Below are 72,089 nucleotides of genomic sequence, written 5' to 3'. Positions count from 1 at the left end.
TTAGTGCAAGATCTAATTTGTTATTGTTTTAGTTTTTTATTGTTAATAAACATGATAGATAAATGATAAAATAATAATTTATAAAATAAAAAATAGATTTTATAATTAAATAATATATAAAGAATTAATTTGTAATTAAAATTAAATAAAGATTATTTAGCCGTTAGTAAAAAATTTAAAAAATATATTTTGTTATAGGACTATTTAATGTTCTAAACATTTTGGGACCATTGAATTCGGTGCCTAGTTTAGATCCTCTGTTTATGTCTTATGTTGTTATATGTTCGGTTCTTGTTTTATTTAATTTAAATTTTGTTTTCTCTTTTTGTCTGTGATTTGCTTTCACTTTTTTTTTGGGATCAAAGTGAGTTTTAAAACTATATATATATAAAAGTGTGTGGTCATATTTTAATAAGTTTGTTATTGAAAGCATTGATATTTTTTTTTAATATGGAGTTAATTTTTTTATAATTGTTATTGAACAAATTAAATGGTCAGATTTATTAAGGAGAAAAAAATAAAATTTGAGGATTTGATTTGAGTGAGATACAAGTCAGATTTATGCGTTATACAAATTCTAAAAATTCAGGTACATTTATGTTTTAAGTGACAAATCTATTGGTTTCATTTGTGTTCTTCACATCTTAGCTAAATACACCGTATTTCAATATCATTACAAAATACTATCATCTCTCCAATATAAAAAATAAAAAACAACGTGTATTTGACAGACAAAAAGTGACTACTTATATGATTGTACCTTTGTGGAGTTAAAATAGGAAAAATAAAAAGACTTATGGTAAGCCCGGAGTACATACATGACATGATGATGTTTTCCACTTTGCCTGCTTCAACGGAACTCTATATCCTTGAGCATGATTTTCATCTTTGGTCTCTAATGTTGAATCAAAATTAAAATCGTTTCTAATTTTTTTTATTAATATTTTTCTCAACCTTAAAAATTTTACATGACGATTTTACTCCCTAATAAAACACTTTCTTCCATCCACCATTACCATGACTCTTTTTCTCTCATCATCATCTAGACATCACCATTATTACCATCTCTCTCTTTCCCTCTCAGTTTTCTTCTTCTATTTTCTGCGGCACTATGAAACTCTGAAAAAAAATCGACTATGTTAAGAATCTCACAACTCACAAGATTATGAAGTTATGAAGCTTGTCACTGCAAAGCCGTCCTAAACAGCAGGCCCCCGAAACGCTCGTCGGACTCTTGTAAGACATCAATTGCAGTCTCCGAGATGACAACATCGTTGTCCCCCTTACGGACGTCGGGCCTATTAACTCCGTCGTCCTCGTCGTCACCGGAGACTGCGACCTCTTTGGCGGTTTCAATAACACTGTCTTGAAGAAAATCGAAGCTCGGATCCAACAGCTACACAAACTTGACTTGAATTGCGTTGTAATAAGAGAGAGAGGATAGTGGTGGTAGTAATAGAAATAATAACAGTGATGGTGATGAACTAATGATGATAATGGGATGGTTAGTGGGTAGAAGAGAATATTTTATTAGAGCAAAATCGTTATGTAATTAACATTTTATATAAAAAGGATGATTTTAAGATAATTTCTAAAAGTTGAGAATGATATTAACAAACAAAATGGTGTTTGTTATGGTACAATGATAAATTCATACGTATCGATACGTTAATGGTGTGTTTGTTTGAGGTGGAAATGGGAGGAATGAAAAAGAAGGGAAAGAAATTAGAAAGAAAATAGTTATTTTTCTTTGTTTGGTTGAGGGGAGAAATGAGAGAGGAAAGAAAATGGGATAGAAAAATATTGGTGGGACCCACCAATTTTCTTTCCCTCTAACAATGGAGAAAAAATGGAGAGAAAACTAATTCTTTCTCTCTACTTCCAATATTACCTCTTTACTTATTTTAATATATTTTATAACATAAGGATAAAATTGTCTTTTTATACTATTTCTTTCTTTTTTATTTTTCTTTCATCCAAACACATCTAAAAAAAATAAAAATCCACTCAATTTCTTTCCTTTCTTTTCTTTCCTTTCTATTTATTTCCTCTCTATTTCTTTCCTTCCAACCAAACATAGCACTTTTACTAATATACCCCTTTTAATTAAATAAATATAAAAAAATATTTTTAATTTAATTTTAAAAAAAGTCTTAAAACATTCTTATTTTATTTGATTAGACAAAAATACCCTTTCAAATTAATCAAATTTTAAAATTTAATTAATCTTAATTTTATAATTTCAAATAATTTAAACAACAAAACAAAAACATATTAAAAAAAAAACAGAGTTACTTCCTAATAGTACAGTAGCAAGACATTGAAGCTGTTCTTCAAGTGGTGTGCCCATCAAATTCCACATCTCTAATAGTACAGTAGCAAGACATTGAAGCTGATAAAGCAATAAAAATCAGAGTTACTTCCTGTAATGATACAGGATTTTGAAGAATAAGAGCAAATGACATTGACCTTCTGCATTGTGTGTGATTTAACCTCTCTCAAACTTTTTACTTCAGATGATAAAATCTTTATAGTATTGTCACTTATTTCTTTCGATGCAGTGGAAGTAACCAAAGTGGGGCAAATTTCACCAAGTTTGTCTTTTATATCCAAACCAAGTACTGAACATAGCGAACTAAGAGTATTCAAAAGGTCAAATACCTGCTTCAGTCGACTGGCCTGCAACAATTGAATACCAAATTAGTATTTTAAGTGTTCTAAGAAAAAATATCACCTTTTCATCTAGAGCCAGACAATAGAAGTAAGGCTACTTTGTAGTTCAGCATATCAACAGTTTAGGCAAGAAAACAAATAGGAGTAACAACAGAATATCACCTTTTCATTTTGAAATTGAACTTCCTTTGTAGTTCTTTTAGTCTTTCCAAAGTCAAGTTGTTTTCATCTAGATATACATTAGCCCCCTTACTTCCATACAGCTCAGTTGAAATATTTTGCAGTTGATACAAGACTTCTAAAAATTGTTTCTTCCTCTCAGTCTTCAGCTTGCGCATCTCCTCAAGCAGCAAAACAACAATTTTGCGTCCTTTCTTCAAGCTTTCACATGTCTTGTGCTCAAACTGTGGACATGCAACGGAATTTATTACTTAGAAAATTTCCATGACAGAGAAAACGGCGAAAGCACAATCTGAATTCTGGAGTGCCTAAGTAATTACATGTGGTGGCTGTACGCCCATCGCCGCACAGATGCCAGCTAAGTAATTTCTTGCTGAATTTGTGCTCTATATGCTTTTGCTTCATCCACTTTTTTCTTATACAACTCCAAACACTTTTGCTCTATTTCAAGTAACATTGCATCTTTCTGAGAATCAGACTCTCCAACGTCATCCCATATTTTCTAACATTAGAACACGAGGATCACACAAACCAAGAATGAGCAATTTTAGAAAAAATAGAAAGCTCTCTAGAAACAGAAGTAAAAAGTAAGCAATAAATTGGGAAGATGTGTCTTCCTCACAACAACTTACAACCTGAAGTTCTTTTAGTAACAAGTAGCAAGCTGTTTCTTGATGAGCAAACTGACTGCTATGGTTGCTCAGAAACATTGGTAACAAATATGCTGGAAGAAAACGGAAAAGGAACAAAGAAAGAGGTTATTTGTTTGGCGCCTAAGAATCCTTTATGCTGGCTGTAACCCTGTAACCTTTACCTACCTAGCCCTTGTTTTTGTTCTAGACTCGCCCGGATATGAATGTGCAACAGAGCGAGCAGGGATAAAAAATCTAAAATTTGAAGCCGGAGATTCTCGCACAGGAACAAGCGTAGACCAGTAGCTCGCCTTTCACTCAGTAGTTTGAATGGAAGCCATCCCCTTCAAACACCCTATCCAGCCCAGTTCTGGCAGCGACCGGCGACACGACGGCGAGAGCAGAGACGACGGCAAGCAGTGACCCGATGACAAGCTGCTCCAAGCCACGGACAGAGAAGCCAGCAGGATGGGGACGACGTGCCGAGCTACCTGGGTTCCGGACAGAGGGAAGAGGAAGAAGCGGAAGCGCTGAGACAGGGGACGGCCGCGGCAAAGAACCTAGGAGTAGGGTTTTGCCATTTTTGTTTGAAAGTCTTTCCTTCGGAAGGGGGGACGAATGATATTAGGAAAATTGAAGAAGACGAAGAACTATTGATTTTTAGTTTTATTGATATGTTTTGATTTGTTTTAGATGAGAACACGAATGATTAGGAGAAACGGAGGAGATGAAAAACGATTGATTTTTGTTTTTTTTTTTTAATATGTTTTTGTTTTGTTGTTTAAATTATTTGAAATTATAAAATTAAGATTAATTGAATTTTAAAATTTGATTAATTTAAAAGGGTATTTTTGTTTAATCAAAGAATGTTTTAAGATTTTTTTAAAATTAAATTAAAAATATTTTTTTATATTTATTTAATTAAAAGGGGTATATTAGTAAAAGTGGTGATATAATATATATTTAAAAAAGAAAAAATTAAATGCTGATATGAAAAATAAATTCCACGTGGCTTGTTACTACTTGTCCATATTTTTAACGTATCGATACGTATGAATTTATCATCGTACCGTAGCAAACACCTGTCAGATTGATTTTGATTCAAAATTTTAATTAGGAATAAAAAAAGGTTGTTTAGATTATACTACTCAAAATCACTTTTAGATAAAAAATTACTAAAAGAGACATTAATTAAAATAAATTTTTATATTATTCTATTATTTTACTTTAGATATTTGAATAAATCTTATTAATTCATTTTATAATAAAGTTAATATTTACTTACTAAATTAAAGTAACATATAAAAATTGACAAAATATATTTTAATACATAAAAACACTAATAAATATTAAATTAAAAGATAAAACACTAATGAAATATGTAAAAACTAATATCTTATACAAAATTAGTACATAAGAACACTATTATTTCAGCAGAAGAGCTAATTGTTAGAGTTTGATATGAGCTTTCACCAATATAACTATTATCTTCTCCATCAAAAATATTTGCATGTTCATATTGATTAAACTCAGTATCTATTTCAGAATGTCTTCTAATAAAATTATGAATAGCCATTGTTGCACACACTATCTGCACTTGAGTTTCAATTTTGAACTTGGACATGTGTTGCAAGATAGCAAATTTATTTTTTCACACTCCAAAAGTCCTTTCTATTGTGCATCTTAAGTTTGAGTGATAATAATTAAATACTTCATTATGATTTGTAAATCCAGAAGAACGCCTAAAATCTGCAAGATGATAGCGCTCACATTTATATGGACCAATATATCCTTTCGGTGTTGGATAACCGGCATCTACTAAATAATATTTACCCAATAAAGAAAAAAAAATAGTTACATGATAACCAAGTAAATATAATTTATTTGTAAGAAAATGATAAAAATTAACCTAGAGGAGGATTCGAAAAATTTATGGTAGGAGTTGTAATAGCATTATCAAATACACAAGCATCATGTGTAGTGCCTTTCCATCCTAGTAAAACAAAAATAAAGCACATGTCTCAATCACATATAGTCATTATATTTTGTGTTGGATATCCTTTTCTTCCAATAAATTTGGGTTGATCACTTGGACTAACCATACATGGGATATGAGTACCATCAATTGCTCCTATAGCATTTTTAAAAAATGGCCAATATCGTTGGTCATTTTTTATTTTGCTATGAACATTCTGAAACTTAGGATCTGATGGCTTAATATATTTAATAGATAATCTCAAGCAAGCAACTAATACCTCATAAAAATATCTACTTACTGTCTCTCCAAAATGTTAAAACCTTTCTTGTATCCTCCTATTACCCACTCTATGACCAACCGTATTTAAGAACATTGCAACCATTCCCTGAACTCCCATTTGTCTTGTATATTTTAATCTTTGCTCAACTAATTCATCACAAAATTAAAAAAAAAAAAACATGTTTTTTCATCTGAAACATTTCATAACAACGAATGCCATGGCCACATAAAATTTCTTGCACCCATAAATAACTTATTTGTTCACTAGTTCTGCATATTTTTTGCATAGATAATTGATTGCATATTGACCAATTAATGCAGAAATATTTTCAATTTCATCCGTTTCTTCTTCTATAATGGAAAATAATTTTGATTCTTCATGTTGTTCCTTTTCATACTCTTCAAACAAATACTCCATGTTCATTCCAAATTAATTAACAAAAATTAAGTCCTACATAAAAATATAAATAAATTCTTATCAATACCAAGCTAAGAAATAAATTATATATAATAAGAACAATAATTAAGTACCACAAACATTATATTATAAAATGATAAATAAGCAATACACAAATTTTTCTATTGTCTTATCCTAGCATAACAAAAAATTCATGGACAAATTAAAATGGAGTACAATAATAATTTAATTAGTTTTGCATGAAGATAAAAAAAAAAAAAATTTGTATGAATGGTAGTAGATTATATGCTGCATGTTTGAGCCAATCCAACAATCTTTGCTCATATCTTTTTAAGGATACAAACATTTCTCTAGCAAGTTTAAACATCATTAGTTGATAACAACGACTATGAAAATCGGGATCATCACTAGTGATCATTTCCATCTTTTGAATCTTAGCCATTACTTCCCTAATAGATGCACCGGGTACTAGAAATGTGGACACAATAGTTGAGCGTGATTGGCAATTCTATTTATTGCATCTACAATTTGCTTTGAGGCAGAGACTTTAAAATTTTTCTTCTTTTTTGTTGTTTCACAAACCACATCTCTCTTTCTTTTTTCCGTACTCTTTTGACTATTGTTTTCTTGAGAAGAGCTAAGATTTATGTGTTGAAATTCAGAACTAACTCCCACACTAGCACCTATACCTTCTTCACTATCTCCAGAACATTCTTCTATATCAACATGGCCTTCTTCAAAGTATGGTCGATAGTCATCACCATTTTCTTCTATGCCACTAGCTAACATACCAGATGAGGGAACCCAAGTAAATTTGTGATCGTTCATAACATCTTTAAATAATATAGTTAACTCATCTTTAAAAGAAAGTCCTTTATTTCTGAATTTTTCATATAAGGGATTTTTCTGCATGTGTACAACTAATCAACACAAGACTTATTACCAAAATTAAAGTTGAAATTTTTGCTTTAATAATAAGTTATTACGTACCAATTATTTTCTCTTTCACCATTCATTTGGTGCATCAACAGTATATTTAGTATAATCTCATCCTAAACCCGTTTCTTTGCCAAAAAGCTTGTACCATGCTGATCATTCCTTCTTAAGATTGTCCCACTTATTTTTTAATTGAATCTTATTATATTGTTTTTCAATTTTTTCATTAAATTGAGACAAAGCATCCTTCCAACTTTGTAAGAGTGGTTCCATTATGTTGCTGTTTAGCAACTTAATCTAAACATACTTGGATAAATTGTTTAGTAGTCTCCATGTCCCATGGTGTTTTTGTCTTTAGAGATTCATTGTTACTCATTATTTTATTAAAATATATATATAGTGACGGATCCAAAAAATTTTGGTAGTGGGGGCAAAATTTATATAACATCATAATAATTTTTATAATAGAAATAATGTGTATATAAAAAATTAAATATTAAATTATCTATTAACCATTATATATGTGTATAAATATATGTATTGTTTAACTTATTTTTAATGTGTATTTTATATTTTAATATATTTTATACAAATAATTATTTTTTATGTACATATAACATGATTATTGTTATGATTATATTTTATTATTGTAAAATATGATTAGCCTTCAAAATATCTAATATATAAATTACAATACTAAAATAGTAATTTAAATAATAATATATAATTTAAAATTCTATTATTTTAGGTTTTATATTTTAAAAAATTAAATAATTTTTCTCTTAACACTACCATCAAAATTTCTCTCTTTTTATATATATTACTAAATAATTATTTAGAAATCCACTTCCCAATGCAATTAGAAATCGACTCTTATTGATATTTATAGTTAAAAAAGTTCTTTCAATTAATACAGTTGTTATGCAAAAATTAAAGCTAATTTAAAAAGAAGATAAATAATATTCTTTTGAGTTGATTTAAAAAAAAAACACTAATTTCGTTTAAATTTGAGAATTAATCATTCTAACGAATTTCTAATATAAAATTTTTAAATTGACGATTAAGTACCAAAAGTTGAGTAAAAAATTATTGTGGGGTCAAATTTAATAATCTAATGGGGACAAATAAATATTATTATCATATACTACTCAAAAAAATTTCAAATCGTAGTGGGGCACTTGCCCCCACACCACTGTACATAGAACCGTCTCTATATATATATATATATATATCTATACCGATATATAAAGGCAATATCAGAGTTTGGTGTCCAATTTTGGTAGACATCATTTGCCCTCAAATAATTTATTTTATAAACTAAAATTATGGACAAAATAGTAAAAATACATTTTTGTTTTTAATTAAAAATCATTAACCCACAAAAAAGTCAAATAACTACCCACTAAAATGAAAACAGTTTTGTTACTTCTATTAACTTCCCACTAAAATGAAAACAGTTCTGTTACTTCTATAAATATAACAACACATCTTCTATTACCTCCATCCACTACAGTTTGTATTTTACTTTTCTATATTTTTCTTGCTGTTTGGTTCTTCTCCTTCCTTCAACACTCTCGCCTCCATCCTCTTCCATTGCATTCATCCACTGCAGTTACAAATTTTATTCAATTACTACTTTTACGCATAACATTCACTTATATCTCTTCTTCTCTTTAGTTTACTTATCTAATCTATATTTTCAGTCATTTCTCTGCTTTTTTAATTTATTCCCAACTTTTGACGTATGAAAACAGTACTGTATCTTCTTTTGTTTTTATCAATTTATTAGATTGATATATAACATTTAAATGTGGCAAGATAAGAACTATGTTATACATTTTTTATTGTTTTAATCTTTATGATTATTTTCTTCTCTTTATTTTTCTATCTCATGAGCTATGTAAGTTTTAATTTATTATTTTTCATATATATTATACGTCTAACAACAATATATAGAGTCAATATAGAGAATTGACTATGACTTTGGTGTCTAATTTTTTGGACTATATTAATCCTACAATAAACTATTTTGGAAACTAAATTATAAGGACAAAATAGACATAAAATTTGTTTTGAAAAATCCAATAACTTTCTACTAAAATGACAGTTTTAAAAAATGTAAGACATCTGCAAATTGCTAATAAATAAAAAGAAAATGAACTGGTATAAATATCAATATCTTCACATTTTTTATCATCTTCATGCTTTGTTTAATTCTATGTTAGTTTTAGTTTATATCGTTTGTTCTATCAATATCTTCATGCTTTGTTTAATTCTATGTTAGTTTTAGTTTATATAGTTTGTTCTGTCAATATCTTCGCATTCTTTATCATGTTCATATTTTGTTTAATTTTATATTAATTTTAATTTATATCCTTTTGTTTTGAGTACGTTATCCTTTCAATAGTTTAGTTTTTACTTTTTTGTATTTTTCTTGCTGTTCTGTTATTCTCCTTTCTTCAACACTCTCGCCTTCGTCTTCTTCCATTGCCTTCATCAACTGCGGTTGTTAATTTCATTCAGTTTTACAACGGTTACTACTTTCACATATAACATCCACTTATATTTTTTCTTCTCTTTAGTTTACTTATCTAATCTATATTTTCAAGCATTCCTCTGCCTTTTTAATTTATTCTCAATTTTTGACGTATGAAAATACTACTATGTCTTTTTTTTTAATCAATTTAATGTAGAAAGAAATATTTTTTTTTGTCTTATCAATTTGATGCAGAAAGAAAACAGTTTCTTTTTATTTGATATGTGTTTTATGTTTTTTATATGTCCTTACCTATCACTAATTGAATGAAAGAGTTCCATAAATATTTTGTTAACTTATTTTTTTAAATTACTTTGTAATAATATTTTTTAAATTTTTTAAAATATTAATTATGTAGAGTATTATGTTCAAAATTTGATTACATAAATATTTACTTTGAAAATAAATTAAATTATTAATTTTGTCTACCACAATATTATTTATTTTGCATATTGGCTAAGTTATATGATTGGCATATATATATAGGACGCAAGAAAATTCGCACCCATCAAAGATTCGTTAAAAACATTAATATGTTAATTTCCTAAACTATCTAAGCTATTAATTATATAGAGTACTGGATTTGATATTTAATTATATAGAGTACTATGGTTGATATTTATTAATTTCCTAAATTGTATTGCAAAAAAATTAGTTAATTTTATATTATTTGTTTGTCACATAATTAACATATAACAGATAAAAAAAAGCCTACACCTATCAGTAGAATGAAAAATTTTCACACATATTTTGTTTACTTCTTTTTTTTTATTTGTAATCTATTTTACATTGGATAATATTATTTTTATTAATTATTAGTTTGACATATAACACAACAAATGTAGCAATATAAAAACTTTGTTAATTGATTTTTTAAATGATCTGGTGACTTAAGATAAGAATTTTGTTAATTGATTTTGTTAATCTCTTTTTTATTTTTAATCTATTTTATATTAGATAATATTATTTTTTATTAATTATTAGATTTACATATAACATTTAAATGTGGCAAAATAAAAACTATGTTATACATTTTTTATTGTTTCAACCTTTATAATTATTTTCTTCTCTTTATGTTTCTAATTCATGAGCCATGTAAGTTTTAATTTATATATATATATATATATATATATATATATATATATTTTAATTAATTTATTTTATTATATTTTTCTTTTACTTTAAAAACTTTAGGGGTCTAATGATCTTCCGTTTAAACAATTCCAATTATACAATCAAAAAGTAATTCAAGAGAATAGGTTTGAATTTTGGTAATTTATTAAGTCTAATTTTTATACAAAAGGTTAAAAATATTCCGAATTTAAAAAACTATTTAATAATAAAATTGAGTTTGTTCAAAATCGTAGATAGAGAAAAAAAGTTAAATTTTTTTAACTAATTACAAAAATTCACTACCATTAAAGCCATTAAATTTGAGTATATTAAATGAGGATTAATAAGAAGCAAACCAGAACGATAAATCTAAAAGTTTTCAAAATTATTTTATGAACAAACAAAATAACAAACAAAATAATAAAAAGATTCGCATTAGATTATGAAAGTTAATCTCATCCTTATAATACAATGGCATTATTTCAAAACATGTAAAATAAAATAATAAAGTGCACTTAAATTAATGTGCACAATAAAATAAATGTAAAACTTAGATAGTAGCAGTCAAATATGAATAGCAATGGTTGCCTTTTGTCCCAATGTACTATATTAAATTGCGACTTAAATTTATAATTATTAGTTAAAAAACTTACAATTATGTATTTTTTTTATTATTTTGGTTAAAAGTAATATACGTTGATATTATTTTTTAGGATTATTGACATCAAATTTTGATAATTTGAAAAAAAAATTAAATGCTTTATATCTTACTTCTTTTAACAAAAATTCAACAACTCATAAAAGTTAACAGAACAGATAGTTATAAATCAAAGTGATAGACAAGATTGAAAGTTGCGATAATAATACTTGGTGATAATTAATTATGGTCGGGTAAAGATAAGGTGGAAGGAGAAGAAAAAAATGAGAAAGGAGAACAAGGTAATATAATAATGGCGATGAGACCATGACAAGTATGTGTATAAAGAATAATAATAAGAAAAAAAGTGTTTGATATAATAAAGGGATATAATAAAATATAAATTAATAATTTTAAAAAAATAACAAAATTAAAGATAATTTAAAAAAATTAAATATAAAATTAAAAAGAAAATTAAAATATTTTTTATCAATTAGAATTATGCATGAAGATAAATAATAGTGTTTTAAATACAAATTTTTATCTCGACTTAAAATTAAATACTATTAAAAATAAATAACTAAACTTAATAACGTTTATAAATAGTTAATTTGTAAATAATGTTTTTAAATTTTTATTTTGATTTTGTTACCTATAATAACAACATACTAAATTTGTTTAATATCTTATTTAATTTAAATTTATAAATTTTATACGTTCTAAAAGTTAATTTGATAATTTGGATAAAAATTTTAAATGCTTTATGTCTTACTTCTTTTAGCGAAACTTTAACAACTCATAAAAATTAATATAATAGATGGTTATAAATCAAAGTGATAGACAAGATTAAAAATTACGATAATAATACTTGGTAATAATTAATTACGGTCGGGTGAAGAGAAGGTGGAAGAAGAAGGAAAAAATGAGAAAGGAAAATAAGGAAATATAATAATGGCGATCAGATAATGATAAGTATGTGTTTAGAGAAAGATAATAAGAGAAAGAATAATGTTTAATATAGTAAGGGGATATAATAAAAATATAAATTAAAAATTTTAAAAATAATGAGATTAAAAAAATTTAAAAATTAAATATAAAATTTAAAAAAATAAAATATTTTTTAATAATTGGAATTATGCACGAAGATAAAGAGTCTTTTGAATATAAATTTTTATGTCGGTCTCAAATTAAATACTATTAAAAAGAAATAATTAAACTACTTAATAACGTTTATAAATATTAAATTTGTAAATAATATTTTTAAATTTATATTTTGATTTTGTTACACATAATTTTTAATTGAATAATATTGAAGTGTTTAAATAATTATTTTTATGGTCAATAAATTGACAGTTTTTCAAAACTCGAAAAGTTATTGATAAGGAGATGTATGATGAATTATGAATGATTTTTTCTAAATACATAATTTTTATACTCTCCTATTTTTTTATTAATTATTCTTACGGTTTGATATTTAAAACAAAAAAAAAATAAGCACTCACATTTCTTCTATCTTTCACTATTTATAAAAAATTGAAGGCCTCTTTATATTCAGATTCATATTTTGACCTACCACTTAAAATATATGAAGACAAATATGAATATTCATGACATTTAAGTAAAAATTATTTTTTGTAAATAACTAACATATATTTTGGTTTATGTATACTCTTTTTGAATTAGGATAATGTTATTATCATTTTTTAAACTATATTTTTTCTGATAATATATATACTTCTCTATTGCGAGCTTTTATAATTTAATATTTTAAAAAAAATTATAGTAATTTTAATTTTAATAAAATATGATATAAATAAGGTCACGTCAATATTAAAATAAAAAATACTTATCTAATAAATTTAAAGAGGGAATAATATATTAACAAAAAAATAAAATTAATTTTTTAAAAATAATAGAAAAGCGGCTGAACAGGCACGATAGTGCCTGTTGAGCCGCTAGTATATATATATTTAATCAAATATGTTACCCTTGGCATGTAATTTCCATATTACTCATCCAAATTTGATTTATGTCGTTAAGTATATTAGGATGGGAATTGACGTGGTTTAGTCACGGGATTTAATGTGATAAAAGTTGCATTCAGATTGTTAAAGTAATGAGAGAAATAGCATTCAGATGCGCGCATAAAGTTTATAAGATGTGATTATGTTAAGAAATAATATATGTATAGCCCAAGTGGGAGATTGTTAAGAAATTATTTTAATTTTCTAATTTGTTTGTGGGAAATATATATATTAATTATAATAATAAATTATGCTATTTCAAATTAAATGACTTATATAATGGTGATCTCATTTATTGTTTTAAATGCTAAATTGAATAAGTCATTATTAATTACTTTTGATTTGGAATTAAATGAGAATAAAACCGGATATTATCTTTTGTTCCTTAGATAATTATCTTTTGGATTTTAGATATATTATCTTTTGGGCTTTAGATACCATTTTATTTGGGCTTAAGGGTTTAATGGGTGCCATGCTCAAATATAAATAGGTTTTCAGGGTTTCGGTCTCCAATATACCAAAAGCTGCCTTTGTTGCTCTTTCCCCATCAAAAGAGTTACGATTCAGCCTCCTAAGAATACAGAAGACTTACGCTTCCGCATTCAAGTACTTCCTTTCTTAATGATTTAACATAGATAATCTTTGGGCAAAATTGCAACAAAATAAAGTATAATAAAATATAAAACGAGAACTCAAATAAAAAACGATAAAAATTTTATAAAACCAACCGTATATATCATATGAATAAAAAAATATAATAAAAGATAAAAAAATTTATATGAACTATATCAAATAAAAAAAAATAAAATAAACTTCGTATAAGATATAAACACAGTGCATAAAAGAGAAAAAAAATAGAATTCATTTGAACAAGAAACAATAAAAATACCATAAAAAAATTAACATACCTGAGAGATTAGAACACTGAAAAAAACCAATATAAAAAAAGTCAATGATAAAAATAAGTAAAAAATAAAAAAGAATAAAGTCAAATAAAAATAAAAAAGACACTTTACATATTAAACATAAAAAATAGTAAATAATAAAAAAATTCATATGAACTAAAAAACAATAAGAAATAAAAATATAAAAGGGAGTACTATATATTTTATAATATTAAACAAAAAAATATTTTATAATTTATTTTAGTGTCGTTAGTACTCTTTAATTTAGTATCAGTTTGGACTATAAATTTTTATTATTTATGATTTTTTTGTTACATATAATTAGTATATAATAAAAACAAAAATAAAGTACAGTAAGAAGTACAATAAAAATAAAAAACAAAAATAAAAAAAATTCATACAAACATAATATATAATAATCACAACCAACAACATATATTATATGAAAAAAAAATTATAATAAAAAATAAATAAAATTCATATAAATAAAATCAAATAAAAAAATAAAAAATTTAATACACAACATAAATATAGTACAATAAAGGATAGAAAAAAATAATTTATATAAACAAAAAATAATAAAAATATCATAAAAATTAATAAAAATAAAAATTTATATCAACAATAGTTATCATATAAATAAAAAAATACAAAAAAAAAATAACAATAGAAAATTATAAAAATAACATCAGAATACTAAAAAAATGGTAGGAAAAATATTTATCATATAAATAAAAAATACAATAAAAAACATAAAAATCAAAATATGAAAGAAAGAACAAAAAATAATAAAAAAAATTAAAATCTTTACTTTGGTAGTGATGAAAACAAATCTGAAAAAAAAATGTAACCAAGAACCTACAAAGAAGAACATATAGAGAACTATTGTGAAATTATGTAGTTATGTACATCCTTTTTATAGAAGAAATGAAGGGTACACTGTACAGTTGGTAGATATGGAATAAATTTCTTACCTAATTCCTCCAACGGTAATTAACCTTCCCAACATGAACGCAGAAGCTTAAATTTTTAACTTCACGTGAACATAGAGGTAAAAGCACTTCTGGGTTAGGAGTTCTAAAAAGTTGCCAAACATGACTGGATTAGGAGTTTTAAAAAATTGCCAAACATGACAATGGGACGTTCAAGACGCTCAAACGGACTTTTCTATTCCCCAACATGAACTCCAAACACACCCTTAGAGAGGTTGATGAAAATCTGTGTCATAGACTAACAGCACCTACAAACTAGCTGGTGTAAATAATACAATCTGCAGTTACCGCAGTAAAATGATTTCATAAAAAAAAATATTAGGAGGAAAAAAAGAGAAATTTGATGAATCTGAACTCTGATCTCTGCTTTTCCAGGAAGATTTTTTGAGGCTGATTTTGACTATGTAATGAGGGTAACTTAACACTTCACAGAAACGCAAACTCAGTTAGAAAAAAACCAATAATAAACAAGTAAAAGTGCATAGATGTTATATATATTGAGAGATATTACATTTTTTTTCATTCTTCTATTAGCTTAAATGGCTGGAATAAATAATTTTATAATATAATATAAAAAATTTTAATGACTAAGAGTATGATAATTGTTACACAAAAGAAAAGAAATTCGCAAAATTAAAAAGAAAGAAAAAAGTCTATGCACCATTGCACTTTAAGTTCAAAAAAGACTCTTGCATAAGAATGCATACTAAACATGTAATCATTCATAAAATAAATAAGAAAAAAGAATGTTGCAACCACCACTGCACATTGATCAGAGGACTTAAACAAGAAAGAAGAACATATTGTTAGGAAATTATTTGATTTCCTAATTTATTTGTGGGTAATACATATATTAATTATAATCACAAATTATGCTATTTCAAATTAAATAACTTATATAATGATGATCTCATTTATTGTTTTAAATGCTAATCGAATAAGTCATTATTATTTTTAATTTAGAATTAAATGAGAATAAAACCGGATATTATCTTTTGTTCCTTAGATAATTATCTTTTTGGATTTTAGATATATTATCTTTTGGGCTTTAGATACTATTTTATTTGGGCTTAAGGGTTGATGCCATGCTCAAATATAAATAGACCTTCAGGGTTTCGGTCCCCAATATACCAAAGCTGCCTTTGTTACTCTTTTCCCATCAAAAGAGTTGCAGTTCAGCCTCCTAGGAATACAGAAGGTTTTGGTTGAAGAAGATCGAAAAAACCACAAGATCCAAACTCTTCCAATCGTATGATTCATGTTTATGAATTCAGGTACGCTTTCGCATTATAATATATATATTTTTGGTGATTCAATATAGATGATCTAGATCATTAAAATTAATTTATTCCAACAAGTAATTGTTAGGAAATTATTTGATTTCCTAACTTATTTGTGGGCAATACATATATTAATTATAATCACAAATTATGCTATTTCAAATTAAATGACTTATATAATGATGATTTCATTTATTGTTTTAAATGCTAATTGAATAAGTCATTATTACTTTTGATTTGGAATTAAATGAGAATAAAATCGGATATTATCTTTTGTTCCTTAGATAATTATCTTTTTGGATTTTAGATATATTATCTTTTGGGTTTTAGATACTATTTTATTTGGGCTTAAGGGTTTAATGGGTGCCATGCTCAAATATAAATAGACCTTCAGGGTTTCGGTCCCCAATATACCAAAGCCACCTTTGTTACTCTTTTCCCATCAAAAGAGTTGCAGTTCAGCCTCCTAGGAATACAGAAGGCTTTGGTTGAGGAAGATCGAAAGAACCACAAGATCCAAACTCTTCCAATCGTATGATTCATGTTTATGAATTCAGGTACGCTTCCGCATTATGATAGATATATTTTTGGTGATTTAATATGGATGATTTGGGTTATGAAAATTAATTTATTCCAACAAGTGGTATCAGAGCCATCCATAATTTAATCATCGAAAATATTCAGTTTTTATTTTTCTATTATCGAATTAATATATATATATATATTGTTTACGATATAAATTGTTGCACGCATATATGTGAACTTGTTTGAGTTTGTATGTGTGCGTCAATGTATATATAAATTGATACGTATATATATATATCCATCGATATGCCCTCCTGTGTTCTTTACGTGATGACAATAATGCATATAAAGAAATATAAAGGAATATATATTTTTGTGTTCCTTAATCAATATATGCGTGTATTATGTATATACGATTGTGCCTATATATATGATTTTAGTATTGTTTCAGATTACATGTTATTACTGTTATTTGGATTGCTTTATATATATATATATATATATATATATATATATATATATATATATATATATATATATACTTTCGGCTGCTTATATATATATATTTACCGTATCGAATTTTTTTTATTTGATATAGTAATTGATTTATTCTGAAACATTAGCACAAAAATATTATTATAATGGTCTTGGGTTTTTTTTTTATGTGTGCCATTAATTTAGTATAAAATTAATGGATTATCCTTTTGAGATATAAGAATTATTATATCTACTAATTTTATAAAGGTTGATTCTAATTTTAACGGATCAAAAATTCTTGGCATATGAATTATAATCATATTTTTCTTTAAGATCTCAAAAGACATCATTAAGATTTACTTTCTTTTGAGATTTAAGTATTTTTTTTGTTGTTACATAAGGAAATTGGTAACAATTTGGATTAGTATACCCATCTATTTTATAAAGATTTGGTTTTGGAATAAATTGATTGAACATTATGCTGCCAAAGTAGTCTCTTTTGTGAAAATTGATTTATTCAAAACATAAGGAATATGGTGACATGTAATTCATGCGAATATTGGTCGGCCCAAAGGAAGGCCTATATTTGGCCGAATTACATACACATATTAATGGTAAATAAATATTTGGGTAAATAAGAATAAAGTAATACTTATTATTTATGCAAACAATAATCGGCCCAAAGGAAGTTTATTGTTTGGCCAAATAATAAGCATTGCACACTTTTGTTTATTTTCTATTAATTATGCGGTCAATAATCAGCCCAAAGGAAGTTTATTGTTTGGCCAATTAATAGAAAATATATGCGGTAATAAATAGGTTGCGAAGTTTAAGTTTTCATGTGCGCATTAAGTCGGTCCAAAGAAAGGCTTAATGTGTGACAGGAATTTTGACAATATTTGATTACTGCAATGAGAGTATCACTTACAGTTAATTTTTCTATCCAAAGATTGAAAATTAATGTTGTGCTAGATATCTCAATATGGATTTTTTACCCATTAATTAACTAATATTTACTGCATGTTCTTTTGTTCTAATCCAGAAACTATGGCTTTAGCTACCAATATTTCTGCACAAATTAGCAGTATTCCTATGCTGAATGGTTCAAACTTTAAAGTTTGGAAGGATACCGTGGAGATTGTCCTCGGTTGTATGGACCTAGATATAGCTCTTCGAGAGGAGAAACCCACTTCCACTCCGGAAAACCTCAATGAGGTTAAAATAGAGAAGTGGGAGAGATCCAATCGAATGAGCATTATGATCATGAAACGCTCAATTCCTGAGGCGTTTCGAGGCTCAATTACTGAGGATAAAGATGCCAAACAGTTCCTAAAGGATGTTGAAAAATTCTTTACTAAGAATGAAAAGGCGGAGGCAAGTAGCCTTTTGAGCAAACTTGTCTCCATGAGGTATAAAGGTAAAGGGAACATAAGGGAGTACATTATGGAAATGTCTCATCTTGCTTCAAAATTGAAAGCACTAAAGTTAGAGTTGTCTGAAGATTTACTTGTGCATTTCATTTTGATTTCCCTTCCTGCACACTTTGGGCAATTCAAAGTGAGTTATAACACTCTGAAGGACACTTGGTCCTTAAAGGAGCTTATATCTCGCTGTGTGCAAGAAGAAGAGAGGCTGCAGCAAGATAAGATTGAAAGTGCTCACATGGCTTCATCTTCTCAGTGTAAAAGAAAGCGTGATACTATTGCGGATGTGCCTTCTCAGCAGAAAAAGGCTAAGAAACAAGATCAAGTTTCAACTTGTTTCTTTTGTAAGAAGGTGGGACACATGAAGAAAGATTGTACCAAATATGCCACATGGCGTGAAAAGAAGGGATTGCCTGTGGAGCCGACCGCCAAGTGATGCTGAAAGATACATCTATGTGGCAGACGGCAATATAGTTGCAGTCGAAGCTATAGGAATCTTTAGATTATGTTCCACGAGTGGATTTTACTTGGATTTATTAGAGACATTTTATGTACCGTCATTTAGACGGAATTTGGTTTTTGTTTCTCGTTTGAACAAATCAAGTTATTTTTGTTCGTTCGGAGAAAATAAAGTCAATCTCTTCTATAATTCGAATAATATTTGCTCTGGTCATTTGGTGGATAATCTATATAGGCTTGACTTAAATTCCTATAATAATAAAATACTGCAAATAGGTACAAAACGAAAACTAAATGAGAATTCGGCATCATTATGGCACAAACGCCTAGGTCACATCTCTAAACAGAGAATTCAGAGGCTCGTGTCGGATGGAATTCTTGGACCCCTAAATTTGGCAGACTTTGAAGTCTGCATTGAGTGCATAAAGGGGAAAAGAACAAACGAAAGGAAATTAGGTGCCGAGAGAGCTAAAGATGTCTTAGAACTGATACATACCGATATATGTGGCCCATTCCCTACTGTCTCTTGGAATGGACAACGGTACTTTATTACGTTCATAGATGATTACTCTCGTTACGGGTATCTATATTTAATTCATGAAAAGTCCCAAGCCTTGGATGTTTTCAAGTCTTTCAAAGCTGAAGTTGAACTTCAACTTGGGAAGAAAATTAAAGTTGTCAAATCTGATCGTGGTGGTGAATACTACGGAAGATATGACGGTTTAGGTGAGCAACGTCCTAGGCCTTTTTCCTAGAGGAGTGTGGTATTGTTCCGCAATACACTATGCCAGGCAAACCTAGCATGAATGATGTTGCGGAGCGAAGGAACCGAACTCTTAAAGACATGGTGAGAAGTATGATTAGTCATTCTTCCTTGCCTGAATCACTCTGGGGAGAAGCCTTAAAGACCGCAGTGTACATCCTTAATAGGGTGCCAAGCAAAGCAATTAACAAAACCCCATATGAAATTTGGACTGGGAAAAGGCCCAGTATAAAGCATTTGCATATTTGGGGATGTCCAGCTGAGGCGCGACCTTATAGGCCGCATGAAAGAAAATTGGACTCAAGGACAATCAGTTGCTACTTTGTTGGTTACGCTGAGCGTTCACGGGGGTACAAGTTTTACAATCCTGCATCAAGGTCTATTTTTGAGATGGAAAATGCGAGATTTCTTGAGGATGTTGAGTTTGGGGGGAAGGAAATATTAGGAATGTTGCTTTTGATGAGGATTCTATAACTGACAATGATCAGGACCTTATGCCTATTGTTGTTCAAGATACAGTTATAGTACAAGAGCAAAATGAGAATCCTACTGTAGATCCAGTTACAGTACAAGAGAACAATGAGAATATTGTTGTTGCTCAATATACTGCTACAGTACAAGAAAATGATGAGAATCCTCCTCAACCCCAACCCATACAGCAAGCTCAACAACCTCAAGAAGTGTCATTAAGGAGATCCAATAAAAAAAAAAAAGGAAAAAAATCCATCTATGGTCTCAAACAAGCTTCCCGTCAATGGTATCACAAGTTTCATCAAGTCATTACCTCTTACGGTTTTGAGGTGAATATCATAGATGAATGTGTATACCGCAAGTTCAGTGGGAGTGAATATCTTTTTGGTCTTATATGTTGATGACATTCTACTTGCCAATAACGATATAGGCTTGTTGCATGAAACTAAGAAATTTCTATCGGACAAATTCGAAATGAAAGATCTTGGTGATGCCTCTTTTGTATTAAGAATCGAGATACTAAGAGATCGTTCTCAAGGTATTCTTGGATTATCACAAAAGAACTATATCGAAAAGATTTTAAGTAGATATGTCATAGAAGGTTGTAGACCAATGGACACACCCGTAGCTAAAGGAGACAAGTTCAGTCTCAAGTAATGCCCTAAAAATGATCTTGAGAGGACAGCAATGCATGATTAGCCTTATGCATCAGCACTAGGGAGTTTAATGTATGCTCAAGTCTGCACACGTCCCGATATATCATTTATAGTGAGAGTGTTGGGTAGATACTTGAGCAATCCGGATATGGATCATTGGATAGCTGTTAAACGCGTAATGCGTTGTTTAAAGAGAACAAAGGATTACATGCTTATTTGTCGGAGATCAGAAAATTTGGAGATCATTAGGTACTCTGATTCCGATTTCATGGCATATGGTTGCGAAACTTTGTCACTAAGCTTCATAGAGTAGATGACATTGAAAGGTCATTAAAGATATTTTGTGACAATAAGTCAGCAGTACTATACTCCAATAACAATAAGAGCTTGACAAAATCGAAGCATATAGACATCAAGTTCTTAGTTGTCAAGGAGAAAGTTTAAGAAAAAACAGATTTCCATAGGACATATAGGAACAGAATATATGCTAGCAGACCCATTACCAAGGGATTGACCCCTAAAGTTTTTTTTTTCATGAGCACACTGCTCGGATGGGTGTCAATATTTGTGATACCTTGGTTTAGTGGGAGTTTATGCTATATGTCCTATGACAGATATTGAGTTATTTTTCTGCAGAATTAAGTTGATGGTTTATTTCATGTTATATGAAATGTTCATTTTGCAATATTTGTATTGTGTATGATCTCAATAAAGTTGGACCAGCTGGAAATAGACATGCATGAGATCACTTGGCATGTAATTTCCATATTACTCATCCAAATTTGATCTATGTCGTTGAGTATATTAGGATGGTGATTGGCGTGGTTTAGTCATGGCATTTAATGTGATAAAAGCTGCGGTAGTTCCATATCTAATGTATGAGACGGACCAGATTGTTAAAGTAATGAGAGAAATAGCATTCAGATGCGCGCATAAAGTTTATAAAGATGTGATTATGTCAAGAAATAATATATGTATAGCCCAAGTGGGAGATTGTTAGGAAATTATTTGATTTTCTAACTTATTTGTGGGCAATACATATATTAATTATAATCACAAATTATGCTATTTCAAATTAAATGACTTATATAATGATGATCTCATTTATTGTTTTAAATGCTAATTGAATAAGTCATTATTACTTTTGATTTGGAATTAAATGAGAATAAAATCGGATATTATCTTTTGTTCCTTAGATAATTATCTTTTTGGATTTTAGATATATTATCTTTTGGGCTTTAGATACTATTTTATTTGGGCTTAAGGGTTTAATGGGTGCCATGCTCAAATATAAATAGACCTTCAGGGTTTTGGTCCCCAATATACCAAAACCGCCTTTGTTACTCTTTCCCCATCAAAAGAGTTACAGTTCAGCCTCCTAGGAATACAGAAGGCTTTGGTTGAGGAAGATCGAAAGAACCACAAGATCCAAACTCTTCCAATTGTATGATTCATGTTTATGAATTCAGGTACGCTTCCGCATTATGATATATATATTTTTGGTGATTCAATATGAATGATCTGGGTCATTAAAATTAATTTATTCCAACACATATTCCCATGAACCATAACCTTAGTCCTTAAAATAGCATATAAAGAACATGTAATCAATTAACAAAATCCCCTAAACTGCTAAACATCACAGTTAAATTTTCAAAAGGATTGTATGCTACTGTCATGTGCTGAAATTAGCTAATCAATTATTTAAGAAACAACTGCTACCGTGGATGCACCACACTAACTGTGACTTCATTAAATGACACTAGTTCACTCTTGCTTGATGTGTCACCAACAGGATCTCTCTCAGTGAAGAACCCTGGCATTTTTGGTTGAAGCAATGTGCATTCGCTACTCAGCATCATAAGAACATGCGACATGCTTGGCCTGTCTTCTGGATTCTGTTGAACACAAAGTAGACCCACATGAATTGCTCTTGTGACTCCAGATAAATCGGACGAATTTCTGATGGACGGATCAACTATTTCAGAGCAATTACCTTCTATAAAGAGTTTCCATACCTGTATGTATCCAGTTTAGTTAATACAATAACAACCACAAAGTTTTTGTCACATCAGGTAAAGTTAGGACATGACTTAGGTGAAGGTACATATATTATTTGGTTTGTAAAATAATAAATATCAATAACAACCAAAAGTTTAGCTTACATGCCCCAGAAGATTAAAGCGATGATTTCTGTTGCTGAATCCTCTATTTCTTTTTCCACTTACTATCTCTAATACAAGCACACCGAAGCTATAAACATCAGACTTTGTTGAGAAAATTCCATCAATTAGGTACTCTGGTGATACATAACCACTACAAACATCAACAATGATACAAGTATACAGCTTCAGCACAAGGTAGTACCTCAAGACGTTTATATTAATTATATATATTAACATGTTAAGTAATCAAGTACTTACTAAGTTCCGACAATTGTTGTTGTGTTTGCTTCATTTTCATTTCCAATAAAGCTTCTGGCTAGTCCAAAATCAGAGATTTTGGCATTCATTTCATCATCTAGCAGAATATTGCTAGCCTTGAGATCTCTATGAACCATTCGATGTCTCGAATCTTGATGGAGATAGAGAATGCCCCGTGCAATCCCAATGATAATAAGGAAACGCTGAGACCAAACTAATTGCATGCTTCTCTCTTTATCTTTTATATATAAAAAGAAAGAAAGTAAGGCTGAGTTTCAGATTAAAGTAGTCTTTGTAGCTCAAATTTTAAGTATTTCTTATAGGAGAACAACCACCACTGTTTTAGAAGAAACTGTATTGCCCTTAAAATTTTACAAGCATCAGACATAGAAATAAGGATACATACAAAATTATGTTAGGGAGGTGAAACATAGACACAAACATAGACATTGTGTCTTGTGATACTAAATTAATGTATCTTATGTCATTTTTGACAAGAGGAACATAAAGATACTAGTAATAGAAATTTATTTTTTTTCATAATCTGTCCTATCTTATATTTTGTTTATAACCAAACAAAATACAAAAACACTAATTTAATGTCTCTGTCTTTTATATCTTGTTTCCAATATCTTAAACAAAATACAGCCATATGTTGCTATGATTGCTAGGCTTTCAATCAGTTACTTTAACTAAATGTTATGGTAGAGAAATATAGAAGATCTATTACCCAAACTAGAAAATAATTAATAGTAAATAAATCAAAACTAGGAAAGGATCAACTTAGAAACAAACCAAATATGAAGTAGTCCAAGCTTTTATTTGGCATATATTCATAGACCAGCATTCTTTCTTCTGCTTGAATGCAACACCCTAGAAGCTTCACCAAATTCCTATGCTGAAGTTTGACTACATTCAACACTTCACTTTTGAACTCTTGAAGACCTTGTCTAGAATGTACTGAGAGCCTCTTAACTGCTATTTCTCTTCCATCTTTCAGCATACCCTAAATATTGCAGTATGCCAGTATTTGATGTGAACATCCACTTTTAAGTTCATACTATTAAGTATAAAGCACTAGCCTAGCCATTTTGTCTGATATATAGTATACTACCTGATAAACAGTTCCAAAACCACCTTTTCCTAATATGTTACTGGTGGAGAAGTTATTGGTTGCAGCAATAAGTGTAGCCATATCAAACAGTGGTAGTTCTAGTTCTTCCTCCTGATGCTCTTGTATTACATGTGTATATCTTTCTGGACTGTGTCTCATGTTTCCTGTAAAGCAGTAAGCATTAAGAAAAGAACAAATATAGCATGGCTGCAGGAAAATGAAGAAATCTGCTTACTAGATTTTCCCATGCCTCTTAAAATATGTTGCTAGATTATCCTGTTTCTAGAGCCTCCATTTTCCCCTAATGTCTTAATGTTATTGCAAGTTTACCTCAAATTCATATATAGGTTAATTTTCTATTAACTAATAGATTAATTGAGAAACCATGAAACTCAACAGCTTTACTTATTAGAAAAAATCAATGAGGCTGCAGAAGTGACTTACTATAGTTTATCTGCTGCTTCTTTCTTCTGTATAGCATGAAGGATGGGTATAAGATCAAAATTCCTATAGATATGACTGTGATGGAGGCAATAATCTGCAGCTTCCTGATCTTGGATTTATGTGATGACTTCTTAATTTCATCTAGGAAAAATATAATTAACAATTAAAATGTACATCTAAGAAAACAATGCAAAAAGAAAAACAGAAAGAAGGAACTTGTTAAATTGTAAGATGAACTTCTTTACCTATATCTTTCCTTGACATTCTGACATAAAGATCTTGCTGTGGAACACTCAGCACTCTAATATCTATCAGCTCATCATACCAGAATAAACACCCTCTTCCTTCTTCCCTGATATCAAAAGCAGCATAAGCCGTGCAGGAACAATTCTTCATGCATAGATTAGCACACTCATCAAGACTCATGCTATTATTTAACCATGATGCTCTTTGTGTGTTTGGTAACTTTAAACCAGACAACTTTACAAATCCATCATCCTGGCAACTCAATTTGTTGATTCTAACACAACCATTAGACCAATCTGCCTGATTCCATTCTTCAGGGACTTTAGGTTCGAATCTGTTCAATAAGCAACTACATACAGGGGAATTGGCTACATTACAGATACCATATGCTCCACATTTACCATAATCATCACAGATATCAGTTGGTAATATTATATAGGCACTCCAACTCTTATTCTTAACACTCCACACATAACGATTCATTGATCCGTCTGCAGATAGCACAGACCTTGTATATATAGCGCTATTGACAAGCTCATATGTGTAATATATCTCTTCCTTGTTGTAAACAAAGTAAAAGTTGTAAAAATTATTATGTTTTAACTGGGGAATTCCACCAAACCGAAGACCGTTCCAAGATCCACTACTATATGTCACGGATTGGCCATTTTTTATACATAATTGAGGATATCCAACAATATTAAGCTGATAAGTATAGCTACCTTCAGAAGGATCATCAGAACTAATCTGCGATATTAGGTACCTTGTAAGGCCTGTAGTTAAGTCACTTCCCAGTTTCATCCCTGGCAGTAGCGTATCATAAGGGTAATCAAAACTCTGCCAAATGAAACTCTTCAAATCATCATCATTGCTCCCTTCTTCCTTCACAACCAGGTTCCCTGAATCCAAAAGCACTGCAACTGGTCGCTGCGCGAATCTTGATGAGTTGGAATGCCAAATGATGGTATCGTTATGAGTATGAAGAGCAAGAGTTCCATTGCCAGTGATCTTCAAGACCCCGGACGAGTCATTAAGTGGAGTGTTTCTATTGGCAATCCATGCTACTGTGTTAGATGGCACTTTATTGTACCATATCCCAAGGTAACGGTTCTTGGAACTTTCTGGAATACTTAAGAATCCAACTGCAAAGGTTCCACCGGCTGAAACCATGGTGTCACCATCAGTGAGGGACCGTGTAATACTAATGCTTTCTATGGCAGTGGAAACGGCTATATCATGCAGCAATAAGAAGCACAACAGAAGAAAGGTGAACGTTTCCATTGTTTTGTTTTGCTTTATTATTATTGTAGGTAACTTGGTAATAGTGCTCTTTTTTAGAGGAATAGTAGATAAAGAACTAGAGTAGATGCAACCACGCAATAGTTGACATTCTTAATCTATAGCGGATGTTGGAATCTTCCATCTCAAAAATACAAATAAGTGTGGGAAAATGTGAAAGATCAAACAAAAGCCAAGAAATTATAGTGCTGAAGCAAGAATATGGGACACAAGAATGTTTCAACAATAACAATATATCTTAACTGAAATTGAAAAGTAGGCATGGCTTGTGATTATGACCGTTGAGCAATGACTTTTTTGTATCCACATAATGATTGATTCCTCGCTGATTTTAGGCAATTTGATTAGATGAGATAGAATTTCAGTTTTTCTATGCTCAAGGTGACAATCGAACCATCAAACACTTTACTCCCCAGGTTTGACCAATGAAAACCAAACCATTTTAATTAGAGTAAATGGTTAAATTAATCCCCACAAGATTACCATTCTTTAGTCCCTAAAAGATTTTTAATCAAATTTATCTTTTAAAGATTTTAAATTAGTCAAGTTAGTCTTTCCGTCATTTTGTTTGTTCATAAATCATGATGTCAAAATTTACTAATGTGACACGTTAAGTGACACCCTAACATACACATAGAAATTTTAATTGACTATTAACATAATTAGTTTATAAAATTAGATAAAATCAATTCCAAATTGAAGAATTCCAATATCTTAAGTTTTTCCCATAAATTAAATGGAAATTAGAACTATCTACTACATATAATCACTATCAAAGACCATAATAAACATAAAAAGAACATAAAACTTCAAATTCAATTAAAATAAATTCAATATTCACAAGAGTTCAAACTAGAACCATAAGTAACAAAAGTGAACAATTAACAAGCAATTATAAAATTAAACAAGATCCAAATCAAAATGTAATAACAAAAGTGTAATGATCATAAGAAAACCTAGAAGGTAGAGTTTCTTTTTCTAAAAACTAAGAACCAAAAACTATCTAATTTCTGAGTGTGTGTTGATCCTCCCCTCCATCCTTCCATCAATTAGCTTTAAGTTGGGCTTGGAAATGGGTCCAAAAGCCTTCAGAATTGCCCCTCACATGTTTCATTGATGAAGCATGTGCTGCTGGTCATGTATACGCATGGGGCATGCATACATGCAAGTTAGCCAGACTGAAAGTCATATGTACGCATGAGCCTTGCGTACGCATGAGTGTCAGATCTTCAATTCTTTCATTTTTCATGATTCTTCTACTTTTGCATGCTTCCATTCCATCTTCTAATCATCATTGCCCTATTAAACTTGAAATCACTCAACAAACGCATCAAGACATCAAATAGAGTATAAATGAATTAAATTTATCAATTTAAGGGTAAAAAAAAGTATGTTTTTAACTCTTGAGCACAATTTAAGAAGAAATCATAATTGCATGCAATGTGGTGAATAAGTGCAAAATAAGTTGATAAAATTCACTCATTTCAATTCAAAATAAATCATAAAATTGTGGTTTATCAACCTCCTCACACTTAAACAAAGTATGTCCTCATGCTAAATATCAAGAAAAGTACAAGGAAGGGATATCAACATTTGTTCAATGCAAACTATCTAAATGCATCCTATCTAAATGCATGCAACTACTCTACCTAATACTATATCTAATTATCTTTGTGTAACTACTTGGTCAAAATAAATTAATTTCCAAGAAAACATATATACAATCAAGGGCTTAAACAACAAAGCAATTAATGCAATTTCCATGAATTAGTTTGAGTTGCAAAAGAATATAACTTGCAAGATAATCAATCACAAAATATGAAAATATAGAATTGAGCAATTGAACCAGTCACCGGATGCGTATACGTTCTAGTCGCTTAAGTGTATAGGGTTGATTCACTCAATTCTCCTCTAATTATGATTTCTAAGATTTGTTCTTCATCTAACAATCAACAACTATTCAATGCATGCATGCAAGTATCATCAGAACTTTTCCAAAGGTTGTAACGGGGTTAGGGTAAAGGTAAGGATGTATATGGCTAAGTGAGCTAGAATTTGAATCCTTGATTAACTTAAACTCTTACCAAACACATATAACAACCTATACGATTCTAAAATAAACTTAACTACCCATCATTTTACTTTTCACACACTCATGTATTCTTTTCAATTCAAATTCCATATGCATTGTTATTATTCCTTTTTATTGGGGTCTTTGTCCCCTTTTTGTTGCTTCCTTTTTCTTTTTCTTTTTCTTTTTCTTTTTCTTTTTGTATATTATTATTATATTTTTTTTATACATTTTTTTTCAAAGTATACACAAATGTCAATGCATATGGTTTATACAATTAATACATGAGTATGTACTCAATTTCCAAGATTTTAAAAAAATACAAAACACATATTTTGTTTCTCTACTAATGTTTTCCAAATTTTTCACACTTAGATAATACACACTTTCATTAACCTAAACTAATCAAAGATCCATATTAATGATATTTATTATTTTTCACTTATGTTTAGTGATGTGCTAGAGTAAGAACAAAAGGAGATTCTATTAGACTCAAAATTAACTAACAATGGTGGATAAAAAGATAAAGACTATATGGGTAAGTGAGTTTAAATGAAATAATGGCCTTAATCATATACATGTATATATACACAGAATAATGGATATAGAGAATCAAACAAATCAAAGATTACAATCATAGAGAGAATAACACACAAGAATGAAAATAGTGGTTAATATGATGCAACCACACATTAAAACTCAAATATCACATGGTAGTGTGGTCTTAGCTCTAACTATATGTTTCACAATATTATAGTTCAAGCAAGTTCAATAAAAAATAATTTCAACTCAAATCAATTAGGTTGTCCTACAATAATCTCTTGGAATTGTATTATTTTAACCAAGTGGCTTACATTAAATTTTTTTTCATATATATAGGGGTATTAGATGAAGACTAACATGTACTAAGACTAAAATGAAAACCAAACTAAAGACTTAATTATAATAAATCCAAAAGAGAATTAAAGTCTCAAAACACTAAAAAATAGATCAAAAGTAAATTAAAAAGCATCATCATAAAAAATGTAAGTACAAGAGTCTAGAGTAGAAGTTATGTCACCCAAAAGATCGGTTATCGACCTCTCCACACTTAGAAGTTAGCACGGTCCTCCGTGCTATGATTAATAAGGGGAAAGAAAAACGGTCTATGGAGCTCCACCTCTGGTGTCCTCAAGCTGGTGTGATGGGGGTGCCTCCACATCCACTGCTTGATCTCCTTTTCCGCTATGATCCGAGGTGGTTTTCGGTGAGTCCGGCTCTTCTGGTGGTGGATTGCTATAGCCAATGAGTTTCTTCAAGTGCTCATATCGTTGCTTGTTGCGACGCTCTACCTGATTAATCTTCTTGAAGAGCTGCTGCACGAGCTGGTATATGGGCAGATGAGCTTGAGATGTGGCTGCTGAAGGAGGTGGTACTGAAATGGAGGGTGCCGAGGTGGTCGAAGGGTCTGAAGACAGGGTCTTGCTCTAAATAGCGGCTTGAGGCTTGAACCAGTTTTTGTACGGGATACACGACTTATACTTAACCGAGACCAGTACCTCATCATCATCCTCATTGAGAACTCCAACTGTAGAAGCCAAGTGTGTAATTAACGCAGAAAAAGGAAGATTTCCAACTGTAGGTGCCCGACCCATTGCCTTTCTAATGAGTCTTGGAAGATGTAGATGTTTTTCCTTCAAGATACACCAGAGGAGGACCACCATGTCTGCAGTGACATTGGTCTCATGAGTACTCGGCATAACACAGTTGGACATAATTTGTTGCCATACCCGAGCTTTATTGGTCAGGGTATTCATGGAGATGCTTTTGGGATTTAACTTATGCGCCCCATAAACCCAAACGCTTCAAGGATGGGCAATAACCTTAATGACCTCACTCCACTCAAAAGCAAATAACTCACGCTCTTTCTCCGCCCTTTGATAAGCATTATCCCCTTTCGGTACATGTGGAATCCCAAGTGCCTGTTGAATGGCCGCTTCAGTCACTGGGACTCGCTTTCCTTGTACAAACACCGAGTCAAGGGCTGCCGAGTAATAGTTAGAATAAAACTCGCAGACCCAAGACACATTGACACTGCCTACCTCTTTTTTAAGGAACCCCCATCCTCGTCGCTTAATATAGTCCACTACAAACTGAGCCAAGTGCTCCGGGATGAACAATCGACGTTCATAGTGGATGGCTCACTCCAACAACTTAAGGTACATTCAGTCACAATAACAGTTGGAGAAGAAGGGGTCTTTTTGTCTGCTTCATCAGTGTTTTCAGCCTTCCTGGGTCAGCTCTTAGGTTGAGGCATAGCGGACCGTTTAAGTCAAGCATCACACTACTTCACTAATGAAAGGATATAAGATTAGTGGTACTCTATGAAATCCAATTTCACAAAACTCAAAGTCAATGAAGCACAGTAAATCAATGTTATTGGGTGGTGCATGAGCAATGTACTAATCTTGTAACCTTATATAAGAACCACAACATCACAAAATTGAAAGTGTAGGTCATGTTTCAAACCGTGAACAATGCATAAAGAATAAGGATAATACAAGAATGAGCATCAACTAAAAAAGACATGACCAAAACTACACAAAAGCTCTTTGGATTCTTTTAGCAAACACTTGGTGTGCATCTTTGCATGAATTATAGTCTTTGCACACCTAAGAATAAAATGTAGCCACATTGACAATGTTCATCATCAAGCATCAATCAACAACATAAATCAAAATGAACAAGCTCATACAACCATATAAACACATAACTAAAGTCATTCTAACTCTTGACACATGAAAACATAAGCAAATATTTACAAACCTCTCAATAACAAAATACACTTGAATGAGGAAAAGTGAGGTGAATAGCGATCCCAAAGCCAACCAAGAGGTGGCACCGGCAGTTGAAACTTGCCAGAAAAAAATGAGAGAAAAAGTAGGTGGAAGAAAAAGAAGAATGGTGATGGCTCTGGCGGCGGTGGGTCACCAAAATTTGGTGGAAGGAAGAAGGGAAGAGGTGGTGAAGAAGAGAAGAGAAAAGAAGAAGAAATGAGAAACAAGGCATCGTTCTTCTTTATGAGAACCAGGGATGTCATGCGTACGCAAGGGTCATGCGTACGCATGACTACAAGAATTGAAAGATTGTGCATCCGCACAGGTTATGCACACAACGCATTACTCTTTGGATGGGTGGCCATGCGTACACATGATCTCAAGATCTAGGCGCAAGCATGAAACACATACGATGTTCGCTCAAAACCCATTCCTCTCGAGTTTGAAAGTCATGCGTACGCATGGATCATGCGTACACATGATCAACATTTCATGCGCATGCATATTTCTCGCACAAAACTCGCATAGAACCCAAGCACAACTGTAATGGGGTCATGTGTGGGCATAAATCATGCACAACCCTCACACAAGACCAATTCTCTACTGGAAGGTGGCCATGCGTACGCATGATTCATGTGTGCGCATGGAATGGCAAGTTTTCAAAAATGATGTGTACACATTAGAGATGCGTACGCATGTCTGTAAAAGCAGTTTTAGTTCTTTTTCATCAATACGTAGCTTTTGAACACTATCCAATAACCAAAACCTTGCCAATCACCTTCAAACTCAAATTCAACTAGGAAAAGATAAGAATTGCAACTAAGAATTAAAAAGCTAATAAAGAGCTATACACAAAGAAGAAAAATTAGAACGCTATACCATGGTGGGGTGTCTCCCACCTAACACTTTTCTTTAACGTCCTTAAATTAGATGGACATGATGCTCAGTTGCTAGCGCTAGGTGGATCCTCTAAGAGGAACATCTCTAATTCCTTCTGTGACTTGTATTCATGGTATCTCTTCACTTGATGACCATTCACCTTGAAAGTAGTCCCACTTTGAGGGTGAAGAAGCTTCACTACGCCATAGGGCCTCACTTCCTTAACCTTATAAGGACCATCCCATCTTGAACAAAGCTTGCCCGGCATGAGACGAAGTCTTGAATTGTAGAAGATAACCTTATCACCTTCTTGAAAGTCCTTCTTCCGAATATGGTGATCATGGAATGCCTTAGTCCATTCCTTATAGATCCTTGTATTTTCATATGCTTCAATCCTAAGGCATTCTAGTTCTTTTAGTTGTAGCTTTCTTGCAATACCCGCATGTGTAAAGTCCATGTTACACTACTTAACTGCCCAATATGCCTTGTGCTCTATCTAAATCGACAAGTGGCACGCCTTATCATAGACGATCCAAAAGGGACTCATCTATAATAGGGTCTTATATGCCGTCCGGTAAGCCCACAAGGCATCACCCAACCGAGAATTCCAGTCTTTCCATTGTGGGTTTACCACTTTCTCCAAAATTCTATTAATCTCTTGGTTGGATACCTCAGCCTAACTATTGGTTTGAGGGAGATAAGTAGTGACAACTTTGTGCATCACACCATATCTCTTCAGCAATGCCTCCATTTTTCTGTTGCAAAAATGAGTTTCTTGGTCGCTCATGATTGCTCATGGTGACCCATACTGACAAACAATATTGTTTCTTATGAAAGAAACAACTGTGTTAGCATCGTCAATGTGGGTTGGAATCACTTCTACCCACTTTGACATATAGTCACAGCTAAAATAATGTAAAGAAACCCATTTGAACTAGGAAAAGGCCCCATAAAGTTAATGCCTCATACATCAAAGATTTCACATAAAAAAAACATGGGTTGCTGAGGCATCTTATCCTTTTAGGAGGCATTTCCAGATTTCTGACATTGGTGACAAACAAAATAATATTGGGTTGAATCTCTAAATAACGTCGGCCACCAAAATCCACAATCTAACACTTTCTTAGCAGTCCTTTGGGGCCAAAATGGCCTCCACTCTCAGATGAGTGACAAAACTCAAGTATAGATTGGAATTCCGATTCCGGAACACACCTACAGATTACTTGGTCCGCCCCACGTCTCCACAAATGAGGGTCATCCCAAATATAATATTTGGTATCACTCCTTAGTTTATCTCTTTGGTGCTTAAGAAAATCGGGAGGAAAAATCCGGGTGACCAAGTAATTAGCCATACGAGCAAACTAAGAGGTATTGCAAGAGATTGCTTGCAACGCATCTAGCGGTAATGAATCGTCTATAGAAAATGGATCATATTTAATGTGCTCAACACGGCTCAAATGATCGGAAACCAAGTTTTGGGATCCACTCATATCCCTAATCTTAACGTCAAATTCTTGCAAGAGCAAGATCCAACGAATGAGTCTAGACTTCGATTCATTCTTTGTTAGCAGATACTTAAGGGCTGCATGATCCAAGTGCACTACTATCTTAGAGCCTAGCAAGTACGATTTAAACTTGTCTAATGCAAAAACAACTGCTAAGAGCTCTTTCTCGATAGTAGTGTAATTAGATTGCGCCGCATCCAATGTCTTTGAAGTATAGGCAATAATATAGGGAAGCTTACCCTCGCGCTGTGTAAGTGCGGCACCCACAGTATGATTGGAGGTGTCACACATAATTTCAAATGGTTGTGTCCAGCCAGGGCCTGTCACAATTGGAGCTGTGGTGAGGGCCTTCCTCGACTTCTCAAATGCCTCTTTGTAAGCATCACCTAATTCAAATACAAACATCCTTTTGCAATAGATTGGACAGAGGCAGGGCTATCTTGCTAAAATTTTTGATGAACCGTCTGTAAAAATCTGCGTGTCCCAGAAAAGAATGGACCTCCCTCACAGAAGAGGGGTAAGGCAAACTAGCAATAACACCAACCTTAGATGGGTCAACAGAAATTCCATCACTAGAAATAACATGACCTAACACTATACCTTGCCTAACCATAAAATGACATTTTTCAAAATTTAATACAAGGTTAGCATTGACACATTTTTCCAAGACCTTAGCTAAGTTGTTTAAACAGCAGTCAAAAGAGGAACCGCATACGCTGATATCATTCATAAAGACTTCCAAACAATTTTTCATAAGATTAGAAAAGATACTTGTCATGCACCTTTGGAACGTAGTTGGTGCATCGCACAAGTCAAATGGCATCCTTTTATAAGCAAAGGTCCTAAAGGGGCAAGTAAAAGTAGTCTTCTCCTTATCTTCAGGAGCAATATGAATTTGGAAGTAACCAGTAAAGCCATCAAGAAAGCAATAGTGGGATTTACCAGATAACCTATCTAACATCTCGTCGATGAATGGTAGAGGGTAGTGATCCTTCCTAGTAGCGGCATTGAGTCTTTTATAATCGATGCAAACCCGCCAAGAATTTTGAATCCTTGTTGTGACCATTTCACCATCTTCCTTCTTCACTGTTGTGATCCCAAACTTCTTAGAAACTACGTGAACCAAACTCACCCATTTGCTATCAGAAATCGGGTAGATAATATATGCATCTAGCAGTCTGGTGATCTCCTTTTTCACCACATCAAGAATCGTCGGATTAAGCCTTCTTTGTAGGTTGCCTCATTGGCCGAGCTCCGTCTTCAAGGAAGATGCGATGCATATAAGTATGTGAGCTAATCCCCATATTGTCGGCCAAGCTCCAACAAATGGCTCTTCGATGCTTTCTTAAAGCCTCAAGGAGCTTTTTCTCTTCTTGTGTAGAGAGCTCACTTGTAATAATGACTGAAAACTTGTTGTTCTCAAGGAAAGCATATTTAAGATGGAGGGGGGGGTAAAGGCTTTAACTCAGCACTCAACTCATGTTGTGGTTTCTTGTCCCCATGACCATGGAAGGCATTCTCATGAATTTCCTCATGTTCACCCACACTTTGAATCTTGTTAAGACTCACGTCTCCATGAATCTCCTTTTGCACTTCCGCTACCACTTCGTCGATGATATCACACCGAAGGATGGAGTGATCCTCCGACGGATGCCTCATCGCTTCTTCCAAATTGAACTTAATGGTCTTGTCACCTACCTCGAATGAGTAAGTGCCAATAAAGGCATCTAGCTTGAATTTTGAGGTCTTTAAAAAGTTCTACCAAGTAGAATGGATGAAGGTTTCTCATTATCCGTTGAAAGCATCTCAAGAATATAAAAATCAACAGGGAATACCAAATCCTTAATCCACACAAGCACATCTTCTCTGGAAAAAAAATTGATTATATTCATAAAATTATAATTGAAAAATTTTGGTTTGATTAGATTAATTGATTTATTAGAGTGAATAATTTATTTTCTAAAACTCATACTTTAAGAACTTTACAAGAGACTATATACATGTTTGATTAAGTTTTACATTATTTTAGATTGTTCGATTTGATTTGAATGCGTTTTTGAAATATTGAATTATTTATTGGTACTCACTTATGTATTCTAAAATTAAAAAATATGTTTGACATTTTTTATGATTGAGAAAGCATGATTGAAAAGGATTTTTTATGAGCAAATATTATTTAATTTAATTTGAGATCTAAAATATTGAAAGATTCAAGGATATGTTATATTTGAAACTATATGTTTTGATGAGACTACGTAAAAAGCTAATTATTGATACTTGCTATTCTGAAATTGTAAAATATGTTGGAATCTTTTATGATTTAGAAAGTACAATTAAAAATGATTTATATGAGAATGTATTGGTTGATCTGATTTGAGATTTTGTGTATTTGAAATGTTAATTAGTTAATTATATTTTGATCTATATGTTTTGAATTGGTTTGGGAGACTCATATTAGAAAATCGTAGTTAACGATGGTCATGATGTTAACTTAGATATATCTAACTCAAACCTTAGCTAACAGGGGCGTTGCTAGCCTAATATGTAGACCACACGTTGGATCTGTTATTCTGTATGGACACACATGAAGAATGGACTACCCTTAGAGATGGAGCCGTCCAAGTGTGAAATATTTTATTTAATTTCTATATTGAAAATTTTCTTATTGATTCACTTATTAGTATTAATTACTATTTTCAAATTAAAATTACTTTGATAATAATGCTTATATAGTCTCATGTAGATTATAAATATATTGTTTAGTCACTGAATTACAAAATTCATTCCATTTTTTTATATAGCCGATTGTGTGAGCTTTTGTTATTTAAGGGCAATTATCTACAATAAAAAATCATTTTTTGTTGAGTTCTTAGATATCATATACTCCATATATCATAGATAAGATCTAACCACATTGATCTATTTTATATTTTTGTTAAAATAATATATAACTATTCATTCTAGTACTTGTACAGTTATTAAAAATATTTATAACTCTCTTATTTAATTTATATTCAAATTTATTAAACTTGTTAAAGGACAATTTTTTTAAAAATCAATCATAACTCATTTTAAACCTTAAACCGTGACAAAAACTATTATTACTATCAAGAAGGACTAGAATTCCAGGGGTGTTGACCTTCAAAACCCCTGAGGAGTCGGTGAGGAGTTTTTCTCTGTTTGCAACCGATACTATTGCCTTTGTTGGATCTTTGTGAAACCAAATTCCAACATAATCCCAATGCAAAGGTTTCATTTGCTGCAACTAACGTCTCACCTTCACTGATAGATAGAAGTATGTTAATTGTTTGTTGGAGCACAAAATGCTATTAAATTCAGCAGAGAGAAGCATAACAGGAGAAGGCTAAAGGCTTCCATCAATCGATTATATTCTTCTTGACAGTGTCAATAATATCTGTGAAAGCAGAAAAATAGTTAAGTGACCGTATACTATAAACATGATGAAGATATCACCGCCATACCTTGTAAAAAACTGACATTCATGGCATCTTTTTCCTTTTCAGGTTTATGATAACAGGCGCAGTACATGTATAATGATCAACAAAATTCAAGTGAGTTAGCTTTTAGACATGAATTTCTTCCTCTAGAGAATGTAAAGTAGAGAAAGGAAGCTTCTTGATGAGTTGATAGTGTAAAACTTCAAACGAAATTATGTTTATACTTCTAAGTTCATATATAAAAATAATAAATCAATTTCGTTATACATCTAAGTTTTTTTTTAACTAAATCTAACTAAATTTTTTTTTGTATTGCTTTGTGTGCCTCCTTTTTATTTTTGTTTTTTTTTCTCCTCCTCTTTTTCATGTAATATATTAGTTATTTTTTATTTTTAATTTTACTTTTTCTCTTTTAAGATAATAAAACAAAAAAATTATAAAAATAAAATAATAAAAAGATGAAAAAAAAAAAGCAGAAGATGAAAACGAAGAAGAAGAAGAATTTTGAATTATACATAATTTATCAGAACAAACAACATTAAAATTTTTTAACAATAATATATAAATTTCTTAATTTTTATACCGAAATTTTGCTATAAAAGTACAAAAATATATTTTCTTTAATGTTGTATTTTTTTCTTCTTTTTGTTCTTTCTTTTTTTTCTTTTTTTTTTATTTTTTCTTTTGCTCTTATTTCTTTTTAGAAGCATTACTTCTCATATTAGACATGAATGAACATGTGTATTGTAATCTTATTTAGTTGAATGAATGTAAGTTCTTCCTCTTCTTACTGATTTTAAAGCATTATGTGTTCTTTCTTCTTCTTTATTTGATTTTTTCTTATTTTTATTCATGTTAAGAGAATAAAATAAGAAGCATCATGAGAAGGTAAAACAAGAAGGAGAAGATGAACAATAAAAAAAAGGATGATGATTATGATAATGAAGAAGAAGAAAAAGGAGGAGGAGTTTTCAGTTATTGTTAAAAAATTTTGGTGTATTCTAAATTTAAATTGCACTTGTGTAATAACTAAAAAAAATAAAATAAAATAAACAAAAAAAGATATGCAAATAAATAAAATTGCAAGCCATACTTCTTTTTCTTTTTTCTAACACTAATCACACACACAAACACACTCTCAACCTTTAATCCCTCGTTAGCCATCACTCATAACCAAAGAAAGAATGGAATGAGAAGATAGGGAGGAATGAGAAAAGAACATGAGAAGAAGATGAAAAAAAGAAAGAAAAAGGAGAGAAAAATGACACCGATGAAGGAAAAATCGCTAAGCCATTGTAGCTAAGAAGAGGAGATGGTGAGAGATAGAGAGGGAGGGTTTGAACTCGATGGTGAAAAAGGGATGTGCCGCTGTGTCGTCGTAGCACATCGACGTCAACGCTCTGCTGTCGGAGTTGACGCTAGAAGATGGTTGTCGTTCACGCCCTAGCCTTGTCATCCCCTAATCTAATCAATGCAGTTGCCGAGAAGGATGGTGGTTGTTACACTTCTGTTGTCATTGTCGTGTGTTCCTGCTGCTTGTTTTGGGTTGCTGTATTTTGTTCTCTACCTTGCTTTCCTGTCTTATTTGGGTCTATTCTCCCGTGTTAAAACTACTACCTTCAAACTTTCATAATCATTTGGATTCCAACATCTAATTTTTATATTGATGGTATTTTGGTGTTGGTCTTCGGTCTTTTAGGATCAATTCGTGAGTAGGCTTTACATTTATAATTATTTAATTTTGTATTTATAATTTTTTTTCCGATTAAATTGATCGATGTTATATATTTGCGGCTAGGTTAGTAATTTAATGATTGGACAATAAGAAAATTATGGGTCACAATTTTTTTAAAGTTAGAAGTGAAACTTAAATTCAAATTTTAATTTTATGTAAAAATAAAAAAGCTATACCATTTAAATTATTGCTAGTTAACGATTATAGGTCACAGTTGACCTCAACCAAAACTGGAGAAAGAATAGTCATGCATGTGCTCATGAAAATCAGATATAAGTATCCGTATACTTTTCCCATATTTTAATTTATACCACTATGTATTATTAGATTGAGTTTTAATTTTAATGGATATAAAAGTCATATTAAATCATTTTAAACTAACAATTCTATTAATTACAAGTGTAATAATATGTGTCATGCACGTGATAAAATTAAAATTATAATTTTAAGTTATTTTATTAAAATTAATTTAAATTATAATTATTTGATTAATAAAAAAGTAATATATCATGCGTTGTTCATTTTTTCTTAATTTGGTATTAAGTGTATTAACTCTAATGTAGTTATTAATCGTTTTTATTAATCTACTCTAATGGCGAGCAAGCACATGACGGCATAACGGATTTGTTCTTTATGTCGTTGAATAGCCGCTAAGTTTGTTCACTTATTTGAGTTTAGAATTGTTTGTGGGCTTGGTTGTAATAAATAGCAGTTAGACCCAAATTATGATGAATTTCATGATCTTGGTCAAGAGAAGAGAGAAATTGCTAAGTAGATTTATGAAAGTAGGTGAAGAAGTTAAATGGATGGGTTAAAAAGTTTTTTACTATGATTGTGTTTGGAGCTGAGTTAAATAAGTTGTGCATGTGCTTGTGTTAATTGTAATATTTATTTAATTTAATTTTTATTTTTATCATATGTTACAATTAATTTTAAATATTTATTTAATACACCAAGCGTTAATACTAAAAGTACTTTTTAAAAAGATATATACGTAAAAATAGATATAACATGATTACAGATATAACATAAACAAATATATTAAATAAAAGGTTAAACCAATATGTTGGTCTCTTCCTTTGGCGCCTTTTGATTGTTAGTTAGCTTGGCTGTATTGGTCTTTCTAATTAATCTTCTTCTCGTGGAGGTGTTGTTGCTGTTGTTTTGTTGGGATCTGGTTTTGGCTTTTATTAGGAAGTGTTGTTTTAGTTTAACTTTATGTTTCCTTTGCCTTGTTTGTTTTGTCTTGTGTAGTTGTGTTTGTGGGTTACCTGTTGTGTGGTGGCTTGACTTGTAACCTCACCTCCTTGTGGGATCTTAGTGAGGATAAAATTATCAAAAAAAAAAAATGCATTTGTTAAGTTTTGCAAATTGGAGAATAAGTATGTATTCGGTTGTTTGATGATCACGTAGATAATTGAGTAATTGGATTGCAAATTTATCCCACAATACGCACCTTATTTTTTTCTCATTTCTAAATAAAAGCAGGAATTAAGAGAAATAAGTAGTAATATATCATGAAAAAGATAAAAGATTTTGCATAATAGATAATTGTTGCAAAACAAAATTTCATTGTGAAATATTAAAATTTTATATACTGTAAATCATGAGGATCAACCACAATGTAATGGCCACTTCTCCCTGTTTTTGACCATGATATAAGCTCTCATTTTCCAGTCAAGCGTCCAATAACATCTGATTGAAAAAAAATTGAATTAAAAGTATCAAATTAAGGACAAATAAATGAATAATATAATAAATTACTTATAAATTAAAGAGATTTTATCAATTTATTTCATACGAAATGATAAAATTAACAATATATTAATAAAAAGATATATCTTTAAAAAAGTCACAATACAATTTTAAACATTTGCATAAATTAAATGTTAAAATTTATATTATCGATAAATGATGCTATTATATAATTTCTTGGCAAAAATTAAAGTAAAAAAAAAAATTGTGGGTTAATACAAATTAACAATTTTGTGTAGGTTAATACAAATTAACTATGTACCAATATGAGCAAGAAAATTGAAATGATTGTCAGAAATTTTATGATCATCGACTTTATTACTATACATGACTCTTTCTTAAAAGTTATTCTTCACACGTGTGCAGTTGAAAGATAAATTTCGCTTGATTCCTCAATCACAAAATTTGAGAAGATATAGACTCTCCCCTCAATCAATTCATTTTTAAACATCTTTGCTAAATAATTCTTAATTGAACAATAAATTTTATCACACTGTAAAACAAATTAAATATAAAGCTATTTAAAATATTTATAAACTGGACCTAGCATCACTTGAAAGAATCATGAAAAATAATCAACTAACCTTATCATTCATTAGAACTATTTCTATGTAAGTCGTTTTGCTCTTGTCAGATTTAAATGAAACTTTTCATAACCTTATAATTCTTGTTTTTTTTTCAAACTTATAATTATCACATATGTTAATTATTTTTTGATTTTCTGATTATGAATATTTTTCTTTGAGTCTACAATCATTTAATAATTTTATTATTCCATTAATACCACCATACATATAATAATCTTCATAAATTATAGTAATTTCCTTATTTATATATATGAATATATTAATTGTTTAGTTAATAGTTTTTTTATTCTCAAAATATATATATATATATATATATATATATATATATATTTTGTTAAATAATTCTAAATATTTCTTTATTTAGTTTATACATATACATTAATTGTACACAAATATGTTTAAGTCGCATATATTAATTATTTTTTTTATCATACTCATTTTTTTAGCCTACAATCATTTAATATTTTTTTATTTTTTATTATTAATGTCATCGTATGTGTAATCTTCATAAATTACATTAGTTTTTTTGTTTATATATATGTATATATTAATTTTGTTAAATAATTTTAAATATTTCCTTATTTATGTATACATATATATTAATTATACATTAAAATATTTAAATCACATATATTAATTATTTTTTGTGTTATGATTATTTCCTTATGTATATATGGTTATTTTTTAGGCTCAATAATTTGAATATGGGAAGCAAATGGGTGTTTTGGCCAGAAATGGAGCAATGGTGTGTTTCACCCAATGATGGATGCAAGCCCAAAACGCAGGGGCGTGTTGCCTTCGACAAGTGGTACGTGTGATGAAGTGGCGCGGCCTGAGATGGACACGTGGCACCACGCAGGGGCGTGCTAGTCTAGCACGCGGGGGCGTGATGGTGACGTGTAGAAGCAGGAATGGTCCACGTAGGCAACACGTGGGGGCGTGCTGACCTAGCACGGGGGGCGTGATGGTGATGTGGCATCACGTGGGGGCGTGATGGACACGTGGCCAAGCTTGATTGGTACACGAGGGCATCAAGTGGGGGCGTGCTGAGTCAGCACGCAGGGGCGTCCTGACACGTGGCACTACGTGATTGGAGTTCGCAGTGAATGCTACTCTATATATAAGGCCGTGGCTGGGTTCATTTTCATTCTGAGGAAGTGTGAGAGTGTTCTTTGAGTGTGTTTCTGGTGTAATGGAGGATACCGCAAGTTAGTAGTGTATCGTGACGGTGAGATAATACGTAATACTCATGAGGGAGTGAGGTTTGTGTGTCAGAATCCGTTTTCGTTTGTGGTTCCATGCACGATGACGTTTATGGAACTTCAGAACGGTCTCTGTCAAAGCATGGAGAACGGTACATTAATGAGAGTGAGCAGAATTCTGTACCGGAATCCGATTATAGTTTTTGGTGGTCTAATACAGTTTGATACCATGCCAGTCACTGACGAAGTGACTATGCGTAATATGTTTCAAATTCACCGGCAGACTCAGATGCGACAGCCACAGATTGAGCTGTATGTTGAGTTTGAAACCGCAGAGGCAGAAGGGATTCAAAATGACTTAGAGGTGGAGGATGATAGAGCTGCAGTGTACGAGGGAATGAGTAGTGACGAAGAGCAGGATGGTGATGTGGGAGTTGAGACAGCAGCTGATAATGTAGTGGTTCACCCATCGAGCAGTCAACCAATGAACGTGCCACCTTTTATGCGTGAGTTGGATCTCGACGCCATGCATGCACCAGAGTTTCCGGAATATTTAAACATAGGTACGTGATGACCGAATAATATGTTTTTTTTTTAATATATAATTTGGATTTATTAATATACGATGATGGGCACTTTCTGTAGGCGTTGCTGATCCCGAGGACGTAGAGTTCCGGATTAGAATGGAATACAGTTCTAGAAAGTCGGTCGTGGCAGCAATTAGAAGTTACACTATCGCTAGAGGAGTTGACTACGACGTGTATGAGTCTGAGCCACAGACGTTCTATGCAAAATGCAAGATGTATGGGCGCGGGTGCGACTGGCTAATCCGAGCCAGCTTGATACGGAAAAAAGGTTGTTGGGAGATACGCAGATACAACGGTAGGCACACGTGCACAATGGGAGTGATTTCACAGGATCATTCCAAGTTGGACTCGGACACAGTTGCTGAGGCTATAAGGCCATTGGTCGAGACTGACCCGTCCATAAAAGTGAAAACTATAATAGCCGAAGTCCAGTCAAGGTTCAACTATACCATCAGTTACCGAAAGGCTTGGTTGGCAAAGCAGAAATCCATAGCGAAAGTTTTCGGTGATTGGGAAGAGAGTTACCAAGCCTTGCCGTGGTGGCTCTCGGTTATGGTTCAGAAGATGCCTGGGTCAGTTGTCCAGATAGAAACACGCCCACTCTACAATGGGAATGAAGAGGCGCAAGGGGTAAAAATACTTCATCGCGTATTTTGGAGTTTCAATCCATGCGTTAGGGCATTCAGGCATTGCAAGCCCCTAGTTCAGGTAGACGGAACACACCTATATGGAAAGTACAAAGGTACACTTCTGGTAGCTGTTGCACAGGATGGGAACCAAAACATTGTGCCTATCGCTTTTGCCTTGGTGGAAGGGGAGACAGCTGATGCGTGGCACTTCTTTCTAAGGAATCTGCGAATGCATGTTGTTAGAAAAGATGGTGTGGGTATCATCTCGGACCGGCATGAGTCAATTCGAGCAGCAGTAAATCGTTCCGGAGGTGACTGACAACCTCCAAGAGCATGGTGGATGTTTTGTATAAGGCACATCGGCAGCAATTTCTTACGAGCATTCAAAGTCCCTCACTTGCAAAAGCTTGTGGTCAATATTGGGTATTCAAGAACGGTGGAGGAGTATAATATCAACTATAAGAGGTTGCAAGAGCGAGGCGAGGCATATACCAGGTGGTGCGATGCCATTGGACTTAGACATTGGGTATTGGCATTCGACAAGGGACATCGATGGGGCCATATGACGACGAACCTTGTCGAGTGCATTAACTCAGTGTTGAAGGGTGCCCGTAATCTACCTGTGTTGGCGCTAGTCCGAGCAACGTATTATCGGTTAAATGAACTATTCACACGGAAGAGTGCTGAGTCTCACGAACGCAAACGTGCTGGATATACTTATTCTGTATTCGCACAACAGCGGATAGAGGCAAGTATGCAACAGGTTGGGAATATAGTTGTGCACCGTTTTGACAGACGGAATGAAGTATTTGAGGTGCGCGAAATGAGTAGCGGAAAGGTATTAGTCGTTGATCTTGCACGACGTACGTGTGATTGTGGGCACTTTCAGGTGGAACGAATACCATGTCGCCATGTTATTGCTTGCTGTGCTAACCAGCGGATCGATTGGCACGTGTATGTGCATGACGTGTACAAGATGACAGAGATCCGTAAGGTATATAAATTCGAGTTCTCACCGTTAGGTGATGCCGAGATATGGCCTGCGTATGAGGGACCCACATTGGTCGCTAATCCCGCCTTGAGGCGAACGTCGAAAGGTCGCCCAAAATTGACCAGATACTTGAACGAAATGGACTCACGCGACATGCGTGGTCCTCGGATATGCCGTCTCTGTGGTGCTCAAGGACATAGTCGGAGTCGATGTCCTCAGCGTGCTGGATCAAGTGGTGGGGGGGAATGACTTTTATTTTCAGTGTGATTGTATCTTTGAATTTTTATTTTTATTTTTATTTTTATTTTTATTTTTATTTTTATTTTCAGTCCTCGAATTTGCATTTTTATAATAGATTTTCTTTTTTGTCTTAGTCGTGTTTGTAACTTTAAATTTGAGGTTATCCATTGATGTTTAAGACCGTGATAATGTTAACATTTACTGCCTTACTGAAGCAAAGATACAAATTTTTAACTACTAATAACATTGGCGAACATACAGAACATTAAATACACATTACATTGATACCCCAGTATGAAATCTAAACACCCCAACCCCATGCTCACTTCTTACGGCCCATCCAGTTCAGTCCCTTACCCATCATGCCCAGACCTGGCTTTGACGGAGTATACCTATCGGGTGGATTTCGCTCCGTCCGTAGGTCATATGGGTGACCGGGAACTGCGTCACCCATATCTGCAGCGGCCGACCCACCTGCCTCTTCCCTAGGTGCCGACCTACCCGCCTCTGCTGGAGCAGATGCACCGGGGTTGAACTCGTCAACAAGTGTGTATGTCCGCCGAATGAAACCACTATCACACGATGCACCCTCTGACGTGTGGTCGGAAGCAGGACGCTGCACCTCATGGCTCATACCTACTGATGTCCCACGTGGATCAGCTGAGGCTGACGGTGAATGCATAGCACTAAAATCTGACCAACCACCCAAACTAGCATTGGCCCAATTTTGTAGTTGCTGATCTCCGTGACCGCCGATGGAGAAGTCAAACCAATCATGACCGACTGGAATCGTCAGCATCGGCTGAGAGTGCTGTGAATGGTGGCTGTGCTAAGAGTGCTGTGAATGGTGGCTGTGCTGAGAGTGCTGGGAATGGTGGCTGGACGCACTCTGGTCCTGTGGCTGTGGTGGCTGTGGTGGCTGTGGTACATAATATGGAACTGGCTCAAACACTGCATACTGAGGTGGGACATGAGGTGCAGGTGGGACCTAAGGTGCAGGTGGCTATGGTGCAGCTGGCTGAGGAACATACGCCGTCAATCTCAGCATATGTCCGTACGAGCGCATGTACCAATCCCGATACTCCGGGGTCGGTACGAAATCCCAGGTCGGAAGGGGGTGTAGATCCCGCAGTCGAGTGTTTCGCCTGTTGCCCCACTCCGATATCCAAACCCCATGAACAACTGTCCAGTCATAAAGCTGCACTCCGCGAAGAGCCATGCAATGCTGGTCTAGTGGAATGACCCTTGGTTCTTGCGGGGGGGGGGGCTGTGCGAACCCAAACTGACGCATAACTCGGTCCGCAGGGTGCCACTCGATACACTCGAATGACAACAACGGAGCAACGATATCACACACATCAAGATGTCCATGTAACTCGCCGGGTACGATCATTCCTAAGTACGGCCGCCAGTCAAACTGCCACAGATATTTCCAATGTCATAACCCTAACAGTAATGTATGGAACTAGGATTCATTAGAACCATAAATATTTACCTCCTGCATGTAGTCTATGTCATGCCTAAAGATCTCAACGGTCTTCTCTAACCACGCTGTGCTCCGGTCCGAATGACTCCACCTGAAACATGTGTATTTACGTAAATACCCCTAATTGAAACATGCATAATGAATATAATCTCTGACAATAACCATAAATATTTACCTCATGGCAACTGGTATCTCAGCAGGTGGAAGGATATGTCTCGGTACAGGCGCGATACACGGCATTCGCTCCCATGCCCAAACAAACAACAGATTAAGAGGACCATCCATCTCCTTCGTATCATATCGTGATGCACGGCATAGTGCTCTGTAAAGATGTGCAAGACATGCTGAACCCCAACTATAAGTATGGATCCGCTCGAAATCGCGAAGCAACGGTAGATACTTCGCATGGGCGTATGCGGTCGACTTATCTGTGAATAGAGTCGACCCTAACAGACAGAAAATCTGACATCTCACGTATCTCATTATGGACTCTTCAGTATCCAACGGCTCTTCATCTCTGATACTTCGAACCCAACCAAGCTTTATATAGGATTTCGAATTACGACTGAGCACCGGTTGACGTCCGAATATTGCCATGCTCTGACTCTGAACGAAATCACTACTACTATCAGTCCATCCACTCACAGGCTCTCCATCAATTGGTAACCCAAATATATGTGCGACATCTTCCAATGTCACTGTAACCTCACCCACCGGCAACACAAAAGTGTGAGTCTCCGGCCTCCACCTTTCAACCAGAGCAGCTAACAACGGGTGAAATCCTCTTATCATCCCAATCCTAGATACGTGGTAGAATCCAGTGGCGCGTAAGTAGTTTTCGACCCTCGGATTCCAACTCTATGGTGGATCCAATTTACGAACCAACAAATTTCTGTTAGGGCATCAACAAAAATATATTTGTTATATTAGTTATAACTATTCATTTATTAATAAACAAATATTACCATATCTACTTATAAAATGTATGTAATCACTTCAATTAATAATATTATTTACATATTTATTTATTTTAATATTTTATTTATCAAAATTATTAACGTGGACTGCAGTACCATTAATAGTTAAAATATTTTTTCTGATATTTTAATATTATAAATAACAACTTATATATATTTTTAATATTTATTTATTACTTTAACATTTATATGTTAAACTTTTGAATATGTTAAAAATATATATATTTATTTACTTACAGTATATATTTTCGGTACATTATTAGAGTATTATTTTTATATATTATCGTAGATATTTTTTTTAAAAACTTTTAGTATATCGTATAGTATAGTATAGTTTAATATAATATATATTTTATTTTAGTATTTTTATATTACAAAATTAATGTAAAATTAACAAAAAAATAATTTTTTAACATATTAAACAACAAAAAATAACAGATAAAATATACAATAAAAATATAATTTATCAACTTACATATATAGGATGATCCAAATAATTTATTATATGTTCCTCCGGAGTATTATAATTACGAACCATTCTTCAAAATAAATACAAAATAATATTTTTTTTTTGCCTATTATTTTTTTTCACCCTATCCACTAACAGCAACACCCTTCCCATGCAACCCCCTTCTTCCCTCTCACTAACACCCTTTCGAAACTCTTTCACAAATTCACCCTCTCACAAACTCACCCTTTCTGTCTTGTATATGGAGGGGAATAATGCTCCTTATATAGAGCTTGAACACCACCACGCTTTGATGTTTACCGGGGAACCCGTCCCCTGCATGCCAGCACCTGCAGCACGCCCCCCGAGGTGAATAAGGAACATTGGAACTCCGCGACGCCAGCTGCACCTCGCCCCTGCGTGGTGTCAGACGCGTGCATGGTCGCCGCGTCACCACGCCCCTGCGTGGTGGTGACACGTTGGTCCGCCAGCTGCACCTCGCCCCTGCGTGGTGACAGAGGCCTGCTTGGTCGCCGCGTCACCTCGCCCCTGCGTGGTGGTGACACGTTGGTCCGCAGCAGCTTCACCACGCCCCTGCGTGTTGACTGCGTATTCCACCACCCGGTAAATCACCCCAGCCTCCAATATTCTCCCAAAACACCGATTGCTTTTCCATAATAAAAATAAATTCCGTATTTTTTATTCTATAATCGTGTAATAATTTTTTATAGAGTAAAGTATCATTTTTGTCCCCAACGTTTGGGTAAGTCTCAAAGTTGTCCCTAACATTTGAATCGTCCTATTTAAGCCCCTAACATTTTAAAATTAACTCAATGTTGTCCTGCTGTTAAGAATCTGTTAACAGAATTGACGGCGGGACAAAATTGAGACGATTTTGAAACGTTAGAGACTTAAATAGGACGAAAACGTTGGGTACAAAAAGATATATAGAAATAAATTTTAATTTTATCCTTCAATAATATCAATCTTTTACAGTACATAGTTATTCAATTATTTTTTAATCACATTTAAGTAAATTACACTTAATTACATTACTTTGATTCTAAATAAATTAATTTTTTTTATAATTTTACTTTTAAAGATTTTTACTCATTATGAAGTGTTTGTAAAATGACTAGAATCACATTACTTTATTATATATGTATCATTTTTTTCTACAAGTTTATGTATTAGTCATTCTACAAATATTTTATGATGAGTAAAAATTTTTAAGAGTAAAATTATAAAAAATAAATTTATTTAGAATAAAATTAATGTGATTAAATATAATTTACTTAGATGTGATTAAAAAATAATTGAATAACCATGTACCGTAAAAAATTGATATTATTGAAGGATAAAATTAAAATTTATTTATATGTATGTATCATTTTTGTCTCCAACGTGTTCGTCCTATTTAAGTCCCTAACGTTTCAAAGTCGTTTCAATTTTGTCCTACCGTCAATTTCGTTAACATATTTCTAACGGTAGGACAACATTGAGTCAATTTTAAAACGTTAGGGACTTAAATAGGACGATTCAAATGTTAGGGACAACTTTGAGACTTACCCCAAACGTTGAAGACAAAAACGATACTTTACTCTTTTTTATATCCATGTATATTCTTAACATTTTTTTTTAAATAGTGATGTTTTAATTTTTCTTTTCTTTCACGTATCTTCATATGTTAGCAAGAAAAGCAAAATCACGTATTGTGACTATTTTTCTTTTATCGTGTCTTAATCTTAATTAATTAATCTTATGGCCATATAATATAATTAAACTTTTAATCACTCTAATCTATTGATGAATTACACTTCTCGGAGTAAAGACCCAATTTGGTCCTTGTCCATTTTCATGAAGGACAAAGCGATCCCTGTCCAAAAAAAATGGACACTTCGACCCTCAACCTTTTTATTTTGGGACAATACGGTCCCTCTATTAAAAAAATTATTAAATAATAATAAAAATTAGTTTTGTAGGGGTTTTATTTGTATTTTGTCTTTTGTGCGGGTTTTAAACCTCCACAAAAACCTTTTCAACAATATAATCAATTACTATCACTACTATCATTATCTTTTTCATCCTCATTATTATCACTCCTACCTCTATTATTTTTATTTGTGTAACCATATTTTATCATCATCATTATCTCCTCTACCATCATCATCACCAATACCAATATTATCAACATTAAAGTTCTCTTCTTTCATTTCTTATTTGATGTTATTTTTTTCCTTTAAAAGGTATTGTACTATAATTACTTTTTTTTGTAGTATCATTTTTATCAATAATTTTTTTTTCACTTAACCACCATTGATGAAGGAATCGTTTAAAAACAAAGTTATTAATATTGGTATTGGTAATGATGACGGTAGAGGAGATAATGATGATCATAAAATTTGGTTACACAATAAAAATAATAGAGGTAGGAATGATAATAATGAGGATGAAAAAGATAATGATAGTAATGGTAGTAATTGGTTATATTATTAAAAAGATTTTTGTGGAAGTTTAAAACCCCCACAAAATACAAATAAAACCCCCACAAAACTAATTTTTATTATTAATTAATGAATTTTTTAACAGAGGGACCGTATTGTCCCAAAATAAAAAGGTTGAGGGTCGAAGTGTCCCTTTTTTTTTTTTGGACAAGGATCGCTTTGTCCTTCGTGAAAATGGACAAGGACCGAATTGGGTGTTTACTCCACTTCTCGTTATAATTGAATTACTAATTTGAAATACAAAAAAGAAAAAAGGTGATACATATATCCAAAAAAAAAAATAAACTTAAAAATCGAAAAAAAAAGAAATTTTATATTAAAAAATTTAAAAATAACATATCCAAGAAAAATAGTCGTAATATATAAATTGAGGCAACAATTTAAATTTTTTTAAAATTAATTTAATCAAATACCAATATTAGAATTAAATTATTTAAATAATATTTAATCTATTCTAGTCATTAGACACATATAGATTAGAGTCATTCTCGTAACGACAACCAACTAAAACAACATTATAAGTTCGAATATTTAAAATTCGTGCAAATTCAAACCATCCCTTTGTTAAATAAGCTTCATCATCCGCTATTCATGCAATGCGGTAAGGTATAGAATTGCCACACCGAGAAACTAAACTAACATTTATTCCCCTCAATGGCATTGCATTGATGCAAAAGAAGGCTGGTAATTTCTGAAAAAAAAAATCACCATATGTTATAAAATTATTTTAATTACAAAAAGTTTAAAATAAGAAAATTTGTATATATTACCCATCGTTAAAATTGCATCTCTGAGTTTGACACGAATTTACCAAAACTGAATTTAAATTGAGAAAATTCAATCTCATTATGTGCTCCACTTCGAAGATATTTGGTTAGACGTAGAAAGCATAGAGGGGATAGAACTTGAACTTGGCCTACAAAGTTCCGCGAAAATAATTCCTCAATAAAAAATCGAGCTCCTCCCAAGAAAACTAACTTTATCCACATTCCATTAGGTTGGTCATAATATGTGAGTAGATCCAACCACCCTTCGGTAAAATAGAGTTTAATGCCCCTTCGTTGGATGCTTACATCTATGTAATTAGGACCCGAATCAGTGAATACAACTTGAGATGGTATTTGATGGATGTGGTGTATTGTAAACAATTGCAGCAAAAGATAATCACACTGGAATATTAGACGAAAAGAATATAAGTTGGAGTAAGAACAATCATTGAATTATCAAAAGAATAATATAATAGAATGAGTATATAAAAAATATTATAAGTCATTATAAATTATACCTTAAAAGATCAACTTCAATGAAAAATGAAGAATACATTCTTATTCTATAAAGTAGTCAAGAAAGAATAATAAATTAAAAAATGAGTTGACTCTCAGATCTAGATACATGAACCACAAGAAAAAAAATACTATATATAACATTTATTAGAACAAAAATAATTATATAAATTAGTTATTATTAAGTTAATTTTTTATTATTTACGTTATACATCATATATTTGCCGTGATTGAATAAGTTATTATCATATTATATACATTTTTTTATTATGATTAGAATCATAGATTTTTATTTTAATTTTTTAAGGTAGATATCAGTATCAACTTGTCAAAAAATTACAATTAATTTAAAATTATATTACAATGATTGAAAATTAAAATTATTGATAATTAACAAAATTATGTATTAAATGCTAATTTGATGTATAATTATAAAAAAATTATTGACAATTAACATAATTTTGTATTAAATGCTAATTTGATGTATAATGGTTGACAATTGATATAATTATATAGAAAATAAAACATAGCAACTAAAATTAATTTTGTTAACTAATTGAGGCTAGGTACATAATGTTTGGCAATTATTTTAGCATTTAATTATTTATTATTATTATTATTATTATTATTATTATTATTATTATAAATGGGTCACCATTAACATAACAACTTGCCACAAATAAAATTATTGCATAATGAATGAGAATTAGAATTGTATCAATATAATTAAAATGATTAAAATTATTCTCGATTGATAATTAGTTTAATAATGTATTAAATACTAATTTTATATAATTATAATAAAGATATTTTTCTAAATTATTATAATTATGAATTATTCATTAAATGCTAATTGTAATATTGTAATATAATTATAATAAAGATATTTTTCTAAACTAAATTTAAAAAAGAGAATAGTGCTTTCATTTTGGAAGAAAAATGAATTCTTGTGGAATTGAAACTTCACTTTTATTAGTTGATAATATATTAAATATTGATTTTATATAATTATAATAAAGATATTTTTCTAAATTAGTATAATCATGCATTATTCATTAAATTTTAATTGTAATATAATTATAATAAAGATATTTTTCTAAAATAAATTTAGAGAAAAGAATAGTGCTTTCATTTTGGAGGAAAAATAATTCATGAGAAATTGACACCTCACTTTCATTGAGTTAAACCCCAAAGTAGTCCCTGAAATTCACGAAATGCACTGATTTATTCCCCGACTTCTCAATTGCATTATTTATGCCCCCGAGATTGAAAAAAATGCACCAAGTTGGTTCCTCTCGAATTTTCCGTTTATCTGGTTTTCCGGTGGGAGTGACCTAGCAAATGATTGCCACGCTGGAGTATCTAACGGTTACATGATGTGGCAATTAAAAGTGTATAACCCAATTTGGTCCCTGATCCCCTTTTTAACCCTAATTGCAAAAGTAGCACACCACTTCTTCTTTTTCTTCCCTGCTTATTTTCGTTGCCGTTGTTCTGCTGGTTGGAAGATGGTTGGACGTGCAAATGAAGGAGATGGAAGTTCTATGCGATCAATGACAAGGATGCCAAGTAGGAGCAGAGCCTCGCAAGTGCCAGAGCAGTGTGGGTGTGGGAAACGTCCTGTGCTTCGATGGTCTGGAATGGATACCCACCCAAATAAGCCTTTCTTTGGATGCCCGAATTACAATGTGAGTATTTCCTTAAGATTTGTTGTTGAGTATTTTTATTCTAACTCCTGAATTTGCTATTCACAGAGTAGTGGAAAAAGATGGTGTGGTTTTTTTCAATGGGCAGACATTGTTGAAGATGATAGTGGAAATTTGGAAGACGCTGCAGCATACAACAATGAAGACGTGAGCGTCAGTCTTGCTTTGAGGATCGGCAATTTAGAGACTGAATTAAAGACCCAGAAATATATAATACAAGTGTTAGAATTGCTGGTTTTCTTCCTGTTAGTTGTTGTTTTTAGTTGTTTTAGTTGTGATGGTAAAAATGTAAGAACTGTGTTTGAAAGTATTTGTTAATGAATGTATGGGAACTCTTTAGTTTATTGGTGTGTTATGTGTAGAAAGATTTTACAAAAATAAAATTCAAACTGAATGAATAGAACAAGTAAATTGATAATAGCAGTTTTTGATTATAAATAACACATTGTCAAACAAACACACTGTCAATAGACCACATAATGATAAATAACATAATACAACCACCAGAAACTGAAACAAGAAGATCTTTAAGTTTAAACTCTTGTAAAGTATTTACTACAAAAAAAAAAATAAACCATACATTTTGGTTATGTGCTATTCTTGATGGAACTAACAAAAAAAAAACAACCAATACCCAAATCCCATATATAATCCAAAATCAGCAGCTAGTACATCTAATATCAAGTGTTTTTCTTTCTTGGTGTCTTGAAATGTGGTGTTGGAACAAATTTAATAATATTTGCCAATCTAAAAGATGCTACTGCACTTGCTCCTTGCATGGGATCAACAGAAGCAGTTACTGGTGGGGTGAGTTCCTCCTTTTAGTTGGTAATTTATGTGGCCTTTTTGTTGTTGGTGGTGGTGGTGCTTGAATAAAGTGTGAAAATTAGTGTGAGTTAATGTGAACAGGAGAGTTATGACAAAGAAGTAAAAAACAAAGGTTTTGGATAGTTTTACCTCATCTTGTGTTCCACCATAGTTTGGTTGGGATAACTCAACTTCTATAGCTTGGGGTGCAGCTACTGGTGGTGGAAGGGTGGGTGTCTGTAACACTTGCACCAGAAGAAGCTTCAGCTACTTGTGGTACCTCGTTGGTAGTGTTGCTTGCTTCAGTTGCAGGTGTACTCCCAGTAGGAGTAGCTTTAGCCTTTGAAGCTGCCACAGGAGTCGTTGCACGCCTGCACCTGCAAGAGCAGCAGCAACCTCATCAGTTCTCTTCTGTTTACATCCTCTCTTAGTGTGGCCCTTTACTCTACAATATGTGCATGTGAATGGCTTCAACTGTCTCTTTAGAATAATAGTTTGCTTAACTTTCTTATTTCCATTGGTACCCTCATCAGTGTCCTTTCTTCTTTTGATCGTGAGTTTTTTTGGTTTTTGTTTAATGTTAGGAGCTTGTCACTGATTGTAGACTGATTTTTTCCACATAGATTTGCTTGAGAGAGGATTGATGTGATGTTCATAGGTCTCCTTGTATGATTTCATTGTGAGCAAGGGGTGACAAAAATCTTCTGGTCTCTTATTCATCCGTGCAAGAGCAACACAGGCATAAACACAGGGTATGCCTACAGTAAATTAATCAAAAGTCAGTTCAACTCCAGACCAACTCAGGTAATAATTCAACTAAAAATAAAGTTATTGTAAATGTAAAAAATATAACCTGTTAACATCCAGAACTGGTAGGTGCAAAGTCTTTTGCCTAGATCGACAACTATGTTTGTTGGGTGTCCATGGACCTCAAACTTTTCATAGTCTTCATCTCCAGTCCATATGAGAACCCAGTTCTTTGATTCTTTCCTAACCTTTTCTAACCAGCTCTGAATAACAGGAGGAAGTTTTCCGATGAAGAAAACATCAAGTGTATCATCCTCATCCTATCCAAAACCAGCCACCAGCATTCAACTACCATGTCATATTCTAACTCCTTGAAATAGTTTCTGACAAAAAAACATCAAGTGTATCCTCATCTAAATCTCGTAAGCAACTTCTATTGTCAGGTGAGTAAACCAATCTTTCATCAACGTTCTTCTTAAATGTTCCACCATGATGGAACATGATATCCAGTATTTTTTTCATCTGCACCAAAAAAAACTATAACATTTTATCTAATGTATATAATTAGCAAACTACAACAGAACATAATCCAAAATTGCTTATAAACAGCTACTTCATTGACATTATAGAAATACCCTTATTTTCTGTTTGAAAACAGAACATTCTGAAAACCCTTACCCACACCACCTGGTGCAAAAGACCCTAGCTAATAATATAGTATAGTTGGTTTTTCATCAATCTACACCAAATTTCCAAGTAAAATTCATAATGATGGATACCTTAACACTATAGAAAATAAAACAATAATATTTTATATACTGCATGCCTACCTTTGTGATAGGGGATTTTACGCAGAAGCTTTGCTCCTTCCTTCACTGATTTTGAGCCAACGATGATCAAGTTCCTCTGAACTTGAAATTGCTTCACCCCGAAAACCCTCGCCAAGACTCTCGAATGCCAGGGTTTTGGAGCTTTCAGTTCAAAGAAGATGAAGAAGATGAACTTTGAATATGGGGGGTTTGAACGTTTTGTAACTCCTTCCTACTTGAAACGGCGTCGTCTTGTTATGAGTTTAGTGCCAAAACCTAATACGACGACGTTTCCCATTATCCAGCATGGTAATCATTTGCCAGGTCACTCCCGCTGGGAAGTCAGATGAACAGAAAATTTGAGAGGGACCAACTTGGTGCATTTTTTCTAATTTCGAAGACATAAATAGTGCAATTGGGAAGTCAGGGACTAAATCAATCCATTTCGTGAATTTCAGGGACTACTTTGGAGTTTAACTCCACTTTTATTAGTTAAGAAAAAAAAAATCCAATTTTAATATATTATAAATAAAAAGTAGACTAAGTAGTGTAAATTTTAATTCAATCAAATTTTATACGTTAATTCTAATTATAGATCAAAAGCAAATAAATTTGAATTTATATAGACAATCAAAATTATTATTAGTGTACATAATTATTAATTAAATTGATGTGACTTTTTGCTTTTAATTCAAACTATTAAATCTTACATAAATCATATAAGTAACACAAAATTATGTTTTTTTTTTTTTTTTTTTGTAAATATCAAAGTTTGTTGCTATATATATATCTATAACAATATATAATATCAAAATATGGGGTTTGGTGTCCAATTTTCTATTTACTATTTTAACCTTACTAACATAATTTAAAAATATTTTACGGTTACTTTATTTAAATTATATTTATTTAAATTATATTTTGTTTAATTTTATGTTAGTCTTTGTTTGTACTTTGTATAGTGTTATTTTGAATTTTTGAGTATGTCTGTGAGTACTGTACTCTGATGGTAATTTAGCCTTGTTCTAATTATTCTATTAGAATTTTTTTTATAATCATAAAAAATATATCTTTTTTATTTTTTTTTATAATTTCATCTATTCTACTGTTTTTTTTTTACCTCTTTAATACACTTTGTTATATTTCTCTTGCTATTATTATTTTTTTACCTTTAATACCATCGATTTCATCACATCCATCTTTACAAATTTCATTTAATTTTACTGTAGTTACTACATTCACGTATAACTTCCACCTATATTTTTTTCTCTTTAATTTACTTACCCAATTAATATTTTAATCATCCTTTTACCTTTTTAATTTGTCTCAAATATTTCACGTACAAAGATAGTGTTCTATCTCTTTCTCTTACCAAGGAAGAACTATTTTTTTTCATCTCAGATGTATTCTTTATTTTTTTTTAAATATGTCTGTACCTATCAATGATGAATTGAAAAAGTCTAATATTTTGTTAAATTCATTTTTTTCTTTTTTAAATTACTTCATATGGGATAATATTATTTTTTTAATTTTTAAATTATTAATTATACAGAATATTATATTTAAAATTTGAGTACATGAATATTTATTTTTAAATTAAACTAAAATAAATAAATTATATTACAAAAATATAATTTATTTTAACTTCTATAATATCATTTGTTTGGTATATGACACTGATTATTTGATTAACTTATAAAAGATATAACATATAAATACTTAGTGATAATTAATTACGGTGGGTGAAGAGAAGGTGGAAGGAGAAGAAAAAAAACTAGAAAGAACAAAGTAATATAATAATGGCGACTAGACAATGACAGATATGTGTAGAGAAAATAATAATAATAAGAGAAAGAATAATGTTTGATATAGTAAGGGGATATAATAAAAGTTATAAATTAATAATTTTGAAAAATAATGAAATTAAAGAAAATTTAAAAAATTAAATATAAAATTAAAAAAGAAAAATAAAATATTTTTTATCAATTGAAATTATACATGAAGATAAAGAGTCCTTTGAATATAAATTTTTATTTTGACTTCAAATTAAATACTATTAAAAATAAATAATTAAACTTAATAACATTTATAAATAGTTAATTTGTAAATAATGTTTCTAAATTTTTATTTTAATTTTTTATGCATAATAACAACATAATAAATTTGTTTAATATCCTATTTAATTTAAATTTATAAATTTTATACATTCTAAAAGTTAATTTGATAATTTGAGTAAAAAATTTAAATGCTTTATGTCTTACTTTTTTTTTAGCGAAACTTCAACAATTCATAAAAGTTAACATAATAGATGGTTATAAATCAAAGTGATAGACAAGATTAAAAGTTGCGAACTTGCGATAATAATACTTGGTAATAATTAATTACGGACGATCAGGTGAATTGAAAATGGAAAGAGAAGGAAAAAACAAGAAAGGAAAACAAGGTAATAATAATAATAATAATAATAATAATAATAATAATAATAATAATAATAATGGCGATGAGACAATGACGTGTATGTATATAGAGAATAATAGTGAGAGAAAGAATAGTGTTTGATATTGTAAGGGATATAATAATAATAATATAAATTAATAATTTTGAAAATATAATAAAATTAAAGATAATTTAAAAAATTAAATATAAAATTAAAAAGAAAAATAAAATATTTTTTAAAAATTGAAATTATGCATGAAGATAGAGTGTTTTGAATATAAATTTTTATCTCGGTTTCAAATTAAATACTAATTAAAAATAAATAATTAAACTTAATAACGTTTATAAATAATTAATTTGTAAATAATATTTTTAAATTTTTATTTTAATTTTTGTTACACATAATTTTTAATTGAATAATCTTGAAGCGCTTATATATTTATTTTTATGGTCAATAAATCTGACCGTTTTTCAAGACTAAAGAAGTTATTGAAAAGAAGATGTATGATGAATTACTAAAAGTTTTGTCCAAATACACAATTTTTATACTCTCCTATTTTATTTATTAATTATTCTTATATTTTGATATTTAAAAACAAAAAAATAAGCATTCTCATTTATTCTATTTTTTCACTATTTATAAAAAAATGAAGACATCTTCGTATTTAGATTCATATTTTGGCCTACCACTTAAAAAAGATGAAGACAAATATAAATATCTATGACATTTAAGTAAAAATTATCTTTTGTAAATAACTAACATGCATTTTGGTTTATATATACTCTTTTTAAATTAGAATAATGTTATTATCATTATTTTTTGTGTTATATTTTGGTTTATAATAATTTTAATTTTAATATAATATATGATATAAATAAAGTCACGCCAACATTAAAATAAAAAACATATTTATCTAATAAATTTGAAGAGCGAATAATATATTAACAAAAAATAAATTAATTTTTTAAAAATAATAAAAAAACAGCTGAACATGCTGAGCCGTAAGTATATATTAAAACAGAAAAATCCAAGGTGACCAAATATATTTTTAATTTTTTAATTTTTTAATATTAATCATGTCACGTGAGTTTAAATAATTAATTGACATAATTTATTTATTACTTATCTAATTAAATTACTTCCTAATTCTTTTGTTTTTACTTCTTACATGCTTTATTATTATAACTTATACTTCTTTTTTATTTTTTTTCACTCTCATAACATTTATTTTCTTTTAGGTTATTCTATCATTTTTATTATGATGGTCCTAACCAAATTATGATTGGCGCTCAAAGGACAAATTCCTCGGTAAACCAATCAATCAAATTTACAGAAAAAATAAATAGAATCTTTCTTATGTCTAAAATCTTGTCAATATAAGTATTATCTTTATGTATCAATAATAAGCATCCATCTCTAACAATAACAACAGTATCCAAATATATCCAGAATTTGTGTGCGCCTTCAGAAAAGAGAATTGGACATGGCGGGTTCAATTCGCAGGCACCAGTGTCTGATGCATTGGCCTCTATTTTCGCAGGCGCCTAGGCTGAGGTGGTAGGCAATTTCATTTTGCGGACGCTTGAAGTGAAAATGGCCATGTGTATTTTCATCTCCTTTTTATTCGTACGTATTTTGATAATTAAATAATTTTAAATAATTATTTAAATAAAAAAAAAAGCCTTCATTTGGCTATTCGTTTTGTAATTCTGTTATGCTTTTCAACAAGTTAACTAGAATCCTTTTCCGACAAAAGTAACTCAACTTCGTTCTTAGAGAGGTTAACGCTATATCATAGACTAACAGCACCTACAAACTAGCTAGTGTAAATAATACAATCTGCAGTTACCGCAGTAAAATCATTTCATAAAAAAATATATACAAATTAAAAGGTGTGCTAAATCACATGAAAACAATATAAAATTAATCATAATTTAATAATTAAGAAGTGTATATAAACAATCTTAATAACATAATAGTACAATTTAATTTTCTATTATAGCTATTTTAAAATTAATTTTCACATAAAAGGTATAACTTAATTTTAAAGAATTTATTTCTCCATTTCCCAAAATAACCACTTTAAAAAGGTCCAAAAATAAAAATAAAAGTCTAAAACACTAAACCGATTAAGAGTTAATTTTACAAGAGTAAATACCATATTGAATTAACACTCAATTTTGGTCTTTAAATTTATATACGAGTCTCAATTTAGTCTTTAAAATTTTAACTGTTTTTATTCAGTCTCAAATTTTATAAATATGACTCATATTAGTTCATGAGACAATTTTCGACACACATTAATAGAACATCGATACAGACAATTAAATATCATGTTGAAACTTGTAAAATGATGCACGCTCAAATAGCCCAAAATTCAAGGATTAACATGAATCATATTTATAAAGTTTGAGGACTAAATAAAGGTAATTGATACTTTAGAAATTAAATTAAGACTTATGTATAGTATAAGTTCAAGGACTAAAATTGAGTATTTTTCTCTCCATATCTGACTTCTAACCATTTAAAAAATAGACAATTCATCCCCTGTTAATAAAAAATGACAAATTATTTCTTTCTATTAGATTAATTAGTCCGTCTATAAATTTTTATGTGAATGATAAATAGTAATTGTTAACGCATGATGTTAAAGCTGTGAGTTGATCTATTTATATTTTATGTGAAGAATCACCATTGTTTGGAACTATTTAACTATTATTTAGTAAAAGTGTTTAAAATTTGACTTAGTCCAAAATATGATCTAAACTCCGAGACATATTTTTTAGATTTAAATTTGTCATTTTTATTCATTGTTTTCGGATTATGTTTTAAGTGATTTGGTGTGACCCAAAATGCTTTTATAATTAAAATATGTCTTTTTGGGGTGCGGAACCGAACTAACCCGCAAACTCAATTATATATTAATTAAATAAAAAATAAAATATATATATATATATATATATATATATATATAACTTTTTCATTAGATAATGATTGTTCATTATTAATATATTTGGATTTTAATGAGTTTAGTTTTTTAATGTATTTGGTGTTTAACATGTTTGGATTATTTCTATTGATGTTACATGTTTATTGTACTTGTTGAATTTTTAAGATAAAAATTTGATTTTTTTTATGAATTTTTAAATTCATCGGGTACCCAATTACCCGAACCAAACCAATTCGTTTTTAATTGGTTTGGTTTGGTTCGAATTCATATACAAAAAAATGCAAATTCGAACCAAACCGAACCAATTACATTTTGATCGGTTCGATTCTAATTTTACTATAAACCCGAACCAAACCGACCCGTGCTCACCCCTATTTTGGTAAGTTTCACTCTGTGATTTTATGTCTCTGGAGCAAAGTTGTGAAAACTTATTCGAAGAGAAAGTATTTTTTCAATTTTTTTTAACAATTGAGAGAGTAAAGTATCCTTTTTTTACCATTAATTTTATAAGTGAAATAAAAAAATATTAAAAAAAATAATAAAAGATTAGAAATTACATTTTATTCTCTCATTTTTTTAACAATTGAGAGAATCTATTCTCCTATTCGAACCAGTCAGTCAAATCAGGAACGGCGAGAACAACGACTCGATTAACAAAGAAAACTGCCATCTTCAAAAACCGCCTCAAAATCGTTAAATCGGCCGAAAGCCGGTTGGTCGAATTGCACCGGACCTGACCGGTTTTTTAGAAAAGGCTTCATACAACGTGGTTTTGCCAATTAGGAAAAAAAAAAAAAAAGGAAAGAAAAACCAAGAAAGAAACCCTAACTTCCCTCAGCTCTATGGGCCTATGGGGGTATGGCCTCTCTTTCAACTCCAGAAGACCAGAAACACTTCGAACGCAGCACAGAGGAAGTAGCAACCTCCATCTCATCGCCGGTCTTCATTCTGTCCAGCCACCGCGCCGTCACGTCTGCGACGCCGCCGTCCGGACTGCTCCAGCGTCGTTGCAACGCCTCTGTTCAGCCTTTGTTTCGCACTGCCTTCTGTTCCGCCGTTGATTCGCACTGCCCTCTGTTTCGCCGTGCTTCCGCCGCAGTTTCGCCGTACTTCTGCGGGATTATAACATTGGGGCTGATGTAGTACCATTAATTTGGATGACATTTTACCGTTATATTAAATATTTTAGTGGGTTTATTTATATTTTATTTATTATTTTGTTATAAAATAGTTATTTCGATTGAACTACGGTTGAATTACGGTTGAATCGGTTAAATCGGTTGAACTAACAAACAAGTGAACCAGTAGTTAGAAAAGTTCGATAACCAATTCGGTTTCCGAACATTGCCCTAGAGAAACCCACCTATTTATACTTAAACACTAACCAACTCAAACTTGTCCCTCCTAGAGAGCTGACGAGGCCTTCCAATGAGGTGTTGAAAGCGCTGCAAGGGGCAATGAAGCTCCTAACTAAACTACTAAAGAAATTGGTAAGTCAGTTTGCTGTGGTGTTGAGGAAAGAGGGATGCAGAAGTTTAGGAATTTCAAGAGGAGCTTTTCATTCCAGAAGAGGCAGAGTTTCCCTCAGTCTCGATTCAATGAACGTTGCGAGGGTAACGAATTTGAAGAGGCCATTGATGTTTTGTGTCAACAAAATCGTCTCAATGAAGCCATTGAGTTGCTCCACCAAATTCATCGACCCTCCCCTCGCATTTACTCCATCCTTATCGCTGCTTGCGTTCGCCATCGAGCTCTCCAAGAGGGTAAAATGGTCCATGCACACACCAAAGCTTCCAAGTTTGTTCCCGGGATCTCCATCTCAAATCGTTTGCTTGATTTGTATTCCAAATGTGGCAGCCTCGATGATGCCCAGAAGCTGTTTGATGAAATGATTCACAGGGATTTGTGCTCTTGGAACACCATGATTGCTGGGTATGCCAAAATTGGACGCCTTCAACAAGCTAGGAAACTGTTTGATGAAATGCCCCAAAGAGATAACTTTTCATGGAATGCGGCGATATCTGGTTATGTTAGCCATGCTCGTCCTTGGGAAGCGCTGGAGTTGTTTAGAAGGATGCAGAATCACGAGAGTTCGAATTTGAATAAGTTCACCTTGTCCAGTGCTCTGGCTGCTTCAGCTGCTATTCCGTGTTTGCGTCTTGGGAAGGAGATTCATGGCTACTTGACACGAACTGGTTTGGACTCGGATGAGGTAGTTTGGAGTGCACTTTTGGATTTGTATGGCAAATGTGCGAGCATGAATGAAGCTAGGGGTATTTTTTATAAGATGGCGGACAAAGATGTAGTTTCATGGACTACCATGATTCATAGATGTTTCGAAGATGGAAGAAAGGAAGAGGGATTTTCCTTGTTTAGAGAGTTGATGAGGTCAGGCATTAGGCCAAACGAGTATACATTTGCTGGAGTTTTAAATGCATGTGCTGGCCATGCTGCTGAACACTTAGGGAAGGAGGTTCACGGTTACATGGTGCGCATAGGGTATGACCCGCGTTCATATGCCGTGAGTGCACTTGTTCATTTGTACTCGAAGTGTGGGAACACTGAAAATGCCAGAAGGGTGTTCAACCAAATGCCTCGGCCTGATTTGGTATCATGGACTTCTCTTATTGCTGGTTATGCTCAAAATGGTCAACCAGAAAAAGCGCTTTGGTTCTTTGAATTATTGCTTCAATCAGGTACTAAGCCCGATCAAGTTGTCTTTGTTGGGGTTCTTTCTGCTTGTACTCATGCTGGGTTAGTGGACAAGGGTTTAGAATATTTCCATTCAATAAAGGAGAAGCATGGGTTGATGCATACTGCAGATCATTATGCATGTATTATTGATTTATTGGCACGATCTGGACGGTTTAAAGAGGCAGAGGATATCATTGATAAAATGCCAATAAAGCCTGATAAGTTCCTTTGGGCAGCCTTACTTGGAGGATGTAGAATACATGGGAACCTTGAAGTGGCTGAAAGGGCAGCAAATGCATTATTTGAGATAGAGCCAGAGAACCCGGCTACGTATATTACTTTAGCTAATATTTACGCTAATGCGGGTCTGTGGGCTGAGGAAGCCAGGGTTAGAAAGGGTATGGAAAGCAGGGGAATAGTGAAGAAGCCGGGTAAGAGCTGGATTGAGATCAAGAGACAGGTGCATGCCTTCCTGGTAGGAGATACATCCCACCCCAAAATATGTGATATTCATGCATTCCTAGGAGAAATCTCAAAGAAAATGAAGGAAGAAGGCTATATTCCAGACATAAACTTTGTGCTACATGATGTGGAGGAGGAGCAGAAAGAGCAAAACCTCGTTTACCACAGCGAGAAGCTTGCCGTTGCCTTTGGAATCATTTCAACCCCGCCAGGAACTCCTATCAAGGTTTATAAAAATTTAAGAACATGTGTAGATTGTCACAATGCCATGAAATATATATCAAAGATTGTTCAAAGAAAAATAATAGTGAGAGATTCAAATAGATTTCATTGTTTTGAGGATGGAAGCTGCTCATGCCAAGACTATTGGTAACGTCGTGCCAAGCAATGAGTGTATCGGCATCTTCAATCTATGATTTTGCTGTAAAACAGCCTTGAAGGGTTGCATTGACAATCATCTTTTCCTCTATCCCTATCAATCAAAAGGGTACCTCTATCAAGCAAAATTGTCGGATGCCGCATTGCAACTTGGTATGAAATGTTCAATAAATGATGGAATTATGCTGCATAGGATCGATCTCAGGGGAGTATATGTCGCAGGTGTACCATTCATTTATGAATTATGTAAATACAGCAAGGCAGGGACCTTTATTTGTGGGTTCTGTATTTTCTAACTCCATCGGAAAGTGGTAACTTATTAGCATCTCAATTTATTTATGGCAATGTTCCTCCGGAGGATGTCCTTGTTGGGAGTTAAAGCCAGGCCTTCTGCTTCTGCCCCTCAAAGGGTAATTGAGGTGGAAAATGGTTCAAGCTCTTGCATCAAAAGTGTGAAGATGATAAATGGTGATTTCTAACAAGAATTGAATTTGGAGATGAGGCCCAAGTAATGTTAGTTGCAAGAATCATCATGGAAACTTCAGGACATGTTAAAAAACAAAATGAAGTTATATTCTTCAACCTTTTATCTTATTCCCGAAGTCAGATAAATTCTTCAATAAAATCATAAATTTCTAATCTTTGAAACCATATTATTGTTTGTTCCTTCCTCTCTTCTTTCACAGAAAGTATGTGAACTGCATTTAACTGCAGTGCCTCCTCAGAGTCACTTTTACTGTATAGAAATTAATTTCTACAAATATAATTTTACTTGTTAGATACTGAATTGTACCTTTTACGGAATGTATGAGAAGAAGAGAAAGAAGAAGAATCTTTTATCTCATCGGTATTCTCCTTACTTAGTACTTACTGCAATTTTAAAGGAAGGTATAATTTTTAATATAGTATTTGTTAGCTGAATCATTTCTTTCTTATTTTTCTCTTATGGGTTTAGGTAAGCTGAATATTTTGGTACGTGGGTATATATGGAATTATGGATAAAGATTAAAGATTAGCATCCATTTTGTCTCGTATTCCAATTATCCAATACAAGATTTGCATGAAATGAAACGTAGGTGGCTGCTTATTCTTAAAGGAATGAATACATTTATGTATCAGCAACTCACTGTTTCAAGATCTCAGAGCATATTTGAGAGAATTTCCTACCTATCACATAAGCATAATAATCTCCAAATTCCGTATTCTTTAGTTTCACTTTTCAGAAAGAGTTTTGAGACAATGATTCAATGTGATACACGACCTAGCTTGCTTCATTCATCTTTTTAAAGACATGAACTAACATTAAGATATAATATTTATGTCTGAGTTTTTATGTTTCTGTTTCAATGTAATCAAGCATATATGTTTTGTGGTATTTAAGGATGCTAACTCAATGCAACCTTAAACGTGGTTGCTATATTTATTATCACTTAATTGGAAGATAGACGAAAAGAGTTAGTTTGCAGATTAAATGATAGACGATGATAGTTATACCCATGTGTTCAAAGTATAGATGGATAGATAGAGACTTTGCTGCAGTGATGACTTTTCTGATCAACTTGAAGCAAGGATATTCAAAGTATCAGGCTGCAAGAAATTGCACACTCTAGGCGCCGAGTTTGCCTGGAACTACAGCAATTTGACCACCACCAACAACAGCACCAACACCACCACTGTCAATGGCGCACTCATTGAGATCTTTTTCCAGGCAAAGCGTAGAAACTACAAAGGGTGGGTAGTTATTATTACATGATGCATGAATACTTCATTTCTAGTCTCATATGCATATCGTAGCGTTTAATTCCAATGTACCGAGTCATTAACATACAGTGGTTTTATATTACTATCTTATGATGCAATCAAATTTATTCATTTTTATCATTAAAATAAGTAGTTCATTAGTTATAACTTTATTTTGTTCATTGATGATGAAAAGTTTAAACCTTATTCATTGCATTTTTTAATTATAACATAACTATTTATATATGGTGGAGTCTATGGTGAATATCATTATATATGCTCCCAAGTTAATTAGGCTCTTGAAAACATAGGTCGGGTCAAAACTTAGATTGTGTCTGGCCTATTTCAACCCTAAGGTTATTTTTTTGTGCACCAAAGATTTCAACTTAAATTTCATTTTCTATAAAGAAAAATATTAATGTTGGCTCAAATCTAATGCAAATGATATAAGAAAAAATATTACTCACCTAATATTGTCGTTAGTCTTTTTAGTTATAAGAACATATCGGATTCAAAACTTGTATTTATGCAAATAGGTGGCTAGCATGGGGTATGAACCCAGGAAAGAAGCCACAGATGCTGGGAGCCAAAGCCATCATAGCCATCAAACACAAGAGGACGACGGATGTGCACACGTACGAGGTAACCAAAGAGACAAGTAAGGGTTGCAGACTTTGGCCGAAGTCTCCATCGGAGTTTGGGCTAAATGTGTTGGACATGCAAGCATGGAGCAATAACACTAAGCAATGCACTACTCTTTATGCAAAGTTGATCCTTCCTTTTCCAGAGTATAACATAAGGAGGCTGAACCATGTGTAGCAAGTTGGAGATGATGTTAATGGTGACCAACCATTGCAGCACAGTCACTCTTCAGAATGTGGATAGCACTGAGACAATTAACATCACTTCTCCCGATGGCCAAAGCTATGGTCAGAACCAGAGTCTCCTTAGATCAGTAAGCTTTTTATCACCTTTAGGCTTTATATTCCGAGTTGTTGATGTCTTGCATGTGAACATCATAACTAAGATGTTGCATTGTATTATGTTAGATAGCTTAATTAAGCATATCAAATTATCTAGCAGTTCTTAACTGTAATCTTTATATGAAGACATCTCCGTATGATTAGTCACCATATTCGGACATAAATGTTATTTTGATGTTTAAATCCGCATTGGGGGTAGATATGTTCAAATAATACAATTGATATAATGTTTAATTTTAATATGATTTGATTTATAATTATTTTTTTCTTAAAAATTTACCTACATACCTTTGCATGATTCTTCAAATTTATAACTAATGCTTCTTTGTTTTTTTTTCCCCCCTTCTTACGGCACATAACTTAGTCTACAAGTGTATTCATACCACGAACCTTACTTCTCTATTTGACTATTTCATATACCTCATTACTTGTATATTTATACCAAGCAAGCATGCATCATCAATAAACAATAGTAATGTGTATTATATATTGAGAATAAATTTTTTGCTTGTTTACTTTGTAGAGGCATACAATACATATATACATAAGTAATGTTTTTTGTGGTTGGAATTGAATGTATTAATCAGGTGCAAGGAGTTCTAAACATCAGAGATGCAAAAAATTTAAAAAGATATTATTACTAATATTTTTTAATTAAACGAAAATTTTCAAATCCCATAAAGTGGATTTTTCTTCTTTGTGATCGTCCTTCTTGATTCATTCTATATTAATTTTCGCTATTTCAACTGCTACAATTGAGAGATCTTTTTCAGCTATGAATATTGTGAAGAATAACTCAGAAACAAAATGAAAGATGAATTTTTTGCTAATTGTTTTTTAATTACATTGAAAAAGAAAATTGCTGAAAAATTTGACATAGATTTTATTATCGATCGATATGAAGAATCGACCACTTCGTTAATAAAAAGTACACACATATTTTTTGTACTTTAAAATATGTTCTCTATCGGTATAATTTTGTAATACATCTTACATTATATAATTTTTTCCATAATTTTTTAATATTATATGTTATTGGTCCCTCATGATAATATTTCTGGATTCATCAGCGTGGCGCTGTTGTCGCCGGAAAAACCACCGCTGGAGCCTCTGCCACCTTACCTCAGCTCTATCCTTTATTCTTCCTTCATTGGAGCTTTCCACCACTGCCCTTGCCCTTTTGAAAACGCCGCAGGAATTGCTTCGCACCTTTTGCAGTTCCGTTTCACCGCCATTCTAGCCTAGTTAGTGGTTGCTTGTTCTGTTTTGTTTCTGACTGTTTTACCACTGTCATTGATGATACTGTCGTTGCTCTGCCTTTAGCTGTTGTTGCTGCGTGCCACTGGTTTGCCGCTTCCGCTTCGTTGTATCTCTGTTCGCTGTTTTGCTTGCTTGTCGGTGCTGCCGCTACCTCGGTCCAAATTCTGCGCTCTTTTGTTCCATTCTACTTCAACCATCCTCACCCTTTAATTCGGCGCTTTGGGTTTAGTCTCTTTGGTTCCTTGGGATCATGTTGTGTGTAGGCTTTACATTTATAACCGTTAACCTTTTGATTGATGCTATTCTGAGTTTTTAATTATCTATAACAATATATAATGGCAATACATGGGTTTGGTGTCCAAGATTTCTTTCCAATATTACCCTTCCTATTAACTTCTCCACTACTTGGCCACCTTGACATAACTTTCACCCATTATCTTTCACATCTTATCCGTTTCTCTCTTCTCATCTCATCTGTTATTAGTATTATTGAATACAGATAGAAAAGTTTTTATTTTCTTTGTTTTTAATTCAATTTATCTTTTTTTTAAAGATATCACAAATAGACACATGTCCAGAATTATTGACCTTCAATATTTTACTTGAAGTACTCTATGTAAATTAATTATTATAAATTATAAATAATAATTTTTTCGTTTAGACCTATGTTTTGATTATTACTATTATACTTTTTTTTTACTCTTCGTAGCTATGATTTATAGAAAAAATTACTTCATTTTTGGTAGAATTTAAAAATACATTAATCTTATATCAATATTATTTTTACTCTTTAAATATTCACATACTCAAAATAACAGTAAAATTGGACCAAATTCAAGTAATAGATGGAACAGTCAATAGATATAAATTATCCTTTTTTTTTTTCAAAAGCTTTAATTCATAATTAGTAAACTTTCAATTATTTCTAATATAATATGTTACTTATATCTATCTATAACAATATATAATGTCAATACTGAGTTTTTGGTGTCTAAGTTTATGTTTCAATATTGCCCTTAATGATAGAAGTTCTTCGTACATGCATTGGTCAATTACTTTAAATAAAAAAAACTTCCACCGTTAACAACAACACATATTATTCTATCTCATTTTCATTATGTGTTTTCACTAATAACAGTAGAAATGCGTAACCTCTTCTTCAAATTGTCCTCTTAAAATTTGGTCGAAAATGTAATTATTAGTTAATTTTTTTATTCTTTGTGCAGTTACTTTTTTTTATTCTATACATAACTTTTACCCATATTTTTCTTCCTTATTCTACATGTAGTACTCTTCCTATCTTTATTTTACTTAATTAAAAAAAATGATAAATATGCGTATAAAAAATGATAAAAAATAATGAAAATAAAAATTAAAAATTTTTAAAAAATAATAGAACAAAAGATGATTTAAGATATTGAATATAAATTAAAAGAAAAAATTTTTAGCAATTAAAATTATGCAAGAAAAAGAGTTCTTTAAATTTAAATTTTTATATCTACTTCAAATTAAATAAGATTGAAAAAATAAATAAATTTATAAATATTTATAAATTTTTATCTTGATTGTTATCTATAACAATATATAAAGTCAATACAAAAGGTTGACTATGACTTTAGTGTCCAATTTTTTTGGACTATATTAACCTTATAACAAATCATTTCATAAAGCAAATTATAAGGACAAAATAATCATAAAATTTGTTTTGAAAAATCCAATAATTTTCCATTAAAATAAAAACCGTTTTGTTACTCCTATAATTATAATAACACATCTCCAAAAAAAATTGGAGACAGTCTGCAAATTGCTAATAAATAAAAAAATAGACGAAAATGAATATCAATATTTTCACATTCCTCACCATCTTCATACTTTATTGTTTAATTTTATCTATAGCAATATATAAAGTCAATACAAAAGGTTGACTATGACTTTAGTGTCCAATTTTTTTAGATTATATTAACCTTATAACAAACCATTTCCTAAAGTAAATTATAAGGACAAAATAATCATAAAATTTGTTTTGAAAAATCTAATAACTTCCGATTAAAATAAAAACCGTTTTGTTACTCCTATAACTATAATAACACATCTCCAAAAAAAAAATACAAACAGTCTACAAATTGCAAATAAATCAAAAAATGGACAAAAATGAATATCAATATTTTTACATTTCTCACCATCTTCATGATTTAATGTTTAATTTTATATTAGTTTGGTTTCTACTTTTTTGTATTTTTTTTTGCTGTTGTTCTTCTCTTTTCTTCAATACCTCACCTCAATCATCTTCCATTGCCTTCAGTTGTAAATTTTGGACGATTTTACAATAGTTACTACTTTTACACGCATAACATCCGCTTATATTTTTTTCTTTAATTTACTTATCTAATCTATTTTCTCAGTAAAATTCCTCTGTCTTTTTAATTTATTCTAAACTTTTTACGTATAAAAATTCGCACTATGTCTATTTTTTTTATCAAATTAATGTAAAAAAAAAAACAATTTTTTATCTTATCAATTTGATGTAAAAAGAAAATAATTTTTATTTGATATGTGTTTTTATTTTTTGATATGTCTTTACTTATTAACAGTTGAATGAAAAAAGTTCCATAAATATTTTGTTAACTTATTTTCTTTTTAAATTACTTTGTAATAATTTTTTTTCTAAAATATTGATTATGTAGAGTATTATATTTGATATTTGAGTACATAAATATTTATTTCGAAACTAAATTAAATTATTAATTTTGTCTACTACTGTAATATTTGTTTTGAATATTGGCAAATTTATTTGATTGGCATGTATATAAGACGCAAAACAGTTCGCCTAAAAACATTAATATGTTAATTTCCTAAACTATCTAAACTATTAATTATGTAGAGTAATAAATTTGATATTTAATTATATAGAGTACTTGATTTGACATTTATTAATTTTTTAAATTATATTGCAAAAAAATTATTAATTTAATATTATTCGTTTGTCACATGATTAACATATAAAAGATAAAAAAAGTCTACACCTACCAATGGTAGAATAAAAAATTTTCACGCATATTTTGTTAATTTCTTTTTTATT

The 72,089-nt window shown here is 31.5% G+C and overlaps 7 protein-coding genes across 7 annotated transcripts; 3 read left to right on the top strand and 4 right to left on the bottom strand.

Moving 5' to 3' along the window:
- Positions 1–2,327: 2,327 nt before the first annotated feature.
- On the bottom strand, positions 2,328–4,136 carry LOC112773278 (65-kDa microtubule-associated protein 3-like). The gene is made up of 5 exons (XM_072225647.1): positions 3,672–4,136; positions 3,489–3,577; positions 3,174–3,355; positions 2,836–3,077; positions 2,328–2,679 (listed from the first exon to the last, which is right to left on the bottom strand). Exons 3-5 carry the CDS (start codon positions 3,192–3,194, stop codon positions 2,667–2,669), a joined length of 276 nt encoding a protein of 91 aa, XP_072081748.1. The 5' UTR covers positions 3,195–3,355; positions 3,489–3,577; positions 3,672–4,136; the 3' UTR covers positions 2,328–2,666.
- Positions 4,137–22,935: 18,799 nt separating this feature from the next.
- Positions 22,936–27,282, bottom strand: LOC112769711 (G-type lectin S-receptor-like serine/threonine-protein kinase At4g27290). The gene is made up of 7 exons (XM_072225653.1): positions 25,585–27,282; positions 25,340–25,480; positions 24,896–25,059; positions 24,577–24,787; positions 23,782–24,019; positions 23,524–23,674; positions 22,936–23,376 (listed from the first exon to the last, which is right to left on the bottom strand). Exons 1-7 carry the CDS (start codon positions 26,864–26,866, stop codon positions 23,077–23,079), a joined length of 2,487 nt encoding a protein of 828 aa, XP_072081754.1. The 5' UTR covers positions 26,867–27,282; the 3' UTR covers positions 22,936–23,076.
- Positions 27,283–30,799: 3,517 nt separating this feature from the next.
- Positions 30,800–33,107, bottom strand: LOC140181281 (uncharacterized). Its single transcript, XM_072224816.1, has 2 exons — positions 32,723–33,107; positions 30,800–30,978 (listed from the first exon to the last, which is right to left on the bottom strand). Exons 1-2 carry the CDS (start codon positions 33,105–33,107, stop codon positions 30,800–30,802), a joined length of 564 nt encoding a protein of 187 aa, XP_072080917.1.
- Positions 33,108–42,995: 9,888 nt separating this feature from the next.
- LOC112769710 (uncharacterized) lies at positions 42,996–44,427 on the top strand. The gene is made up of 2 exons (XM_025814191.1): positions 42,996–43,455; positions 43,538–44,427. The coding sequence occupies exons 1-2, from the start codon at positions 42,996–42,998 to the stop codon at positions 44,425–44,427; spliced, it is 1,350 nt and encodes a 449-aa protein (XP_025669976.1).
- A 21-nt stretch (positions 44,428–44,448) lies between these two features.
- Positions 44,449–45,348, top strand: LOC114925772 (uncharacterized). The gene has a single exon (XM_029294890.1). The coding sequence runs from the start codon at positions 44,449–44,451 to the stop codon at positions 45,346–45,348; it is 900 nt and encodes a 299-aa protein (XP_029150723.1).
- Positions 45,349–46,342: 994 nt separating this feature from the next.
- Positions 46,343–47,617, bottom strand: LOC112769709 (serine/threonine-protein phosphatase 7 long form homolog). Its single transcript, XM_025814190.1, has 3 exons — positions 47,001–47,617; positions 46,835–46,916; positions 46,343–46,756 (listed from the first exon to the last, which is right to left on the bottom strand). Exons 1-3 carry the CDS (start codon positions 47,615–47,617, stop codon positions 46,343–46,345), a joined length of 1,113 nt encoding a protein of 370 aa, XP_025669975.1.
- A 14,659-nt stretch (positions 47,618–62,276) lies between these two features.
- On the top strand, positions 62,277–65,871 carry LOC112772157 (pentatricopeptide repeat-containing protein At4g37170-like). The gene has a single exon (XM_025817038.3). The coding sequence runs from the start codon at positions 63,019–63,021 to the stop codon at positions 65,020–65,022; it is 2,004 nt and encodes a 667-aa protein (XP_025672823.1). The 5' UTR covers positions 62,277–63,018; the 3' UTR covers positions 65,023–65,871.
- Positions 65,872–72,089: the final 6,218 nt, after the last annotated feature.

The sequence above is a fragment of the Arachis hypogaea genome, chromosome 18 (assembly GCF_003086295.3).
Source record: "Arachis hypogaea cultivar Tifrunner chromosome 18, arahy.Tifrunner.gnm2.J5K5, whole genome shotgun sequence".
Classification (NCBI taxonomy): domain Eukaryota; kingdom Viridiplantae; phylum Streptophyta; class Magnoliopsida; order Fabales; family Fabaceae; genus Arachis; species Arachis hypogaea.
The sequence above is the reverse complement of the archived record's forward strand: the minus strand, read 5'-3'. Positions and strand labels throughout refer to the sequence as shown.

Bases quoted from the DNA above. Each gene is read 5' to 3' on its own strand.
- LOC112772157 (XM_025817038.3), top strand. From the start codon at position 63,019: ATGCAGAAGTTTAGGAATTTCAAGAGGAGCTTTTCATTCCAGAAGAGG.
- LOC112769710 (XM_025814191.1), top strand. From the start codon at position 42,996: ATGACGTTTATGGAACTTCAGAACGGTCTCTGTCAAAGCATGGAGAAC. The intron at 43,456-43,537 runs GTACGTGATGAC...CACTTTCTGTAG, and splicing joins TCCGGAATATTTAAACATAG to GCGTTGCTGATCCCGAGGAC.
- LOC112769711 (XM_072225653.1), bottom strand. From the start codon at position 26,866: ATGGAAACGTTCACCTTTCTTCTGTTGTGCTTCTTATTGCTGCATGAT. The intron at 25,060-25,339 runs GTAAGTCACTTC...ACTGCTTTACAG, and splicing joins GAAGCAGCAGATAAACTATA to GAAACATGAGACACAGTCCA. The intron at 23,377-23,523 runs GTAAGCTAAACT...GGATACATACAG, and splicing joins GCTTTAATCTTCTGGGGCAT to GTATGGAAACTCTTTATAGA.
- LOC114925772 (XM_029294890.1), top strand. From the start codon at position 44,449: ATGTTTTGTATAAGGCACATCGGCAGCAATTTCTTACGAGCATTCAAA.
- LOC112769709 (XM_025814190.1), bottom strand. From the start codon at position 47,617: ATGATAAGAGGATTTCACCCGTTGTTAGCTGCTCTGGTTGAAAGGTGG. The intron at 46,917-47,000 runs GTAAATATTTAT...CACATGTTTCAG, and splicing joins GAGATACCAGTTGCCATGAG to GTGGAGTCATTCGGACCGGA. The intron at 46,757-46,834 runs GTAAATATTTAT...TATCTGTGGCAG, and splicing joins ACATAGACTACATGCAGGAG to TTTGACTGGCGGCCGTACTT.
- LOC140181281 (XM_072224816.1), bottom strand. From the start codon at position 33,107: ATGGACTTTACACATGCGGGTATTGCAAGAAAGCTACAACTAAAAGAA. The intron at 30,979-32,722 runs GCAACTGAGCAT...ATTACTCGGCAG, and splicing joins AGAGGATCCACCTAGCGCTA to CCCTTGACTCGGTGTTTGTA.
- LOC112773278 (XM_072225647.1), bottom strand. From the start codon at position 3,194: ATGGGCGTACAGCCACCACAT. The intron at 3,078-3,173 runs GTAATTACTTAG...GCATGTCCACAG, and splicing joins TGGGCGTACAGCCACCACAT to TTTGAGCACAAGACATGTGA.